Genomic DNA, 72,089 nt, shown 5'->3' on the forward strand with positions numbered 1-72,089 from the left:
AAGCACCACTCGACGCATACTGCAAGCCAAGCGCCACTCCACACACACCACCAGCCAAGCGCCACTCCACACACACCACCAGCCAAGCGCCACTCCGTGCGTAGATAGCCAAGTACCCCTCCACGCACACCGCCAGGCAAACACCACTCAGCACACACCGACAGCCAAGTACCACTCCACACACACCGCCAGCCAAGCACCACTCCGTGCACGGACAGCAAAGTACCACTCCACGCACACCATCCAGCCAAGCGCCACTCCACACACACCGCCAGCCAAGCACCACTCCGTGCACAGACAGCCAAGTACCACTCAACGCACACCACCAGCCAAGCGCCACTCCACACACACCGCCAGCCAAGCACCACTCCACGCACACTGCAAGCCAAGCGCCACTCCACGCACACCGCCAGCCAAGCACCACTCCACGCACACCGCCAGCCAAGCACCACTCCACACACACTGCCAGCCAAGCACCACTCCGTGCATAGATAGCCAAGTACCCCTCCACGCACACCACCAGCCAAACACCACTCAGCGCACACACCGACAGCCAAGTACCACTCCACACACACCGCCAGCCAAGCACCACTCCGTGCACAGACAGCAAAGTACCACTCCAAGCACACCATCCAGCCAAGCGCCACTCCACACACACCGCCAGCCAAGCACCACTCCGTACACAGACAGCCAAGTACCACTCAATGCACACCACCAGCCAAGCGCCACTCCACACACACCGCCAGCCAAGCACCACTCCACGCACACTGCAAGCCAAGCGCCCCTCCACGCACACCGCCAGCCAAGCACCACTCCTTGCACACCGCCAGCCAAGCACCACTCCGTGCACAAACAGCCAAGTACCACTCCACGCACACCATCCAGCCATGGGCCACTCCACACACACTGCCAGCCAAGCACCACTCCGTGCATAGATAGCCAAGTACCCCTCCACGCACACCACCAGCCAAACACCACTCAGCGCACACACCGACAGCCAAGTACCACTCCACACACACCGCCAGCCAAGCACCACTCCGTGCACAGACAGCAAAGTACCACTCCAAGCACACCATCCAGCCAAGCGCCACTCCACACACACCGCCAGCCAAGCACCACTTTGTGCACAGACAGCCAAGTACCACTCAACACACACCACCAGCCAAGCGCCACTCCACACACACCGCCAGCCAAGCACCACTCCACGCACACTGCAAGCCAAGCACCACTCCACGCACACCGCAAGCCAAGCGCCACTCCACACACACCACCAGCCAAGCGCCACTCCACACACACCGCCAGCCAAGCGCCACTCCACACACACCACCAGCCAAGCGCCACTCCACACACACCGCCAGCCAAGCATCACTCAGCGCACACCGACAGCCAAGCGCCACTCACCGCCAGCCAAGCACCGCTCCACGCACACCGCCAGGCACCACTCAGTGCACAGACAGCAAAGTACCACTCCACGCACACCATCCAGCCAAACGCCACTCCACACACACCGCCAGCCAAACACCACTCCACGCACACTGCAAGCCAAGCGCCACTCCACACACACCACCAGCCAAGCGCCACTCCACACACAACACCAGCCAAGCGCCACTCCGTGCGTAGATAGCCAAGTACCCCTCCACGCACACCGCCAGCCAAACACCACTCAGCGCACACCGACAGCCAAGTATCACTCCACACACACCGCCAGCCAAGCACCACTCCGTGCACAGACAGCAAAGTACCACTCCACGCACACCACCAGCCAAGCGCCACTCCACACACACCGCCAGCCAAGCGCCACTCCGTGGGTAGATAGCCAAGTACCCCTCCACGCACACCGCCAGCCAAACACCACTCAGCGCAAACCGACAGCCAAGTACCACTCCACACACACCGCCAGCCAAGCACCACTCCGTGCACAGACAGCAAAGTACCACTCCACGCACACCATCCAGCCAAATGCCACTTCACACACACCGCCAGCCAAGCACCACTCCACGCACACTGCAAGCCAAGCACCACTCCATGCACACTGCAAGCCAAGTGCCACTCCGCGCACACCGCCAGCCAAGCACCACTCCACGCACACCGCCAGCCAAGCACCACTCCGTGCACAGACAGCCAAGTACCACTCCACGCACACCATCCAGCCATGCGCACCTCCACACACACCGCCAGCCAAGCAGCACTCCGTGCACAGACAGCCAAGTACCACTCCACGCACACCATCCAGCCATGCGCCACTCCACACACACTGCCAGCCAAGCACCACTCCGTGCATAGATAGCCAAGTACCCCTCCACGCACACCACCAGCCAAACACCACTCAGCGCACACACCGACAGCCAAGTACCACTCCACACACACCGCCAGCCAAGCACCACTCCGTGCACAGACAGCAAAGTACCACTCCAAGCACACCATCCAGCCAAGCGCCACTCCACACACACCGCCAGCCAAGCACCACTCCGTACACAGACAACCAAGTACCACTCAACGCACACCACCAGCCAAGCGCCACTCCACACACACCGCCAGCCAAGCACCACTCCACGCACACTGCAAGCCAAGCGCCCCTCCACGCACACCGCCAGCCAAGCACCACTCCTTGCACACTGCCAGCCAAGCACCACTCCGTGCACAAACAGCCAAGTACCACTCCACACACACCATCCAGCCATGCGCCACTCCACACACACTGCCAGCCAAGCACCACTCCGTGCATAGATAGCCAAGTACCCCTCCACGCACACCACCAGCCAAACACCACTCAGCGCACACACCGACAGCCAAGTACCACTCCACACACACCGCCAGCCAAGCACCACTCCGTGCACAGACAGCAAAGTACCACTCCAAGCACACCATCCAGCCAAGCGCCACTCCACACACACCGCCAGCCAAGCACCACTTTGTGCACAGACAGCCAAGTACCACTCAACACACACCACCAGCCAAGCGCCACTCAACACACACCGCCAGCCAAGCACCACTCCACGCACACTGCAAGCCAAGCGCCACTCCACGCACACCGCAAGCCAAGCGCCACTCCACACACATCACCAGCCAAGCGCCACTCCACACACACCACCAGCCAAGCGCCACTCCACACACACCACCAGCCAAGCGCCACTCCACACACACCGCCAGCCAAGCGCCACTCCACACACACCGCCAGCCAAGCATCACTCAGCGCACACCGACAGCCAAGCGCCACTCACCGCCAGCCAAGCACCGCTCCACGCACACCGCCAGCCAGGCACCACTCAGTGCACAGACAGCAAAGTACCACTCCACGCACACCATCCAGCCAAGCGCCACTCCACACACACCGCCAGCCAAGCACCACTCCGTGCACAGACAGCCAAGTGCCACTCCACACACACCGCCAGCCAAACACCACTCCACGCACACTGCAAGCCAAGCGCCACTACACACACACCACCAGCCAAGCGCCACTCCACACACACCACCAGCCAAGCGCCACTCCGTGCGTAGATAGCCAAGTACCCCTCCACGCACACCGCCAGCCAAACACCACTCAGCGCACACTGACAGCCAAGTATCACTCCACACACACCGCCAGCCAAGCACCACTCCGTGCACAGACAGCAAAGTACCACTCCACGCACACCACCAGCCAAGCGCCACTCCACACACACCGCCAGCCAAGCGCCACTCCGTGCGTAGATAGACAAGTACCCCTCCACGCACACCGCCAGCCAAACACCACTCAGTGCAAACCGACAGCCAAGTACCACTCCACACACACCGCCAGCCAAGCACCACTCCGTGCACAGACAGCAAAGTACCACTCCACGCACACCATCCAGCCAAACGCCACTCCACACACACCGCCAGCCAAGCACCACTCCACGCACACTGCAAGCCAAGCGCTACTCCATGCACACTGCAAGCCAAGCGCCACTCCGCGCACACCGCCAGCCAAGCACCACTCCACGCACACCGCCAGCCAAGCACCACTCCGTGCACAGACAGCCAAGTACCACTCCACGCACACCATTCAGCCATGCGCACCTCCACACACACCGCCAGCCAAGCAGCACTCCGTGCACAGACAGCCAAGTACCACTCCACGCACACCATCCAGCCAGGCGCCACTCCACACACACCACCAGCCAAACACCACTCCACGCACACTGCAAGCCAAGTGCCACTCCACACACACCGCCAGCCAAGCACTACTTCTTGCCCAAGGGGTCGCTTCCTAAAAACTAAATTTAAATTCCCTGGTGCTAGTGGGTATTTTCTGCCCCCCCCCCCCCCCCGGGGGGGGCAAAAAGGCAAATAAAACTGGCCGATTTGCACCCAGGGTGGACAGAAAAACAAAAAACACAATCATGGCCACCTGGAAGCGACCCTTACCCAAGGGGTCGCTTCCCAAAACAAACACAGTGCCCCAACAAATATCCCTGGTGCTAGTGGGAAATTTCTGCCCCCCCTGGGGACAAAACGGCCGAAAAACAGGCCGATTTGCCCCCAGGGGGGGCAGAAAAACAAAAAGTTAAGTGTGAGGCCACCTGGAAGCAACCCTTGCCCAAGGGGTCGCTTCCTAAAAGCTAAAAACAAAATCCCTGGAGCTAGTGGGCATTTTCTGTCCCCCCTGGGGGCAAAACGGCAAAAAAAACGGGACGATTTGCCCCCAGGGGGGACAGAAAAACGTAAACAAAAAATATGGCCGCCATCTTGGCTCCAAAAAACAACCCTGGTGCTAGTGGGGAATTTCTGCCCCCCCCTGGGGGCAAAACAGCCGAAAAAACGGGCCGATTTGCCCCCAGGGGGGGCAGAAAAACGAAAACATTATCACAGCTCGCCTGGAAGTGACCCTTGCCCAAGGGGTCGCTCCCTATAATCTAAAATTACATCCCTGGTGCTAGTGGGGGCATTTCCGCCGCACAATCGCGACGCTGTGCGCGATCGTGAGGCAGAAATGCCCTGCAAAGAGACATCAGGGGAGAGGAAAAACTCTTTCCTCTCCCCTGATGCCTCTTCGCTGCCCCAAACCCCCGCCAGACACTGCAATCCTACCTTTTCCCCAGACGCGCAGGAAGCAGATGGCTTCCCGAGCGCTGGGAATCCCTGATGATCATCAGGGATTCCCATGGGGGGGGGGCGGGGGCGACAGCGGAAGGTCTTCCGCTGCCGCCCCCAGCAAAACAACGAAGATCAGAGAGGGTGGGGCTGATGACGAGCTGGCCTTGTCATCCGCGCACGGCAGGTAAGCGCCATGACGAGCCCAGCTCGTCATTAACTTCGAAGGGGTTAAACAACAAGGGGTGGTGATGGACAGAGTTTCTGAATTAAGCAGAATACTCTCACCCAGTCAAGAGATCAGGGCTAGATCCAACACCGTTTTTTAGCTCACTGCACCATCCCAGCTCAGAACCTGGCTATATGCAAATTAGTCTGTTCCTGTCCCAGTGCATGATGGGAACAGGGCAAACCAAACTACCAAGCCAATTCTTTCACTGGGAAGGAAACAAGCTTCCGGGGACCGGTTTCTGGCATTACAGCCGTCTTCGGCCCGGCTTGCTTGAATCCTGATGGTGCAATGAGCAAGGGACTCACATCTGAGTATACCCTTCCACGCTTATGGTGGACAAAATAATTAAACAACAAGGGGTGGTGATGGACAGAGTTTCTGAATTAAGCAGAATACTCTCACCCAGTCAAAAGATCAGGGCTAGATCCAACACCGTTTTTTAGCTCACTGCACCATCCCAGCTCAGAACCTGGCTATATGCAAATTAGTCTGTTCCTGTCCCAGTGCATGATGGGAACAGGGCAAACCAAACTACCAAGCCAATTCTTTCACTGGGAAGGAAACAAGCTTCCGGGGACCGGTTTCTGGCATTACAGCCGTCTTCGGCCCGGCTTGCTTGAATCCTGATGGTGCAATGAGCAAGGGACTCACATCTGAGTATACCCTTCCACGCTTATGGTGGACAAAATAATTAAACAACAAGGGGTGGTGATGGACAGAGTTTCTGAATTAAGCAGAATACTCTCACCCAGTCAAGAGATCAGGGCTAGATCCAACACCGATTTTTAGCTCACTGCACCATCCCAGCTCAGAACCTGGCTATATGCAAATTAGTCTGTTCCTGTCCCAGTGCATGATGGGAACAGGGCAAACCAAACTACCAAGCCAATTCTTTCACTGGGAAGGAAACAAGCTTCCGGGGACCGGTTTCTGGCATTACAGCCGTCTTCGGCCCGGCTTGCTTGAATCCTGATGGTGCAATGAGCAAGGGACTCACATCTGAGTATACCCTTCCACGCTTATGGTGGACAAAATAATTAAACAACAAGGGGTGGTGATGGACAGAGTTTCTGAATTAAGCAGAATACTCTCACCCAGTCAAGAGATCAGGGCTAGATCCAACACCGTTTTTTAGCTCACTGCACCATCCCAGCTCAGAACCTGGCTATATGCAAATTAGTCTGTTCCTGTCCCAGTGCATGATGGGAACAGGGCAAACCAAACTACCAAGCCAATTCTTTCACTGGGAAGGAAACAAGCTTCCGGGGACTGGTTTCTGGCATTACGGCCGTCTTCGGCCCGGCTTGCTTGAATCCTGATGGTGCAATGAGCAAGGGACTCACATCTGAGTATACCCTTCCACGCTTATGGTGGACAAAATAATTAAACAACAAGGGGTGGTGATGGACAGAGTTTCTGAATTAAGCAGAATACTCTCACCCAGTCAAGAGATCAGGGCTAGATCCAACACCGTTTTTTAGCTGGATTCAAGCAAGCCGGGCCGAAGACGGCTGAAATGCCAGAAACCGGTCCCCGGTAGCTTGTCTCCTTTCTGGTGAAGAATTGCTTGGTAGTTTAGTCTGCCCTGTTCCCATGATGCACTGGGCCAGGGACAGACTGATTTGCATATAGCCAGGTTCTGAGCTGGGATGGTGCAGTGACATAAATAACGGTGATGGATCAAGCCCTGATCTTTGGACTGGGTAAGAGTGGTCTGCTTAATTCAGACACTCTGTTCATCACCACCCCCTTTTCTGAATCATCTGCATGGTTATAGCATGTAAGGTGAAATTGATTGATCAGTGCCGATAATGACTTCATGTAGATGGTAAAAGCTGATAGAGCCATGAAGGACCCCTGCTTTTGTGGAGTACGGTTTGGACGAGAAAGGTGGGGTATGGAAGACATTAGTTCTGTTGCGAAGGTAGGATGTGACACAGTCTAGAGCATTCTCCTCTATGTCTTTGTATCAGAGTGTCATGGTCAACTGTGTCAAAGGCAACCGAGAGGTCCAAGAGAAGTAGCGCAGCAACGCAGTTGCGGTCAACTGTGTTAATCAGGTCATCCCAGATGGCACATCACATAAAATGTGATGAAGGGGACAGCTAACACAATAATCCATGGGAGTGCTATTACACCATAATCACCATGAAGGGGAAGCAGGTGCTCTACAAAACTTATGGTGTCGGTGAAAAGCAGGCAGTGCAAAATTGTATCATTTTGGACAAATTTAGGCAACCTTTAAGAGGCAAAAATTAAATGACAATGTTTAAAATCAAATATGAATGAACCAAAATTAAAAAAGAAGAAAGTGGAGACAAACCTCAGCTGCAAAGTGAACCCTGACAAGAACATGGAGGTTAGTGGGAGGTCTTGATGAGCAGGTATATTGGAAGTCAGACAATTCGTGAGAAATGTTGAGTGTCTAAAGGAAGCAGCTACCCTGAGTCCTGCTCCGGTAGGAACCCAAAGCTGATAAACCACTATGGACATGTGGAAGATGGTTCCAATATTAGTACTGGGGAATAAAACCTTAATTCTCTACCACTATATTGAGGCTAAAATATCTAGTGCATCCACATATGGACCTCACCACTACCTGTCAAGGTTCGTCTAGGTAAGACCACGTGGAGTTAAGAATAGTAAATATATGCTTACCTTGACGATGCGGTGAAAGGCATTGTAGTGGAAGGATGATTCTGTATATCAATGTTTTAACCGCAATATAGTGGCATACACCTACAACCTTGAATCCACTTACAGTGGATACCCCATTCGTGGTTCCTGGAGACTATGAAATCAAGGAGCGAGCCACCTTCCCTGAGACCACTCTGTGAGGTGGTGAGTTTGTTCTAGCTTATCCCCTACACTGGGGACCTGGTAGATTTGCTGATCTAGAAAAAATATGTGCTGCCACGAAATAAATCAGTGCATTGTTTTCACTGTCATCTGAACACTTTTTAAACTAGGTTAACTGGTTTCCGCTATTAAATGTAGCAGGGAGGATACACTGAGAATCGGTCATGTAAAAGGCTATCTTCAACAGGGGTAAGGAAGTACAGACCAAGAACATCCACGTCGCCAGAGGCGTAGCAAGGGTGCAGTGGGCATGTGTGCAAGATGGCAATGGACGGCTAGTAAAACAGAATATTAAACTGGGCTTGATGGCCCCCAAGGCCGCTGGGCCCCGGTGCCACTGCACCTGCTGCGCCGTTAGTAGTTACGTCCCTGCACATTCCTGCTTCGTGCTGCTCGTTCTTCTTCTGAGTCCACGTTCCACTGCCCCACCTCGGTATTCGGGTCTTTGATTTTGAGGTAATCTCACCCTCGAGCGAGCAATAGTCCTTAGCCGGAGAAATGTTGCTAAATAAAATGCTAAGAAGGTAACTTTGCTTCAGAAAAAAACGTATTCATCTAAGGGGTGACTGTGCGTGATGTTTTGTGTTTTTGTTTTGTGTACTAATCACCCCGATACCTCAAATCCCAGCGCCCCCCCCCCCCCCCTTTGCAGTAAAACGCTGCCTAAGGCCCTGAGGGTAATCATTTACTATCTGTAATAAACCACTCTCTGGGAAATATAGTCATTTGACCTTCAGACCGACTCACCCAGAAGAACAACAAAACGAAAACAGCAAAAAAAAAGCACTGCTCTGTAACGTGAAACAAGCCCAGCAGAGTCGTGCTCAGCCAGACGTCCAGCGTTTCCAAAGTGCAAAAAGAGTTCATTTGACTGCAAGTCCTCCGGCCGGCAACTACTCCTGCTGCTCCAGGTAAACACAGAATTTAACAAATGACGCAAAGCATTTACAGCTACTTTCCTGATATTTTAGTGAAGGCATTTTGTTACACGTGACTTAACCTTTGGACACTGAAATACTTGGCAGGCAGTAGGGAGTGCGGCCTTCCATCAGACGGGGTGAACTGGGGATAGGGAAGTCAGGAGTAAGGCTGGCACATATTTTTTCTTGTGTAAAATCTCTGATTCTCGCGAGAATTTTACTTTTCACGAATATAGGGCACTGGTGTTCATCTCCCTCAACCTCGTAAGTGCCATATCACCGTGCAGGCTCGTGAGATAACCGCTCTAATGTAGTGTTCATTCAGGGGTTTATTTACAAGCTCCTTGCGCGGCCGGTGCCTCACTTTTAATATAGGATAAAAGTGAAAGAGTTTCTAACTTCATCCGGGTGTTTGTGGCGCAGCGCATGCACCACAGAAAAAAATGACATTGTATAGGTGGACACCAATAATCATGGTTTACACAAGACTATGCTACAGAAATAATGCACAGCCCTAGTCAGGAGACAAGCATTCCTAAACAGGCATTCACACAGGGGGAAACTGTCTGAAAATCAGAGTCAAAGTCTCTAACACGGTGTTAGAGGGGCTAGGAAATCAACCACCCGCATAGGCACTCCCAAAATAGCCATGTTGAGGTACAAAAAGGGGAATGAGCAATAAATATACCCTTTCTAGTTTGTTTCCATCCTGATATGTTTGAGGTGCGTTCATAGGCAGAGGTCAAATGCCAGGCTGTCTTCTAATTAATTGCTGCTTATTCTTTTAACATGGAGATTGGTGTTTACTTTTCTTTCTCTAACTGCAAATGTAGAGCATTTTGTAAAGTGAACTATCTGGCAATCTTGCTGGCTAACTGGAACGGGAAAGGAAAGGCTATAGGATATCAGTTTTCTTCTAACACACAGCAACATTTAAATACCTGTAAATGAACTGTACCAATATTTCAAAATATACCACCAGTTAGCAAAGCACAAATGAAGCACACCTTTTTGTAATTCTGAAGCTTCCGAAACTAGGGTCTAAATGGCATCAAATCAAGACAATTTACTAGTGATATGCAAATTATATTTACTGAAACCCGATTTCCCACATTATCTTTTGTGCACTATGTTTTTATAAGAAAAACCGCATGTCTTTGTGAAGTTTGTGGCCATTTCAATAGAAAATGTGCTATTTGTAAGTGACAGTGTGTGTGCTACCACACCATGCTCTAGTAATATATTTATGACAGTGTCCTCAAAAATGGGCCACCACCTACATACCACACTCATACTTTACTGCTGCATGAGTATGGGTCGTTTTTAAATACTTATGATTGGTGTGACAATTGGATTTTTCACAAATCCACCAACTTCAGTGATGTAACATTGTGGCAGCGACCCCACTCTGAAAATTGTTTCAGCGCCACTGACCGCTGATCACTGGCAGTGAGTGTCCATCAGACATCATGCCAGTGACAGTGCCAAATGGGACAGCGGTGTGAGGAAAGTGTCCTCCTGTCAGTCACAGGCAGTGATATTGAGTCAGTAGCGTCAGCCCTCTGTTGGAAGCAGACAGTAGTGACTCTGGAGGAAGGAAGATCCTTCCGGATTAAGATCTTTCACCCACCTCGCCGCCAAGACCTAGAACACCCTGCCCCTCCACCTCTGGCAATCCGGATCATTGACCCAATTCAAGAAGGACCTCAAGGCCTGGCTCTTCAACGGAACCTCCACACTCACACGGATCAGCAGTCCCCCCCCTCACCCGTCCCAGGTCTTGAGACCCTCACAGGTGAGTAGCCGCGCTTTACAAATCCCTGATTGATTGACTGATTGACTATGATAGCAGGCGAGCCCTCTGCTACAAGCAGACAGCAGTGACTCTGGGTCAGCATGTCAGCCCTCTGTCACAAACAGACAGAAGTGACACCAAGACAACTGGTTCATACAAAAACAGTGACCACCACTCACCATAAGTTCAACAACACTTTGGTAGTTGTAATACACTGACTTTGATGAGTTACTCAATTTCTTTTATGGTAGGCTATTTTTACGCTTTCATCCTAGGTTAGCTGCTATATGACTGACAAACAATTTAAAGGCATGATAGATCTTTGAACAATCATATACACATGTGACATGCAATAATCACAAATCATGAATCTTCATGCATTCATTCATAGGAATGCCCTGGGATTGCTCCATCCACAATAAACTAATACAGTTTTTCTTACTGGGGGCAATGTACTTCCTTACCTTAAATCGTGTTCCCTACTAAATTTACAATAGGTTTAAGGCCAATTCAATCTGATCATCCTCCTCATAAGTTGTAAAGTGCCAAAGCGTTGAGACCTCAAATGTTAAGGACAATTAGGGGCTTCCTCAGGGTGAAACACAGTTACCTAGCAGGACACTATAGACAAAAACCTTAACATCCAATTAATATTTTTATCGATTAATATTTCTTTGAGAAAAACTAATATGGTCAAGTAACTGAGCAATCATACTAGTGGCCATCCTATTGTTGTGGAACACTGTGGGGAGAAGGAAAGAATGGTGTCTTGGTATGCAATCGAATTTCAGTATAAATATTTTTTATGTGAGACCCACAGCTGTGCATCACTCGTGTTTTCCCATGGTGGTTTCACCTGAACACTTGTTTTGAAACTGAATCAATTTGACAGTGAAGAAAATAGAATATTATTTGAGCAAACTGGAGGTTGTCTTCTAATAATACAGCTCTGCTAATGTAGAGGGGCTAACATGTGAACCTTCAAAAGACTGGATGACCATGAGCTTCTTCCGCCATCTCCTGTGTTTACATTTTTCATCCCTTCTTTCTTTCTTTCTTTCTTTCTTTCTTTCTTTCTTTCTTTCTTTCTTTCTTTCTTTCTTTCTTTCTTTTTCTTTCTTCCCTCTCTTCTTCCTTCTCTCCCCCTTTTGTGTTTTCCACACTTCCTCTGGGTCGTAGTCTGATAACAAAAAATATGTACATTTCAGCAAAAATTAGTGCTGGTGGGCCCCACCTGCAACCACCGGCTCATACTGAGTACTGGTCAGCCATCCGTCCCGAGCAGACAGCAGTGGCACTGTGACAGTAGAGGTCAGCCCTCTGTCAGAAGGGGCCAGAAGTGACTGTGGGATAGAAGGTCACTTTGTAGCGAGTAAACAGCAGTGACACCGTGACAAGAAGTCACCGTATTCAAAAGGAAAACAGAAGGGACTTTGGGACAGCAGGTTAGACTCTGTCATGAATCGACAGCAGTATCACCGTGAAAGCAGCTCAACCCTTCCTCACAAGCAGCCAGCAATGACTCCAGGAAAGCCCTAGGTCACGAGGAGACAGAAGGAATTCCAAGGCAGTAGGTCAGCACTCTGTCACGAGCAGACAGCTGCCTGTTGCCCCGGGACAGGTCAGCAATCTGTCAGGAGGAGACAGTTCCCTGATATTCAGTGCTTTATTTGGGCTGGTGCTTTCAAGTGCTCAGCACCGGCACTAAGGGCCCGATGTAGGTGGCCTTTACCGGTCGGTAACGGCCGATTTCGGCCGTTACCGACCGGTAAATGGGTCAATGAGATGTAGGGGGACCTTGTTTACCGATTCGGTATATTTACCGAATCGGTAAAGTTACCGAATCTGTAAAATACCGAATCGGTATTCATACCGATTCGGTATTTTACATATGTAGGTGGGACTCTTCTGAGTCCCAGAGGCCTTACAGAATCGGTATTTTACCATGAAATAAAACCTCATGGTAAAATACCGATTCCGGTGTGCATGCACATGTGTGCATGCACACCTATGCCATGTGACAGGCAGACATGCCCTTAGGGCATGTATGCCTGCCACATGGCACCCACCCCTGTATTGGGGGTGCCAGAGGGTGTCAAAGTGACACCCCCTGCACCCTTGATGGATTCGGTATTTACCGATTCGGAAAATACCGAATCGGTAATGCCCATTGATTCCTATGGGCTTCAAAGCCCATAGGAAGCAATGGGCATTACCGATTCGGTAATTACCGAATCGGTAAATACCGATTTTTACCGAATCGGTAATCAAAACATCTGGATTACCTACATTACCCCCCTCCAATTTACCACTTCTTAAATACCGAATCGGTATGATTCGGTATTTAAGAAGTGGTAAAGTGGAGTTTACCTACATCGGGCCCTAAATCATCCACACCTGCACTTTTCATGAGCACCTGTTAAGGACACATTCATTTTTGGTAGCCACGGGGAGATTAAGTGATTTGCCCAGAATCACAGGATGTTGAGCGGAGGCTGAGACTCGAACCTGGTTCCCCAGCTCAGCAGTCGGCAGCTCTGTCCAGTACTCCACATCCTCTCCCCACTTTCATGGTGAGTAGTTGGTTCTGTTTTAGGTGGCGCTAACAGGAGAAATGGGCTGGTTCAAGTTGCCTCTAGAGGAGAGTCCCAGCACTTATTTGTTTAAAAATTAACCACTACTGTTGCCCCGGGACAGTAGCACTCCTACACGAGCAGACAGCAGGGACTCCAAGACAGCGCGGTCATACACAGTGGCACTAGGAGATCAGCTCATGGAGTTAGACCATGGGAGACATGCAGCTCTAACAGCACATAAATACTGTCACAGCTCCATAACACAATTGTTGATTTGGATCCTGGTTGAGATGCCGCGCATTGGGCTGAGGCTGCTGTTGCCACTCAGTATTCATCACTTGAGAGGTACATAAAGGTCACACTTCTCCTCAACTTAGATTGAAAGCTTGTCCTTCACTCACAGAACCTAATGAGGATCGTAATTGAAATATACTGCTTATTGGAAGTACATTTGTACAGAAATTCACTAACAGTAAAGAAAAATTAACAAATGAATGCTTAACTTTGTGTATAGTTTAAATAAATGAACTAAAAATCCCATTATACTTTTTGCCAAGGCATGGTTTCATATGCACAATTTAATTCTTGCACAAGTAAATGAAATTTGGCTCTAGTTGGCCCCTGACTGGCGTATGCCGGCTCTGCCCACTCCGTTTACGCTGACAGAAATCCGTCGATTCTAACCGCCATCTCAATGATCCAGCTTGGGGCAGGGAATATCTTGCAGACAGGATTCTGGGCCTTTTATTACCGGTGCTCCACGGACCTAGCAGCTCGCTTTAGGGGCTCCAGTGGAAGGGATTCCCGGGATCCAACAACCAGAATTCCTTGATCCAGAGATCAACGTGGGAGGGTATCCACTGCATGAGAATGCAGTATACCACAATGTGAATTCCAAGCACCTGAACTCAGTTTTCCAGGCATCCTTGTGGTATTATATTGTGATCCCTTTCCCATGGCCGGCTTTAGGGCAGTACAACCGCGGCCGCACTGGGCGCTGACCTCAGGTGGGGGTGTTGTGTTTAGCAATCACTTACGATTTAAAAATACCTGTGGCAGAGCTCCTTGTACGTCCAGTTTTCAGGCAGCTTTTAAAAATACTAGATAGCTCTTGTGATTAATGTTCCTGCTAGAGAGAGAGAGCAGAGTTTTGTCTAGTGGCAGTTTTGACTCACCATAAAGTAGCACAGAGGGTGAATATGGTGCTGCAAAGAACGCTACCATGTGGATCACAAATCTGTTTTTTAATGTGGATAGCTGAGTGGATTATTGCCTTTGTCACAGAGATTCTTTTGTCACCGCAGTTCATAAGATACAACCCTAATATAGAACAGTGACTGTTAGAAACTGTCATCAAAGAGCTGCATGCAAACTGCATAAAATAGGTTACGTAGTTATGTGTTTTGCCCCAGTCTTTCATTATCTATCCCTAATGTTGCTGAAAAGAGTTTGCTGGGGTAGATATCCATTCTTTTTTTAAAGCCAGCCTTTACCAGTGCTTTAAAACAAATGAAATGTATGTTAGAGAGAGCTTATAGGGAGATGAGGGGTACTTTTGTCCGGTAGTAGTGAGGGAATCTGAGGAGGAGGTCGTTGGGTGCTTCAAAAATGAATTTCGCACCTGGCGCCAACAGCACTAAGGCTGGCCCTACCCGTTCCTATCATTCTAGGCAAGAAATGAGACAAAACGTACGTTTCCCAACACTTTCCTATTATAGCCACTAGGATGCGCTAGCGCCCTTGAGGTAAGGGCTATTGATCCCATATTTATTTTATTATGAGATTGCACATAGCTTGTTCGCCCCAGCGCTACAAATAGAATTGATAATTCCTGTGATTAAATACCATGATCAGACAGAGATTTATCATCCCCTTGTATCCTTTCTGGTTAAAAAAAAACAATGTGGCTACCCACAGGTGTCAATAGAAGAGCTGATGGTAGGAGCTACAACTACCTCTAAAGGAAGCCAATTCCGTGAGGTAACTGTTTACCTTCCCTCAAAAATTATTCCTTGTGACAATATAAAAGCTCACTTGGCTACCAGTTTTGGTTGAATTGGCACAATTCTTTTACATAGAACACAACTGTCAACAGCTACCATGAGTTCTTCTGTGATATCTTGAAATTGATCGTGCAACAGGTAACACTGATATGCTTGAAATTCGAAGAAAGTTGACTCTTATATGTTTCGTGTTTTCTTTCATCTGCACTAACTGTAATGAATAGTGTGTCAGGTTTAGGCATCTTATCTGTTTTGGACATTGCAATGTTCTAATATAGCCTTAAAGCCCACTGCCGAGGACTATTAACAATTGTTAAATGCCCTTAACTCGAGTTGTAGGCTCGAGCAGCAGGCAAGGGCCTATAATGAGGGACAGGTCCATTTTACAACCGGTATAACCTGAGGCAGAAAGACTATAAGGCCAAGAGCTTTCCACCACTAAGGATAGAATGTTCTAAATTAAAAAACAAGAAACATGAAAACTTACTTTGGAGCTCCTGGCTTATCCCTGCCACTTTAGGCCTGGAGCTACTCCATTGTCTTCAATAGAGGTCTCAACATTCCAAAGTTCTAATTTGTAACAAAAGACATGGGCAGTGGGCTGAAGTTTCTCATTAGAGCATGCTAGTGGTTTTGTCGATTTCTAAGACCCCATAGTCTTAGTTCCACTCAATGTCTTTTCACCCGCCCCAACCTTACCCTTTCTGTTTCTTTATTTTACTCTTTCATATTCTTTTTATCACTGCTTTCTCTGTTTGTCACTGATTTTCTATTTTTCTCTTCCTCTCTTTTCTGACTTTCTCTGGATGACATTCCGATGAAGAAAAATAGGTCTCAGTATACATAAAAGAGTGCTGGTGGGCCCTACTGCAAAAATGTTTATGAATGTGGTTCTATAGGAAATGATTCTAGGGAGTTCCCTTGCACTGAAACATCTGTGGAGCTACGGACCTGTAGACAGCTGCTGCACCCAGCACCTGGAGGCTCACATCTTCCAGCAGGGAGCTAAAGCTCCCACGACCCGTCCATGGGCAAATTGTATGCCCCCAACCATTTACCAGCTATTTGAGCACATGGCAAATGGACTGGGATTCGGGCCCATTTCTCTTGGAAGGGGAAAAACATTCAGAATTGGACATTGCATTTTAGAGTCAACATGTTATTCCTCATTCTGTGATATCAACTTGCTATCTACATTGTGTCATGTGAAGACCTCGCCCAGTATCCAAATCTCTCTCTGCTGAGGTAATGGATAACTCAGAATGGAGCCCTTAGAAAGGTGAGGTTGGTACTTCGTGATAATGTAGAGGATGCAAGAAAAAGGCACTGGGAGCATCAAAGGGGTCTAGGAAAGGACACAGGAATCAATGAGGAGAGACTAAATCAGTTAGATTGATGGACACAATTAACACTGAGGGCTCAGCGGAAAAGATCAATGACCACTCAGATGCCACAGTAAGTACTCGGAGGACTAAGGTGAAAGGCAAATTGAGCACTCCCAGAGCTCAGGGTCACCAGATGTACTGCATAAAGTCCAGGCTTGTCCAACGAGTAGGTTTGTGAGCTACTGGTAGCTAGCTCTTGAGCTACCTATGAGCAGATCTTCTGTGTGCAGTTCAGCCTACTCAATTAGCTTTGTTTAGTTGAATATATATATGGGTTCTTGCAAATAATAAAGGAATTGAACATGACGTGTGTGGCGCCTCCAATGCTGAGCATCTTTCAATTGGAACATTTAGCGGCCTGCTCAGGTCGCAGAGACGCCCCGCTGCTGACAGTGCAGCTCCAGCGCTGTTACTCATATTGTGCGACAGGAATGACATGAGAGTTTGTATGACCTAAACACTTTCATGGCACCGACTTCTAAAGATGTTAAGAATGAAGGAAGCAATGAAGTGGCAACCACGAACTTCTGAGACCATAATGCATATCGTCAATACGGCCACTTTGGCAGGATATATTAACCTATCGCAAGTGCGATGTGATTGTTTGCCGCTGCTGCTCCACACAAGACTTACCAGTGATCAAGAGTGAAGGAACGCCCGAAACGCATATGTTGGATTAAGAGGCATATTCATCTTTGAAAGTGAAGTTGTTTGCCATGTGGTCTTTCAAACAATAAAGGAATTGAACATGACGTGTGGCACCTCCAATGCTGAGCATCTTTCAATTGGAAAAAAAATAAAAATATATATATATATATTACCTACTGGCGGTCGCCAGTAGGTATATATAGTTAGGACCTAGTTTCCATAGGAAATCCGCAACATTCTATTGGGAATAACTTTGGCGCCGGTTGATGAATCTATGTGAATTTCTCAAAGAAGATGGCCCATTACGCTCCTCTCCTTCCCTGAAAGTTTTGGGGGGGGGTTCGTCAAGTGGGGGATGAGAAAAAAGGGGTCACAAAATGTGTTTTCCCCATGTTATTTTCCATAGGACGATTAGACACGGCTACAGCCCGAACCGCTGAACGGAATTACACCAAACTTGGCAAAATGGTAGGGACTGGTACGCAGTACACCCTTTTGTTTAAATGGTGTAAATCCCTCCAGTAGTTGTTGAGAAATTTGAATTTGAAAACATTTATATATCTATGGGCGCATACCGTACGCGCACGGGTCCGCGTACGGTACGTGCATGGTACGTGGACCGGGCGCGTACGTACACGTACGTGCGCAGACCTTTGCATGCGCGAGCTGCATGTTGATTGGCTGCCAATGTCTGTCAACACTCCAAAACAGAAATTGTTAGCAGCCATCTTGTGCCTCGGTAGACTGAGGCACAGGAAAGCAGAAAAACAAACGTGTAGAACTCAAAAAGAGTGCAGGGTAGAAGCACCCTAACCCCCTAGGCCTGCTCAGGGGGTCCCATAATTTTTAAAAAATCGTGGGGTGCGCGTACGGTGCGCGTACGGTACACGCACCGTGCGCATACCCTGTGCTTTTTCCCCAAAAAATAAATATTTTTGGGGGGCCTTGGGGGGTCCTTGTAGGACCACCTGAGCAGGCCTAGGGGGTCAGGGTGCTTCTACCCTGCCACCTTTGCGTGTTTTCTACCTTTGTTTCACTGCTTTCTTGTGCCTTGGTTCTACCGAGGCACAAGATGGCTGCCAACACTTCCTGATTTGGAGTGTTGACAGACAGTGGCAGCCAATCAGCATGCCTTCCCGAGAAAGTTGCATGCTAATTGGCTGTCAACACTTCCAACCAGGAAGTGTTGGCATCCATCTTGTGCTAGGTAGACCGAGGCACAAGAAAGGTGAAAAACAACCGTGTAGAAAAAAAAGGTGGGCAGGGTAGAAGCACCCTGACCCCCTAGGCCTGCTCAGGGGGTCCCACAAGGACCCCCAAGGCCAAAAATGTTTTTAAAAATAAACCTGGTATGTTCATTTAAAAATAACCCCCCAGGGGGACCAAATCGCGGGGGCATATTGATAAAGAAGTGTGGGGGGTGCCCAATCCCCCCCACACTGCCCCAGGGCCCGCCGCCCTCTGGGGCAAAGCAAACCGGCCCCCTGGCGCATACTGGAGGCTCCTGGTGGCCCAGTTGCCCCCCAGGGACCCCCAGTATGCAAGGGGAATTAGTTCCCCCTCTGCAAACACGCCCGGGGGCTGCGTTGCAGAGAGGTGTAAAAAAGGGTGTGGCCTCATTACACCTCTCTGCAATGCAGCCCACTGGCTTATACTGGAGGCTCCTGGTGGGCTAGTTGCCCCCCAGGGACCCCCAGTATGCAAGGGGAATTAGTTCCTCCTCTGCAAACACGCCCAGGGGCTGCGTTGCAGAGAGGTGTAAAAAAGGGTGTGGCCTCATTACACCTCTCTGCAATGCAGCCCACCGGCTTATACTGGAGGCTCCTGGTGGGCTTGTTGCCCCCCAGGGACCCCCAGTATGCAAGGGGAATTAGTTCCTCCTCTGCAAACGCGCCAGGGGTTGCGCTGCAGAGTGTTGTCAAAAGGGGGCGTGCCCTCTGAACACCTGCCTGCAAAAATGTAGTAAATCAGTATAAAAAAATAACAATTAATGCATTTAAAAATTGTCATTTAAAAAACCTTCGAAATTAAATGAAAAAACCATAGGTTTCAGGCCTGATATAGTTAGGAATTAGCATTTAAAAAAACATTGAAATTCACTAAAAAAAACTATAGGTTTCAGGCCTTATATAGTTAGGAATTAGCATTAAAAAAACCTTTGAAATTCACTGAAAAAAACCATAGGTTTTAGGCCGTATATAGTCAGGAATTAGCATTTAAAAAACCTTGCAAATTCACTGAAAAAACCATAGGTTTCACGCCCTATATATTTAGGAATTAGCCTTTAAAAAACTTGTAAATTCACTGAAAAAACCATAGGTTTCAGGCCTTATATAGTTAGGAATTAGCATTTAAAAAACCTTTGAAATTCACTGAAAACACCATAGGTTTCAGGCCTTATATAGTTAGGAATTAGCATTTTAAAAACCTTTGAAATTCACTTAAAAAAATATAAGTTTTAGGGGTGTTATAGTTAGCTGGACATTTCACTCATACAAAACCATTGAAATTGCTCCTATATAGTTAGTTGTACTAACTATATTTCGCGCACCCGCAATCCACTGCTGATGATGTCACATATTAGATCATTCATGACATGGTCAGTGACATCACTGATGACATCTCAAATGACATCACTGATGACATCACTGATGACATCATCCACGTGACAATCACATACACCTTTTCATACACTAGTAAAATCTTTCATCACTCTTTGTAAAATACAGAATTTCATATTTGAATCCATTGTCACAGCAATACAAGTATCTAAAAACCCACTCAGTGATTCATAGATGTATACACACATCTAATCACTTACCTGTAGATTCACTCATACATGCTGTCAATGAACAATAGAACACTATCAAAAATACTTATACACCTAAATCAACATTACACACCAACACACATCATATTCACTTATGAAGTCATCCTACTCACCTATGCAAACAATGGATCATACTTACAAACTTACTTAGCTACACACTTATACTAACACCACTTCATCTATTCATTTAGATAGTAAGTCGTACTTAGTGTATTATAAAATCATTATTACAAGTATACAGTTATCCATACAGTCACTCATTGAGTCTTATGTATACTTATTTATATACAACAACTGACACATACACTGTCTTTTATTTTTCTAGTTCGTTGGACATGTACCATTGAGAAATATATTTGCTCATCACCACACCCATAAAGATATTCACTCACCCAAACAACTGTTAGAACATGTAGTTTTAACTTCATATATCTACTGAATCAATTATTCACACATCTTTGGGCAGTCACACACCCCCCCACCGAACCAAACATACATTCACTCTCCCATACAAATACTCAGTTAACTAATTAATGACTAATATAGACTTTCACATAGCTAGTAACCAACTGGAGAACCAGTTTACACAACAACTGACAAAGTGATACAGATATTCACACAGTTTAGTCACTATATGTAACGAGACACTATAAATTGGTCAAGTAAACAGTCAATTACACTGCTACTAAATCCTCCAGCCAAATATGTATTTATATATATCCACTCATTCTTCAATGCAAATTGCTATATATATAATGCATATTTAAATAACGAAGCAAACCATTCACTGGATGATGTCATCAGTGATGTCATCAGTGATGTCATTTGAGATGTCATCAGTGATGTCACTGGCCATGTCATGAATGATCTAATATGTGACATCATCAGCAGTGGATTGCGGGTGCGCGAAATATAGTTAGTACAACTAACTATATAGGAGCAATTTCAATGGAGTGAAATGTCCAGCTAACTATTACACCCCTAAAAATTATAGTTTTTGAAGTGAATTTCAAAGGTTTTTTAAATGCTAATTCCTAACTATGGGGCCGTAGGATTGCAGTGATTCTGCATCCTCCGGCCCGGCGGAAGCCACCGCCGGCCCGGAGGATGCGGAATCACCGCAGCAGTGCCTCCAAAGACCGCCCGCCAGATTAGGATGGCTGGGCGGGTCATCGGCGGACGGGAGAACTGTCCGCCGCTTTTACGCCGCGGTCGCCTTCCGACCGTGGCGGAAAAGCTCTAATATGGTGGCGGTGTCTATCAGACACCGCCAGTCATATTAGGATGGGGCAGGAAACATGCTTTTCCACTGCGGCTTTTACGCCGTGGAAAAGCATGTGGTCTTTTCAGTTTGGGGGCCCGTTGTGAGCCTCCAGGGTGTCAGGGGGTGGGGGGTGCACATGGGGGGTACCTATGGTACCCCCCTGCATTTACATGAACAAAGCGCCAGGCCCCGCGCGGTGCGTGCCGCTTTGTGCATGTAAATGCAATACATGCATTTTTAACCTTGCGGCGGGTGCTGCTTGAAGCAGCACCCGCCGCAAGGTTAAAGATACGGGATGTGACCGCCAGGGTGGCGGTCACATCCTAATTTGCATGGAGGGACCGCCACTGCCCATGCGGACGGTCCCTCTACCTCGGGGGTGGCGGACGGACGCAGGTCCTTCCGCCATCCTAATGACCCCCAATATAAGGCCTGAAACCTATGGTTTTTTCAGTGAATTTCAAAGGTTTTTTAAATGCTAATTCCTAACTATATAAGGCCTGAAACCTATGTTTTTTTTCAGTGAATATATATATATTCCAGCAGATTAGAGGGGTAGCCATGGGGGCCTGTTTTTCTCCCAGTTACGCCTGTCTTCATATGGGGTACTGGGAGAGACAGGTCCTCAGTGGCGAGTACCCTGATATCTGCAGGGATCATATTGTTCGGTGGTACAGATACATCGATGATGTTTGTATGATCTGGAAGGGTACTACTGAACAAGCGACAGAGTTTATCTTGAAGTTAAATGTTAACAACTATAACTTGTCCTTTACATCTGACATCAGCCATACTCATGCCACTTTCTTGGATGTTGCAATTGACATCATTAATGGGGAAATCCAAACATCTTTGTTCAGGAAACCCACGGCAGGCAACACGGTGCTGCACGCCAAGAGCCACCATCCTCCACACCTGATCCGCAGCATTCCCTATGGGGAAATGCTAAGGATCAGGAGGGCTTGCAGCACTGATGATCAAAATCAAATAGCACAGGAAGCCAGCAGGCAGAGATTCTTGGCTCGGGGTTATGACGACAAAGTGGTGTTGGCAGCAATTAGAAAAGCCAATGCCATATCCCGACAAGAAGCCCTAGAACACAGGGGGTCTCGTAATTCCATCATGACCCAAATACAACAGCCTGTGAGACTTATTTGGTCTTTTAGCAACCAGCATGGTGCCTTACGCAAAATCATTAACAAGTATTGGAACTTGGTCAAATGTGATCCAATTATTGGCAATGAATTGCCCGCAAAACCGGCAATCACTTATAGAAAAGCTTTTTCATTGCAGGACGCATTGGTGAAATCCAGCCCTGAACTTGTTATTAGGCAGGACTGGTTAGCTGGTAGCAGGGGCTTCAGGAAGTGCGCCTCATGTAAGGCCTGCATTCAGGGTGTGAACAAGACAGAGTATACCATTCCCTTCTCAGAATCCTCATGTAAGATCAGGAAAAAACTCACTTGTAAAAGTGAATTTTCTGTATATGTTTTGGAATGCCCGTGCGGCCTACGGTACGTGGGCAGTTCCAAATTACAGGTACATAAAAGGGTCTTACAACACCTACGGGCCATAAAGACCAACGACCCAGCTTACCCGGTGGCCAGGCACTTCAGGGAGAAACATAACAGCAATAGTGAGCTCCTGAAGTACTATGTGATAGACTGTATTTTACCTATGAGAAGGGGGGGCAACAGAGAAGCAGCATTGAGAAAATTAGAAACGAGATACATCCTCATGCTGGATAGTAAGTCCCCAAATGGCCTGAATGCTTCAGAGGATTTTTATACCTGTCTATAGATCAATTATCGGTTTCTCCAGTCAGATATGTTCCTTTAGGGTGAGTTGTTAGGCCAGTTTCAAAGGACCTCATATCATGGTTAAATAATGTATTTCCAGCTTGGCCAGGAGGTTATGCTATGACCTAACGCTTGCTCAATTGTCCAAATAATACACCCAGTGTTCCTATCTTTTCCATTAGACAGATCTGATTATAATTAATTTAATATCATGTCAGATTAATATTCAGTTGAAAAGGTCTGTCTTGGGATTTTAATCACCGTTCACTTTGCACTTTACTTTAGATATTTTGGTTACGGTAACCGTTGCAGTGCTTTGTGGGGCATGTTCGCCTATTTATGAGACCAAAGGGAAATGGTTTACAATGTTTCTGGTGTATAAAAACATGTTTCAATATTATGGAATTACGCTATATAACTATATATGCATATTCAACATGAGTGTTCACACACCAAATAGGATTTATCCAAATGCTTAAAAATACAGCACAAATAGAAAACATTTTTTTTTAAATGTGCGTGGTACCATGGGATTATGATTTAATACATTGTGGCTTTTTTCGGTTTGTGATTCTATGGACACATAAACCCCCAAATGGATTTATCCAGTTATTGTTGAAATTCAGGTGTTGTGAATTAATATACACTTGATCATTGGGTCTGAACTGGGATTTATCCCGTTATTGGCGAACTGACCTTATATGTTTACAATGAACTGAATGGTATTTTCTTTATTCCTTTGTCATGTGACACAGAGTATTTCTACCATGTTCATTGCACGATAGCACTTTACTGTATTGTGATTGGTTACCACTGAGCACTTTTGCACTTTATATTCAGCCATACCCTAGGGTAACACCATGTGATCAAGGCCTGTGAGAGGCCGAAACGTTATGCTGCTGTGTTGCTGAAATAAATGATCAACTCACGGAATTACTGGGTCTGCTGTCTTCTTGTGGTAGCACGATGTCAGACTGCTTCAAGTGCTGAATGCCTTGCTGAAAACCCGTGGTGGATATATATATATATATATATATATCCAAACAGGTTCCCGGGCGTCTCGATCTCACACTTCCAGCCGGTTAATATGCAATGCTTCAGAGAAAGATGGGAATACGGACACCAATTGTCGTGGTATTGCAGGTCTTTATTTGTAAAGCCTCGTCAGACGCGTTTTGGATATCAGAGTATCCTTGTTCACTGGCGGAAATGCAGTCCGCTTTCTGTTTTTATACCATTTTACACTTTGCTTTCACCCGTGTCATGTGAAAAATAAACAGAAAAGACAGACTCATGGCATTGTTTCATTTCCCAAACAGTTTTTGCATTTTGAACTAACCCAATGTATTATGACAATACATAAATTAATATCACTGTGCCAATTTGAGACTTATTATTTCTGCATAAATGCGAGTTCATCTAGTATGCCACAGTGAATTAACAGGACAATAAATGAAGAAAAAATGAAAAACATCAAATTATGCTGATCAAATCTCTTCATTAAGTATGGGCCAAAAATTCGTTCCGCTCGCGGAATTTGCGGATTTTCCGCAATTTCGCAATCCGCGAATTTTGCGAAATTGCTGAAAAATCTGCAGATCCGCGAGCACGACAAATTTTTTCCAGGAAGCACTTACAGGGTTACAGCAGGTGCCCAAGTTGAAGCTAATTTCTTTGTAACCATTTACAAAATGGTTACTAAGAAATTAACTTCAACTTGGGCACCTGCTATAACGTGTAAGTGCTTCCTGAGCAGCGCCTGGTTTCCTACTTGCAACTATTCTCTGACCCTGCTCTGACCCTCGAAGCAGGGTCAGAGAATAGTTACAAGTATGGCACGAGGCTCCTGTCACAAAAATTAAACCTCAACAGGAAGCACTTACAGATAAATAAAGCAGGTGCCCGAGTTGAAGCTCAAATTCAGTAACGTTTTAATCAGCCCAAAACATTAGTGAGCACGGTCGAGGCTGGGCAAGTGTGCTTTAACCCCATCCCTGCCGTCGGAAATTAGCTGTAATACTCGAGGGAGGTCATTTCATCCATGAGTTTCTCGAGCGCGATCCCCTTGTAGTTCCTGTGGCCAGGAGGCTGCTCTCTCCTCACCTGCTGCCCTGCTCGCTCTCTGACCCTTTACACAAGAGGCATGTGCACATGCATAGAAGCCCCGCACCACACACTAGCAGTATCAAACGTTTTTCCCGCCCTTTCCCAACTATGATGGACAGCTCACTCAAGGGACCTCGGCGCCTTTTGGCGCGGTGGCAAACTTACAGACGCACATGGTCACTGGGGACAAATCATCTGGCCCTTTACGCAGCTGCAGTGTAGGAAAAGCACTATACATTTACCCAACGAGGTAGCACTTACTGATTAGCCAGTAGAAAGTACTCCTGTTAAGTATGGTGCAAATCGCAAATAAATCTGCGAATTAGCGTATATTTTGGTGATTTCGCGCGAATTCGCGGACCGCAGATCCGCAAAATTCGCCCATACTTAATCTTCATCTAAAATGTCATATAAAAATTGTATATATAACATACTTAAAAAATACCATATTTACAGTCCAAATTTGTCTATACATGTACGTATAAAAAAAAATCGTGACAGATCTTAAAATGATAACTGAATAAATTCATATGATATTAAAAGCCATATCCGGTATTTTCAAGTACTGTACCAGGTTCAAAATGTGCAAAGTTATTCACTGTATGTAAACAATATATCGGTCCGCTAAGTTCCTATGATAAATGACCTTAAAGTGCCTCGGTGTTGTAGTGCAAAGAGATAAATTGTGCAAAAATGTGCTGATGCTGTCATAAAATCAAATCAAGTTATTGTGTCTCTAAAAAATATGTACATTAAAAAGACAATATACATAGAAAAAATCAGTATCAAAGGGAAAGGGGATGTCAATAGCAGCATAAGAGGGAAAGTATATAAAATATATATATGTATATATATATATTAATATTGAGTTGTTTTTTTGTTTTTGATTTTTGTGAGACAACGGTACTGGAACAGGTTAGAAAAAGTTGTGTAAGTCTTCTGTATTGTTTAGCCCTTTTGGATGTTTACTATCCAACTCTAAGATCATTTTGGATTCTAATTATCTCAAGGCTCTTTCTCTATTGCCTCCTTTCGGACATTCTGGGACAGCAGAAATGACAAAATATTGGAGGCATTTGAGATCGTTGCCGTGCACAGCTTTAAAGTGTCTGGCAACTGGTACACTGTGTCGTTATTTAATATGGCTCTCAGGTGTTGTAAAATTCTGGCATGCACCTGTAGTTTTGTACTGCCTACATATCTGAGGCCACAGGTGAATGTCAGAACGTACACAGCGTACTCTATTTTGCATTTGTAGTAACCTTGGATCTTGATTTCATTCGGGCTGAAAGAGGTCAGATATTGGGTGGTGGAAATCCCAAATTTACAAGCCCTACATGTTGAACATTTATGGAAGCCCTGTCTGGGTTGTAGCCATGTGGTCTTTTTTGTAAGGGTTTTCAGGGTTTTTACACATGATTTGTGATCTCATAGAGGTCCCTCTACGAAATGTTATAGTGGGTTTGTCAGGCATGTCAGGGGCTAACACTCCATCCGTAAGGACTATTCGCCAATTTCGATTAATGATGGATCGAATTTGGCATACCTGTCTGTTGAAGGTATGTTAGTCGCCTCTGGGGATTCTGGTGTAGCATTGGTAGGTTTTAATAGAGATTCTCTCGATCTATTGTTAACTTTAGACAGGGCATGGTTCAAGGTTGATGTGCTGTAGACTCTCTGCCTAAATCTTTCAAGTGCTTCTTGTGTGCATATCTTTTGTTGCTCTATGGTGCTGCAGATTCGCTTAATTCTTAATAATTCACCGTAAGGTATGCTCTGCACAAGATGTTTGGGGTGGGCACTCGATGCGTGAAGCGTTGAGTTGCCTACTGTTGCTTTTCCATGGAGGGTGATGTTAATTTTACTTGCCTATATATATATATATATCGAAGTTAAATAGTGCGTATATGAGACAAAAATGTATATATTTTCAGAACTCATAAGCTGATGTTTGGAGAAATATAGGTGAATTTCCAAAATATAATCAAAGTTGATATTTTAGAGGTCAATCATGTGATGCTGGGGAGAAATGTCTAATATTATTACCTTGATGCTAAGGCCACTGCAGCTATGGTTGCTATGTATTACTCATGAAGAGTTATTCCACATTGAGAAGGCCTTTTTTACATTACTGCTGAACTGAGGTGATCACTGTTCGTAATCTTGCATATGGTGGCCACGAACATAATCTTGCTACGATGGTGTAACTAGTACAGTAATGATAATATCAGTAGCTCAGGATGACTTTTATTGAACACGGTTAGCTCTTTTTACAGAAAAGGTTGGAGACTCTCAGTGTAAACAAGAAGTATGGGAAAACCCTTTTATAGTTTTCCATTTAAAGGACCCATTCCAGAACTAGTAATTCCCTTAAAGCAGCCCTCTGAAGAATAACTCTTTTTTTCCACCTTGAATCTTCAGATGATTCTATTAATTAAAATCTAGTCTGACACCCAAACACCTTTTGATTTGCCGTTGAACTAGTTGGGCACATGCTGCTGGGTTCATCCACGTGGCATTGCAGTGTCCCGATATTTTGGAATTCTGGGGAAAGGTTTTCTCAGGGTTGAGTGAAGTTACTGGACATGTCCTGGAACCAAATCCACTGATCGCCCTGCTGGGTAATGATGAGGAGGTAGATGCAAGCTGTAGGAAGCTAGTGGCAATGGGTCTGTTACTCGCCAAGCGTAGAGTGGCTATGCGCCGGGCCATGGGGCCAATCCCACGTATCACTGATTGGAAGGCTGATATGCTTTATTGCAATACTCAGTCAGACACATACAGTGAACTGTTGCCACCACAGTGCAGCCCCAAGCGTTTTTGGGGCACATATCAGCAATACCTGATTGGGAAAGAGACAGGAGAACCGGAAGGTGGGAACAACTGAGAAAGACCAGTTAGGGAAAGTAACTGATACGCGGCACCATCTGCTTTGCATGGTTGCAGTCCTTTACTCAGGACTAATGTTACTGCCCCCTATAATACTGCCTGTCCTTCTAGCATGCTGAATGACTCCAGACCAACACAGTGTTCAATATGCCTAAAATGGATGCCATAATCAATGCACGAACGGAAGATGTTGTAATGTGTCCAGACCATAGTGATGCGGATGTCTCGCCTTGTTTGTTGTTGCACGTTCCTTCATTTCATTTATGTCTGAACATTTATTGTATCATTCCTGAATATGCTCTTTAAAATACAAAAAGCAAAATAAAAAATAAAAAAAAGAACAAATTAGGCACATTAACATTTATTTTAAATAGCAGGCACCCTGGACAGAAGGTTTGTTTCTTATTTTTAGCTATCTCTCCATTCTCTCAATCCACAGTGCAGGAGCCCTTTTCTTCCCTTTCAGCCTAAGAAAAATCTGGGTGGCATTAATGTGAAGGAACTATTACTTTTTATAACAAAAAGTATGGGAACTGTTTTGGTAAGATTAGAAAAAGTGTAGGAATGAGGTTTCACATAGATCCTGCCCACTTGGACCTCTGCTCTTGGTGAGGACACACTGGACAATCAGAGGGCTACAGTGAAGGTCGCAGGGAGCAGTCGGATGGCTCAGGAGAAGGGTGCAGCCAGAATGCAGTGGGCTTAGGAGAGAGGCACAGTGAGTGTTCTAAGGACTCAGGGAAAGTTTGCAGTGAGCTCTCAGAGGGCCCAGGTAAATGGCACACTGAGGGCTGAAGAGAAGTCCACAGTGAGCGCTCCGAGGTCAATAGTGAATGGTCAGTAGGAAGAGGAGAAGGGCATAGTGGACCCTCAGAGCTCAGGTGAAGGCCGCATTGATCGCCTGAGGGCTTCAGGGGAGCAGGGACATCTTAAGGATTTTGGGGGCCCTTTAGGGAACAGCTTTGAATTTATGATCCAGTTTCAGCTCTTCATGCCCTCATTGTCCAGGTCACTGACAGTGCACAGGCACACTCGTCAACATTCTTAACGTGTTTACACTTCATATTCAGTTATAGTAACATGTGTTTTCAATATTGTTACACAGCAGCAGCTCACTAATATTACAGCAAATATTCTCAGTGGCACCCTTCCATTTCATATATGTAAGATCCTATTTTGAACTTAAAACACATTCTCTGCAAAATATCTGTAATAGATTCTCACACATCACCCACCTTAAAAGTAAATTAAAGGAAAATGGTATTTAAAACCATATGTTTAAGAATTATTCAAGGGCATTTTGGCAAGACTCTACAGAACAGAGCTGGCTCTATCGGGGGGGGCTGAAAGGCTGGGGCCATGGACCAGAGCCCACTATACCCATGCCTTAAAACGTCTCTGCAGGGAACGATTCAGTAGACGCTCAAAGGGCTCAGGGGAAGGGCAGCAGGCTGAAGGAGAGGGACCATAGTCCAGTCAGAGGCTGAGGGGCTTTCTCATGAGACAAACACTCTGGAAATGGAAGCAAGTGGTACAGTGGCCTCAGGGTCGCAGGAAGGGATAACTATACTTCAAGACTTCCTGAACTGGTAGAAGAAACTTAACACTGATAAGGTCATCATTAGTGTCCTTTTAGGGAATGGGCGCTGTACACTTCTAGGGGAACAACAGCCCACAGCACCACCAGCTTGTAGAGCCCCTCTGCATAGGAACACCTATAGGCCACAGCATAGGTCTAGCTGGTAAGAGGTTTTATGAGGATCATGTGAATGTGGTGCTCAGATCTCTATGGAGTTCATGATAATTCAGGAGATCTCTCACGAGCCAAGTAACCACGAAAGGCTTGTATTACTTAGGAGGAACCAGCCACTTGAGTCTCACATATGTCTAACTCCTCTTCCAGAGCCACTGCCTTGATGTTTATTTTAACTTCCTTATAGACCAGCCGGTCTCTGCTTTGACCTGAACATATTGTTCCAGTCTGAGCTTTCCATTGCAAGGCATCAGTATAAAGCAGTCCCTATGAGGGGGTCATAGCGAAAATGCAACGACAAAGGGAGGGGATGGGTGAAAACTTTGAAACAGTGTTGTAAGTGGGATTAAAAAAGTGAGGCGATCTAAAACGGGTGTGGCCTAAAAAAACATTCCAGACACCTAAATAGATGTTGTTATGTAAATGAGGACATGACCAAATACTTGTCAATAGAATCCGGTACATGACAAATTCATAAATATAGTCTTAGTAGGCGAAGAGTAACCAATAACAGCAAAAAACAAGATATTTAACAGTAGATACACTAGCGTTGACATGAGCCATAAGCGATAAAGATTTACATTTAAACATATGATACCCCTTGGCTTCTTGGTATCACTATTCTTGTAGAGTCAAGTGTACAAAGGCAATAACTATACTATTCAAGTAAATGAACTAGTACCTGATGGACAGAGCCAATATTTTGTTTCCAGCTCAGAGAGTTCAAAAGTTACTAAAAATGCAATGACACATGATGCTGCCAAGTGAAAAGTCCTTTGCAAACCTGGACTGATCACCTTTCTGCTGCGTATTGCTATATTTGGGTATTAAACTAGTACTGATGAAGTGCAACTAATGCCCAGATAGTGTTAACAAGTTTAACAAGCATTGGCATAGCCAATAGGTCTCGCCTTTTGGGCCTTATAAATGTTTAGCCATGCATCACATTATCCTGGGTACTGTACCCCCAGGGATTAAAGAGCTGTAGCAAAGCTGTACTGGTCACCTGTTTGCTTTTTATTGCTATATTTGGGTATTAAACTGGTGCTAATGAGGTGCAACTAATGTCCATTCAGTGGTATTAAGTTAAAAAAGGATGAAATAATGAATACTATTAAAAGATGTGCCAAATTATGCTGCATAATTTGACTTTTCTTGCCAATTAATTTACTCAATATTGCCACATATTTTGGCCCTCTCCAGCCGCATAATTCCAGTGAACCTGCTCATACACGACTGCAAACCTGCTATTGACAGACCTATGTGTTTTTGCTTGTTGTGGAATTATGTGGCAGGACGTTCAGGGGAAAAGTATCATAGGAATAACAGATGCTGGGAGACATAGATAGTACGAGTGGCTTAACTAAAGAGAGAGAGCATAAAAGGAATTGGGATATAGATCAACCAATCTTGGGGATTTCAGAAATTTAGAGAAAACCTGAAAGCGAGACGGGACAGAAAATAAAGGGGTTACTAGGCATGTGGATATTGTGACATATTGAACATCTGTGAGAGAGAACATAGGTGCGGGGAGATAGGTTATTTTGTGAGTGTTATAGTGAAGAGAAAGCGATAAATGTGAGAGTGCATTTAAGGCCACCATAAACACAAAAGGAAAAGATTTGTAAAATGAGAATGGGAAAGCAGGTCATGGTGAACTTTTAGGTCATGGCATTTGAAATCATTCCGCTGAGCTAATAATAAAATATTTTATTATGTTAAGTTTGTTGTAAGTGTGTTGCTTTAAAAATTACTGAAACATAAAACAAGCTACATAAATTTGGGTAGAGCGTTTGACGGTGCAGTTACACTGTGGTACCCATCACAATCGAAAATCCCTTAGATTTGTGGAAGAGAGAGAGTGCCACTCCCTTACCGAGCGTATAAGCGGATTCGCTTGTAACATAAGTATTATTTTCTATGTGGTGTGATGTTGCAGTGAGAACTTAGTGGGGGTGACAAGTGGTCCCACATACCCTAATAAACTTAGAAATTACCTTTAGGTTGCGGCAAGTTATTCCTGTTATGGCTGCAACTCCACAAATAATTTGAAAGGGAGCACTCCAATAGTGCAAAGTAATTTTACCTACATTAAGAATGTAAATCCGTGATGGTGGAGGAAGCTGGAGAGCATGTCTTGGTGCACTTAGACATGGTTTGGGAAAGTCTGTTGCGGCCTTGGCTGCACGTCCAGAAACAAATCTTAATAGAGTGCATCATTAGTGCAAAGGTATTTTACCTGCAATAGCAATGTTAATTGTAAATGTGTGAGATAGAGTGTGTAATGGTGCACTAACATCCCAAGACAGGCAATACTTTTTCTCCCCGCACACACGTAAAATAAATGAATCTATTATGTTTGGACAACTAGGTTGCTGTCAAATTTACCTATAAATAAAAAACAGTATGGACAGTGAAATGACAGAGCGTGCCATATTGCAATTACACACGGAGATGTATCCTAAACAAAAAGATATTTTATTACAGTTGGCGAAATATAAGAGCATTTATTGTTGCATTAAGCACCAGGCTCTGATCAAAAGTTAGTATAAACACAATAAATAAAATGCCGTAGAGTCAGAAAAGCGGAAGAGCGTTTCACAGTGCCTTTAGACTCCGTTACTGAGGAAAACGTAACGCATAGACCAAATTAAAAAGCAGAACTGATGGGGAAGTTAGATGTAGGTATGTATGGAAGCGCAAGGGTGTGTGAAAACTTTCTGCACAATTAATAGATAAAAATAGGTTCCTGTAAAACTCACTTTAAAGCAAAGCAAAATTCAGTGTAATTAAATATCAATGCTGCATATGGGCAATATCCCAAAGAGAATGTGCTCCATGTGTGATTTATGGATTACATAGCACTGCTCTGCTAAACAGCAGCAAGCTGAATGAGGGGCAGGGAAGAGGTGGGCTGAGATATTTAGAGGAGCTACAAACAGACCTGTTGATGTCGTTGCCAGATTTTCAGCCTGCGTTTTCTCATGTGCATGGAGGCATGCAGGCGCTGGCAAGTACGTCTATCTACATACACTCTTCAGCTTCAGTGGAAAGACAGACAGACACGGTGTGCCCTTACAGAGGCATGGCTTAACAAGCTGCAGACATCCCCAGAGACCACTCCCTGAACACCAGTACCAGGTACGAGCTGGTGGCTAGAAGCATCAGCAGTGACTATTCACCATTGCAACAAGAGACAGCAAGATGAGGGCGGAAGGGGGCATCAAGACAAACCTTTTAAATATTGTTTCATCTTAAAATGTGAAGTGAGGATATTGTTTTGTATTTAAATCTTGTTTCTTTATTCTGCTGTTTGTGATAACAGTTCAGTACCAGTGCTGTTATAAAGGGCAGCGCGCGAACATGTGTAAACAGCTGTTCAAAACAATTAACCAAAGCAGACAGAACAAAGAAGGGTGATGGTGAGACAGGCAGGGGAGCGAGAGTAGAGCAACGTCTACAAGCACGCGCAGCCACGCTAATTGGAAACAGATGGCCACTGCGCCCAGCTGCTCGCTCCCGCAAGGTTTATGCCACAAGCATGTGTGCTTGAAAAGTGCAGACCGATTTCTAAAGGTCATCTCCTAGAGCAGTACTGCGAACTGCGCTAGGCTCGACCTAAAAATGACAAAATAATCAAGTAATACTGTTCCAAAGTGTACCACATTATGCCCATAATTTGCCTTTTCTTGCCACATAATTTACTCAACCCTGCAGCATATTGTGACCCTCTCCAGTCGCATAGTTCCAGTGGTCCTGATTATGGATGCCAAAATTAAATAGCATTACCCACTGTGTTGCTTTAGCCTCATGTCAAAACGTCCATGCAGCTCCATGTGTGACAGAAAGGCAAGTGCAATTTGTATTAATACTAAAATGGAAGACACCCTAGGGACTTTTTTCGATGTCTGTCTTTTTAGGTCTCACGTAGGCAGCGCTTGCACTGTCTCTTTAAGATATGCTGTATTCAGGATACGGGCATAAAGCTCCCCCCACTTTCCACCTATCTTTTTAATGGGCTCCTGTCCCTGTCCTTTGTAAATGATAGCTTTTCATTGGTCAATAGGCTTAGTAGTCCCTCCTAAGTACATGTGCTTTTACTCCCTATGTTCTAATTACAGCCTTAGAGCACTATTTTCTTAAAGGACTTCAGGCAGGACCACACTTGGTCCTAAGCAAGTCTGGCAGTGGTTACTTTACTCCTTAGCACATCTCACATTTATATGAGACCTTCTATAAAGTTAACTTCAATCAGCTCCAGACAGAGTACAACCTAACCCGGAATTAATATAATATTTATTATGTCACATTTCAAAGCTACTAATTGTATATACGGACATATCTATTTGAATGTACTTGTGGTACTATAATGCATGCAATTCATTATGGATAGGGTGGATTTACGGTATCTTCTGCAGGGTGCAGAACAATATGTAGCCAAAAGAGGTCCATTGGGACCTCTTTTGGCCACATATGATACTGCACCCAACAACATTGCTAGGTAAAAAACATTACCATGTATAATGACAAGAACTCCAACTTTGCAGGGTGCAGTACTATATGTGGCCAAAAGAGGTCTGATGCAGCCTCTTTTGGCCACATATGGTACTGCACCCTGCAACAGGGCTAGGTAAAAAACATTGGCATTTATAACGCCAATAACTCCAACTCCCAAAAATGCGAGACCAATTGCATTTCCACTGTAATTGGTCTTGCATTTGTTAAAGTTAGAGCTGTTGGCGTTGAAAATTACAATGTTTTTTACTTTTGACTTTTTATACCATGGGTAATACTGCTATGCACGTATATTAACTCCACTGCAAATAAAAAAAGCAAGTAAAAACATTGTTATTTTCAATGCCAACAGCTCTAACTTTAACAAACGCGAGACCAATTGTATTGCAAATGTATTTTTTTGTTTGCTTTGGCAGAGGACAACGCCGTAGGCCTGCCGACTTAAAGCACTGCCTGAAGGCACATAAAATAAAAGGGTCTAGGGCATAAACTGAGTGATGGCGCTCGGAGGGGATGATAGAGGGGGCATTTCGCCCCAGGCTCTGTGTTTTACAGTGTCCTGAAATGCTTAAGCAAAATGTGTTTATAGATTTTAATAAATTAAGGAAGTATAGCATCACAATTAGTACAGGAGGTACTTAAGTGGATCGACCACTAGACAGCACAAGATGCCACGGTTTCTCTTTCCATGGAGTACATTTTTTATTTTCAAGAAACTGGTGCTCTCTGCACCAATCAACAACAGAAACATCATCCAGGGGCCCCCATTAACTTTTTGCGCCAGCCGTCACAAAGACTTCTGGCAAGCCTGGAGCGAGCAGCAGAATACACCAAAGTAACGTATTATATAGCACGGCAAAGAGCAAGAAATCTGCATTGCGTCCAAACTCTTTTCCACTACCTATTTAATTGCAGTTATAAGTCAGATAGCACTTTTTGCGAGAAATCTGCAAGGCGGTTATAGTGATCGAGCCTACCAAACCATTAATGTTCTTCATGACTTGCCAGAGAGCTGACTGCAGGGGCGGCTCCTCCGCTAAGGCGGAGGAGCATTGTCCCACTGCTCTGCAAGCAGTAATTAAAGGAAAACTAAAAGGATAATAACCAGCGTTATTATCATTTTAGTTTTCTGTTTCCTGGGGTGGAACGGGCTGGACTGCCAGGGAAGGGGCCAGGAGGAGGAGTGGTTGCTCCACTCTAAAGTGTGCATAACTTTTTGGCAGGCCCTCTCGGGCCAACCATAACAGTCATGCGCAATTCGCATGTTCTGCACCCAGGCTGCATTACAGCCTGGTGCAGAACATGCCCGGGCCCCCATTCCCCATCTGAGCGCCTACCCACAGCACTCAGACCAATCACAGCGCTGCTTTGCAGCATTGTGATTGGCTAGGAGAGTCAGGAACCTGGGTGCTTCCTGGTTCCTACTTCCAGCTAGAGGCGGTAACGAGCGGACTGAGAGGATGTAAAGAGCGGACTGTGAGGTGGTGGCTCACCTGGAGGCCAGCCTGAAGGTGTGCTGTTTTAAAAAGATAAAAGTATTATTTTAATTTACACCACACCCACCTTAAGCATGGGCGGAAAATCCGTTTCGCTCGCGGATTTTGCGGATTTTCGGTAAATTCGCAATCCGCGAGATTTGCGAATCTCCCGCAAAATCCGCAAATCCGCGAGCAGCGGATTTTATGGCTTGCTCGCACTGTTCGCGTGAGTTCGCGGCTTTCCAGTACAACTTCGCGCCTCGCGAATAAGCACTAAATTGCAGAAATACGATCTTAGCAAAACTGAAACTACTTACCAGGTTCAAAAGTTCAGGCTCATCATTAGTAGCCATTTCCTGTAGTGCTTCCTGAGGGGCCCCTCCAGAGTTCAGTTGCCAGTTGCAACTATTATGTGACCCTGCTCTGAACCTCAGAATAGTTACACATATGCCACAAAGGTCCTGAATTACAGCTAAGGGAGACAAGCAGGAGCCAGGCTGGAAGTTCAAATCCATTAATCAGTCCCTAATTCATTGTTGTCAGTTGGGGCAGGGCAGGTGTTGTAACTAATTTTGCAACAATGAAAGCACTTAGCAAGTGCAAAAGATCACTAACCAGGAAGCACTATGGAAGCAGGTGCCAGCTAAAAAAATATTCTGTGACACATTAATCAGCCCCAAATTAATTCAGGTCACTTGAGGCAGGGAAGGTGTGCTTTGCTTTGCCACAATAATGTAAAACTGGACAACCAGAGGGTGCTGTGATGAAACAGAGGGTGGCATGGGTGGGCCAGAGGGTGGCATGAGTAGTCAGAGAGTGGCAGTGGTGACAGAGAGTGGCAAACACAAAAAAAAAAAACGCAAATTTGCGAGAATTCGCGGATTGCGAGTTCGCAAATCCGCAAAATTCGCGAACGCGAGATTCGCAAAATTCGCCCATGCTTAACCCACCTCCTCCTCCTTCCCCTGCCCACTACCCTTGGTAATTAGCGCCCGCCACTGGAGCTGACCATACATGGAGCCCAACACATGGAAACGGAAATATATCCATGAATGGCTCAATTTGTAAAAAAAAAACAAGTGCCGGGGATCTTGTTAGGAGGGCACTGCAGCTTGCACCACACATTGCGCCAGTCTGCGCTGCCCATGACAGTATCTAGACAACTACTAACCTTCACACTCCTAAAAGTGTGACAATTTGGCCTATTCCAGGCCCCCAAAGCGATAAGAATGACTTGGGCAGCAGGTGATAGTCATTTTAATGTACACTGAATTAATAATTGACTGTTGTTGTGATCATCTCAGACAGTGCTACCATGTGGCACACTGCCACAAGTGTTGGTGTTGACAATTAAGTGCAGGTGCCGAGCACCAAAAAACACCTGCTCAAGTTAACCACTGGCTTTGTTGGAGGTGTCATCTGCAGGCCAGTGTTTTTATCCTGATTTCTCTGCTGATTCTTGCATCCTAGGCAAGCCGGTCATTTACGCCTGAGAGGAAGAGAGGAGGCTACACTGCCCCACAAGTAACCTTTAATTGAAATGAAAATACCTACAAAATATCAATTTGGTTAGGGTTGCAAACATTTTTATATTACCAAAAGTTTGGAGTGCTTTTTTATTAATCTGTATGCTGTACTTTGAACTTTCCTATGGCTGATTTTCTACCTTTTAGAAAACCGTTTTGCTTTTACTGCCTTTTATTGGTAAATTATGTATATGTCTTACTTGTTTTTAATTTGTGTGCCTTGAAGTTTAGTGTTTTGTTATTATTTAATCTTAGTGTTTTGTTATTATTTAAGCGTAATAAATAATAAACTTACTAACTGGTTAACTCTCATCATTACAGCTATATACAGCCTAGATACCTAGTTATACTAACACTGAAAAGAGCAATGATGGGTACTTGCCATGGGTTCCACCAGGGTTTCTGCGATGTCCCTGATGGGGAGTATTGTCCATCATTATCAGCAAAGTCCGCCAGTGATATTTCCTCCAGTGATTTATGCGCCTGGGTTACATAAGCAAGGGAATGAGCAGTAACCAAGATTAATGACCGGATCCAAGGTCAACAATGCTGCAATCACATGCTTTGGCAAAGCACACATCATTTTGAGAGCACTGGCTGTTCTGCTGTCAACATTCCAGCGACTATTATTCGCTGACCGAGCAGCAGCTTGTGGAGGGGATTTGAGTTGAAAGGGAAAAGAAACAAGTTGTAGTTCTGATTTCCTTATTTAGCAATAATTAAGAATCTTAAACCATGTGATAATCCAGGACTGGAAATCCAGAAGGGGGGCGGGGTTTTTCTAATATACCTCTTTCAAGGGCCATACTCCTTTGCTGATGTACTGCTGTCGTGTTTAACAGTAAAATAACATAACATACATTGTAACATTGTAATTGCATTTGTATATAGATTACTACCTAGACGAGGCGTCAAAGTACTTTTTTGGTGTGTGGCACGCTTCTCCGCTACTTAGTGTGCAAAAAGGATTAGTGGTGAATTAGTATAGTGAAATATGAATAGGGAAGGTGTTGTAATGGGGTTCTTGCATTGTGCTGTGCTTTGCTGTTTCCAGCCCTAGAGTACTATTCCTTCGGAATTACACGGTTGCGTGGTTCCACCAGCAGCAGTTGGTTTGTGGCTGGCGATGGTGGGATCACACTTTGTGCTTCTGTTGTTAAACCTGAGAATAAAGTACTCTCGTCTGTTGCCCGGTGTCACGTGTCATTACTACAGACGGCTTTGCATTTATATCGAGCGTCCTACCCCTGATGAGGTGTTGAAGCGCTTTTCAGCGAGTAGCACACTACTCCGGGACCCAAAAGGGATTAGTGGTGAGTTAGTCTAGGGAAATATGAAATTATTTTGAGCTGTGGACATGTTAGTCTGGTATTTGTATTGAAAAGGATAGTGGAGGGATGGAAGAGGGAAGAGTGTACATTTATATAGCGCTTGCTACCCCTGATGAGGTTTTGAAGTGCTTTTCGGAGAGTAGCACGCTACTCCAGAACCCAAAACGGATCTGGGGTGAATTAGGATAGAGAATTATGAAGTTCATTTGATTTGGGCGGTGGACATATTAGTCTGTTATTTGATTGAAAAAGGATTGTGGAGGGATAGAAGAGGGAAGTGTTTGCATTTTTATAGCACTTGCTACCCCTGATGGGGTGTTGAAGTGCTTTTCAGCAGGTGGCATGCTCCTCCAGAACTCAAACAGGATTAGTGGGGAATTAGAATAGGGGAATATGAAATTAATCTGAGCGGTGGACATGTTAGTATGTTGTTTGCATAGAAAAAGGACAGTGGAGGGATAGAAGAGTGAAGGGTTTGCATTTATATAGCGCTTGCTACACCTAATGAGGTGTTGAAGCGGTTTTGGCAGGCAGCACACTACTCCAGAACCCAAACAGGATTAATAGGGAATTTGTATAGGGGACTATGAAATTAACTTAAACAGGATTAATAGAGAATTTGTATAGGGGAATATGAAATTAACTTGAGCAGTAGACATGTTAGTCTGTTCTTTGGATTGAAAAGGATTAGTGGAGGGACAGAAAAGGGTTGAGAACAATTTTTTATGGTCTTTATTGCAGTGGGGGGGTTTACAGTGAGTAAAGGGGAGTTGGAGGGGAAGTATCAGAGGGATGGGTTTAGCAAGGTTTGTTTAGGAGATTTGAATAGCAAAAGAGGTATGAGGTGATGCAAGGAGGGGCAGAGGAGAGAAGAGTCTGGAAAGGGTTATTTTGTGGATCATAGTATTGGTGTGGCATTGGGATGAGTGAGAGAATGGAGATGAGGATATATTGGGAGATGTATAGGGTGGGAAATATGGTAGTGCATTTGAGAGAGTAGTAGAATGAGGTTTGAGATGAGTCAGAGTGGAGGTAGAGGAGCTAAAGAATATCTATATCTTTAAAACATAATTATTATACATGTTTATGCTAAGCATAACACATATGTAGGTACACATCTATAGTCCAAATACATGCTTATATACAGAGGGATATGCTGTATATGTATGTTTGAATATGAAGGTTAGGTGGGGAAGAGCCAACTCTTGAGTAGTCTTCTGAAGATAGGGTGGTTATCCATGGATCTTATTTTTGGGGGTAAAGAGTTCCATCATTTGGCTACTTGAACAGATAGGGGTGCGCCATCTATGTTTTTTTTTATTCTACAGTGGGATTTTGAGGCGAGGTGCCAATCTAGAGCAGAGGTTCCTTTGTTGAATGTATTGGGTGATTTTATTCTTGATAAGGAGCAGTCCTGTTCTATGTATCGTTTTGTGGGTGATACAAAGCAGCTTGAATGTGGATCTTCTGGCAACTGATAACCAATGTAGGGCTTTCAAGGCGGGGGAGATGTGAGCGTGTGGCTTCATATGTAAGAGTAGTCTGGCAACAGAGTTCTGACTCCATTGTAGTCTTGTCATAGCTATTAAAGGTTATCCGTGGTAGAGGCTATTGGCGTAATCAAGTTTAGACAGAACAAGAGAGATGGTAGCTGGGACCTTGTGTGGAAATTCCAGATGGGGGAAGATGAGTCGCAGAGTTTTTACATTAACAGATTTTGATCTTGCTAGTTTGCCCACCTGGGCATTCATTGAGAGCTTGGAGTCTATGGTAATTCAAAGGCTTCTTACTTCCTTTGATACTTTAGGCAGTGTTCCCAGATCATCAGGCCATGCAGCGAGTGGGTCATAATTTTTCCAATAATCACACATGAGTATTTATGTTTTGGAAGCATTCAATTTGCGATGGCTTCATGCCATCCGTTGATCCATGGCTCTGAGACAACTGAAAATTGGTGAGCTTCCAATGTTTTTGGGAACTTTCCATTTAAGGAGTATTTGTGTGGCATCTGCATAGTTATGGCATGTGAGGAGAAATTGATTGATCAGTGCACTTTCTCCAAGCTGAACCCTACATGATCCGCCCTGTGCCCCAAGTGCCAAGCAAACGAGGCAGACTTTTCACATTTAACATGGCCAGTGTGAAGGTTAGTAGTTGTGTAGGTACTGTCATGGGCAGAGCAGACAGGCGTAATGTGTGGTACAAGCTGCAGTGCCCCCCCAACTTTCCCTAGTGATGGAGATTCACATTTGGGTGAACAAGGCATGGCCAACGAGTGTCGATTACGATCCGTACCCACCGGTGTATAATCAGAACGTGACTTGGAAATGTGGAGAAGGTATGCTGGAAAGCCTACAGATGGCTGAGTGTCCGGGTGAGGGGGCTGAGGCTTCTTCAAAGAAAATGGGCCTTGCTACCCCCACACCTATTTTGAAGGATGACCCTTTGCTGAGCTGACTGAGCTGATGAATAGCCTATGGCTGTGTGTGATGAGTGGGTGGGAATGGTGGTGACGGGGCAGATGGTGGGGGCACTGACTCAGAGTGTGAGTTCAGGGGATGAAAGAGAGCCGGTTTCTTACACACACTCCTAATTGGTATCACGACACAGCTGAAACGATATGCTTTTATTTCGACAGACTGTGATGCTCTAGATTGCTACCCTGGGTTCGTTTATTCACTTGCCCCTGCTCAGATGCACTGTTGCAGCCCCCCCCAGGGAACTGAGGGCCTTTACACCCAGCCATGCCTGTTAGTCTGCCTGCTGCTTGATAATCCTTTTTAGTTCTCCTTTTCTCTCCTATTAGAGGCTATCACCGCCACCTGTCGCTGTCAAGTGTTTTAGTATAGTTTTTGATAGTTATGTTAGCTTCTACTGCACTTAATTTCTCTCTATGAGAGTTGTTCTGTATGTTGCACAAGACAACGTATTCCCAGCGATGACGCTTATGAGCGAAGCACATGGGCAAACATTTAGACAGCTGTAATACCCTGCACTACTTCCGGACTGTAGGCTAATTTGTGGTTCTTTATCCTTCTTCGTTGTTTCACGACCTGATGGGTTGCTGTAGGAAGGTAGGATCTTTCTGCATAGTTACCACCACTTTTTGCCTGGTGCTATGCTGGTTTTTGACTAGTCTGACTGGGATCCTGCTGATCAGGACCACAGCCTATATGCTTTCTCCATAAATTGTTGTGTTCAGTACTTATAGTACTTACAGATTGGATACTGGGGTACCCTTGTCAGTCCCTAGTACCCATGTACGCTGGGCATAGGTGCACCAGAGGTCTCCCATGGGATGAAGCATGCATTATGCCACCCATGAAAGACCATTCAAATTGGAACTACAGGCATTCCATTGCAGCAGGTGTATTTCAGTGCATGCACCACTTACTAAAGATATAGGTTTACTATATCTAAGGGTCACTGCACTTAAAACCTATAAGTCACCCCTCTAGCAGGCCTTTACAATCCTAAAAGCAGGGTGCTTGGTTTTAAGTGAGAGGGTGCCCCTGAATGAGCAGGAAACCTCTGCAGGAGTCCATTCTCCTAGGTTGTCAGTGAAGTAGCTATATACTATATAGAGGGGCATCACATGACCGCACGATGACCATTTAGAAAACGGCTGCAACGAATCCTATCATGTTTGGTATCAAACATGTTGGAATCATACCCCACACTGTAAACATTGTAGAAGGTATATTTCCAAGCACTGGAAGAGCCCTTAGTTAGGTTCGCAGTTTTCCTGGTGACAGCACAAAATGGTTGCTGCCTACCAGAGACACATTTCTGCCCTCCTGCTGTGAGCCAAGCTTGTGCAAGGGAAGGAAGAACAATAGGGATCCTGTCACAGGGAGGTGTGGCCACCTTCCAGATAGGATTTAGTGTATTAGGGCTGGGTGGGTGCACTGGCCAGTGTCTCAAAGTCTGCATAAGGGGCACATTTGGTGTCCCTGTGCATAGTCCAGTTCAAACCAGTCCTGGGCTATGTTTCCAGCAGGCTGCGCGGCTGGGCACCCGCACAACTCTTTCAGCCCGAGCGCGCAGTGTCCTATGTGAAGCGCGCACAAGTTGTCGCGTCGCCGGTAGTGGCAGTTCAGTGTCCTAATAGCAGCCTGTCCACGCATTCAGCAACAAGAAGCTCCTGCACTCGCTGCAATTGTTTTCTTAATGGAGCTCGGCTGGGGGCTGATTGCGGGCCATTGTTGGAAATATTTCTGTTAATTGCAGCGCATGACAGTGTGTATAGGCATTTATATAGCGCACTACTTACCCGGAGGGTCCCAAGGCGCTTCGACCGCTGCGAAACCCTTCCTGGCTTCCCTGAGAGATGGTCCCTTAATGGGTATCTCCAGGGTGAGACCAGGCATCCCCGGCGGTCTGGTGGGGCCGTTAGTGAAGATGAGGCAAGCTAATGCCCAGAGTTGCCGAGTGTGATCGCTGATCAGAGTGGGCACCGAGGCGAGAGAATTATCGAGTCCGCTGACCCTGGTCCAGAAACCTGCCGCGCCGGGAATCGAACCCTGGTCCCGGGCCGTCCTCTGCTCTCGGGTCTGCCGCCTCTAACCAGTGAGCCACACTACTTCACAGTGCTGCGATTAACAGGAATACTTTCACAAAGGCCCAGAAACGGCCCACAGCCGCACTCTATTAAGAAATGAAATGCATCAATTTTACAAACACAGCGTGTGTTTTACACCTCGGGCTTTTGACCTTGATGCATGTCTTATGGAGCGCGGCTGTGGGCTGTTTCTGGACCTTTGTGAAAGTATTCCTATTAATCGCAGCACTGTCATGCGCTGCAATTAACAGAAATATTTTCACAAAGGCCCTTAATGAACCCCCAGCTGAGCTCCATTACCCAAGCAGTACCAGATCCCTGAAGTGTGTCACGCACAACAGAAAAACAGGTAAACTTAATGAGCCCTATACCTTTCACATCAGTTTGGATGGGGGGACTTAAACTGCACTCTAGCAATGTGACCATCCTCTGAGAGGACTTTGCAGTCTTAGGAGCCCAGCGTTGTGCATTTTGCCCAACAGCTCATTGTCAATGCTCCAGGACTTCAGCATATGACGCACAGGGCCGGCCTGGGAACCACAACCGGCCCTGGCAAAGTGCTCGGCCGGCCCCCCCTCCCCACTCGGGGTGTTGGAGGTGTTGCCGAGCTCTTTGCCAGGGCCGGTTTTCTGCCGATTTTGTTACAGGGCCGATTTTGCAGCTATGCTGCAAAAACGGCCCTGTAAAAAAACGGCACCCAGGGGCCCAAAACCGGCCCCACCCGAGCGGCGCACCGGGGGATTGCCCGGTGCCCGCTATGGCCAGTACGGGCCTGATGACGCACCACCTGCAGTCCCTTCTCGGTTGTGGAAGGAGGATTTGTCACTATTCACTATTTTGCACGATCTTCTTTCCTTTGTCACTGTTCCACTTCAAACTATAGGATATTTCAGGCTTGTGCATGTTAATGAGGACATGCCGGCTTCAGTACAAAGGCCACCAGAGATTTGGTTTGTTTCAGGCCACCATCTCCAGATTGCCGTTACCATAACCAGAATGTAAGACTCTCCTGCACACAGGGGCAAAGGGGTCGAAGCTGGCATTGGGTGGAGGGGTGGAAGCTGGCATTGGGACCAGTGGGTGGAAGCTGGCCTTCGATGGAGAGAGGAAAGCTGGCATTCGGACCAGTGGGTGGAAACTGGCCTTCGGCGGAGGGTTGGAAGCTGGCATTCGGTGGAGGAGTGGAAGCTGGCATTCGGACCAGTGGGTGGAAACTGGCCTTCGGTGGAGGGTTGGAAGCTGGCATTGGGTGGAGGAGTGGAAGCTGGCATTCGGACCAGTGGGTGAAAACTGGCCTTCGGTGGAGGGTTGGAAGCTGGCATTGGGTGGAGGAGTGGAAGCTGACATTCGGAACAGTGGGTTGAAACTGCCCTTCGGTGGAGGGTTGGAAGCTGGCATTGGGTGGAGGAGTGGAAGCTGGCATTCGGACCATTGGGTGGAAACTGGCCTTCGGTGGAGGGTTGGAAGTTGGCATTGGGTGGAGGGTGGAAGCTGGCATTCAGACCAGTGGGTGGAAACTGGCCTTTGGTGGAGGGTTGGAAGCTGGCATTGGGTGTAGGGATGGAAGCTGGCATTCGGACCAGTGGGTGGAAACTGGCCTTCGATGGAGAGAGGGAAGCTGGCATTGAACGGAGGTGTAGGAGGCAGGTCTTGACTGGAGAGGTGGGGTCTAGGAATAGGTGGAAGATTGGACAGAGGGAAGACGACTCACAATTAGTGGAAAGGACATTGGGTTTTGTGGGAAGGAGGCTGAGCAAAGGCAGAAGAAGGTGGGTTGGACTTCAACAAAGAAGTAGGGATCTGTGTCTGAGTCGGTAAGCGTAGGTTGGGAGTTGGCACTGTGCAGGTATGTGGGATCAGATGTGGGACATAGATTAATGAAAGATGAGAGTAGGTTGAGGCAGGGAACATGAGGCATGGTGGACTCTGAGCATGTGAGGACAGAGGGAAGCCAGGCATAGGAGGAAGCATGGCCTTGTGAAGGTGATTAGAGCAATGGGTGAGTGCTGGTTGTGTGCAGTGTGGTGGCGGGTGGATATAGGGGAGAGGATGTAGCCTTACGGCTACAGCAGTCGACGTCGAAGCTCGGGAACCGGGTTCGAGTCTCAGCAACGATGCTCAACATCTTGTGATTCTGGGCAAATCACTTAATCTCCCCATGCCTAAGAAAAATGAATGTGTCTTTGTGTAACGAATCTGGTGCTATGTAAAGCACTCTGATACCCGTTCTCTTCGGGTCTAGTTTGCGCTATATAAAACTCTGCAAATAAAAAATAATTAAATAAAATTAACAAAAACACATGCATCAAGTTTAAAAGCACAACGTGTAAAACACATATTGTGCTTTTGAACTTGCTGCATTTCTTTTAGGAAGAAGTATGAATAAATAAATAAATAAGTGGCCCTACATCAGAGAACCTCAAAGCCCACATTTCTTGTAGCTCCTTAAAACCCCAAGATCGAGAGGCATCTGTATTTGGCTCACTCATATCTTTTGGTTATGGGAGGTACAAGTTATGGTTTTAAAATCGTTTACATTAGAAAATTATACGTGAAACAGTTTTGTTCCGGGCTATCAGGAAACATCTTTGATGTACAAAACTGAGAATAACTTGATGTTTTAATCAAAAAATGTTCTTTAGTGTTAGTGTCCCTTGAATTACCACACTGGTGGAATTTTGTGCGTGGAATCACCATGCTGGTAATGGTTTGCATATATGCTCACACAGTTGATGTCTTGCACATGAGGTTTCCCCAGTGCTTTGTTGAGTCTTAGATCATCTTAATGATTTTTTTATACATGAGATCATTACAGTCCAAACATGTTTTTGCAAGTGCCCAGCACTATTGTGATATTTTGTGAAAATGATATGCAGTTATTGCCTGGCGTTATCATAGGTGGCAGTACTCAGTACATGGGCAAATCATAATGTTCATATGTAGTGCTTGAAAGTTTTACAATGGTGATATTTTGCATCTGGGATTATTCCAGTATGCTTTCAACCCAGTTGTGGTGTTTTGTGTCTAGGAATATTGCATTAGGAATGTTGTGTGCAATTGGTAATCCCAGTAGTTACATGTAGTGTATGCGGCTGTTTAATTTTGATGTGTTTGTCGGATCTTCCTGTGGTGGTGGTTTGTACCTGGGATCATTACATTGTTGTTTTGTGCATATGCACGTTGTCATAGTGCTGATATTGTGTCTTGGAACATTACATTGAAGATATGTTTGCCGTTGATTTTTTGTGCCCGTGATCGCCACAAAAGTGGTACATTATGCCTGATGTACCCACCTCTGTGATGCATGCCTGCTAGCTCTACATAGTTAAGGTAAATATTTTGAGCATTGCCACAACAGTTCCCAGATCTTAAACTAAAGAATAAGCCTACCCCAGAGCTGAACCAAATTCGAACCTTACCTCTACCATTCACTTAAACCAAACACTGCCCCTTAACTAAGCACACATAGCAATATTCCTTACGCTAACGTTCAGTTTGGTACTTAATACTTTTAGTGGTGAAACATTCTCAGAAATGGTAATCTCAGTTCGGGTACAATCATCTATATAATTAATGGTACATCAATGTAATGGATTCTGAGAAGTCAACCGTATCATTTAAAATGGCAGTCAAAGTGCTACTAATGAAAAAGTTCTTGCTCTAAGGCTCATGTACTTTAATAGCCTACCACAGTGGTTCCAAAACTTTTTTGAACCGTGGCCCCCTTGACATATTGGCCATTGGCCGCGGCTCCCTATTAATTTACTTTTTTGTCAGGTGGGAGGGTTGTATGCCCAGCCTCGGGGGGTACTTCAATTTTTCTCACTGAAAATAATTGGGATGAAGCCAATGAAGGTTTTATACTCATAGATGTAGATAAAGGGATTGCAGGATGTTATATATTTTGAAGATTTATGATGACTAAAGGATGTTTAAGGTAACTAAGAAGAGCACAGGAGTAATACAAACCTTGCCCCTTGAAGTAAAAATTGGGATGGGCTGCAAGAGTCTTTCGTGCACAGGTGTTTGCAAAGGTGGGCAAGTTATACTCACTGCTGCTCTCCTATCGCTGCTCTAATTCTGAGACGCTAATCCTTGGGGCACCCACTCCTATCCCCTCATCTTCCCTGATTCCTGCTACTGATGCCTCCTTGAATTGCTAGGTTGAAAATTACTAAAAACACTCACAGCCCTTTTGAAAAGAGGCCCAAAGAAGCCCAAGCCCGACAATATCAAAAATCCTTAGCACAGGTAGTATGCACTGGCAATGTACAGACACATTTCAGAAATAACTTCTGTACACTGCGTGACCTATGAGCATGAATGTGTTCTGCTAGAATACAGAAACGTACACAAGCTGTCTGTACACAGACGTTTAGGGCACAAGGTTATGGTGTGCACAACACATGTATTCACGTTACGGGGCTATGCAAAGAGATTACTGCGTGCACGTATTTTGTGCACTTTATGCATGTGGGAGAGCATAGTCACAGGATGACCAAATAATAGCAACCATAGTCTAAAATGATAAAAATATTTTTGCCTAAAAAAATCATCACTCTTCCCCATATAAAGTCTACCTAGGGTCGGTGACAAAAATATACACATTCCCACCCCCTTCTCCTGGCAACTTGTATTGACGTCTGGCAACTGTTGGATGATGGTAGAGATTGCAGGCCTGTTCTATGCTCAAGGTACAAGACATACACATGTTCCATACAAGAAAAGCAGTGAATATTAACAATCAGGGCAATTGGAAAACATCGTACATGTGTATATAACATAAATGTATAGAGTAGAGAACACGATGATGCACAAAATGCCGGTCACACAGAATGAGCAATGATATTTTATAAAAACGGAAATGGCCACAAAGCCATGTGTTTTGCAGGTCACATCTCAAGCATACACTCGCACTGAAACATGTACCATGCACACGTTCAGCACATAAATTATGCAATATTTTGTGACAGACTTAGCCCCACGCATTAACTGTGTGCATGTAGCATTCAAATTCTGGAATACTCCGTGAACATGAGGCCGTACGCATGGACATTCATAAGCGGATGTCCGGTGTGCAACGAATGCTGCATGTGCACTCACCATGTACGCTCGGAGCACTGTTTTCCAACCAAGTGGCCCAGTTGTTATGTCCACGAGTCTGCCCTTCGCCCTCCGGGACAGTCACAGCACAGACAGTGCAGGAGTACCCCGCGCCCTCCTCCTCCTGAACCCGTCCCATCCCCCAGTAAAAGCGCATCCTCGTGGTCGGCCTCTAGCCACGGGAGCAGTATAAAGGAGCGCTGCCGCTGTCAATCAGCCCAACGGATGAAATGATTTGCAGATTGAAGGTATGAATGCAGGCACCGACTACTAACACAAGCTTGCACTTCTAACAAACGAGAGACCGCACAGTTGTAGAGTGAGTGGATGCATGGTTAGGCAATCCCTTAAACTAGACTGGATGACCAGGCAACCCGCCCCAGTCTACAAAACTCAAGCCACAATCTTTGCGGCGCCCCTGCCTAGTTTTTACGGCACACAGATTGGGAACTGCTGGCCTACCACATTAGCCTTAATTTGCTGTACCATGTAAAGTATTGGACTTCTATGATCATTTATATTTTGTGCGCTGCTTGGTCCCTATGGTGGCTTCTTGCCTCATTTTGGGATCCGCCACATCCTGTTTCGCTCTTAATTTTGTTGTTGGTTTGCCATTTCTTCCTTCCTTACCACTTGTAAAGTGCTCTGACACCCTCTAGGGTCATGTTAGTGCTATATAGAACTTTATAAATAAAATAAATGCCCCATCTATACCAAAGTAGGTGAATTGAGGATGTCAAAAATTATCAATGGAGAGGCGCTCGCCAAGACCAAGACCACTGTCACGCAGCTCCAAGACCATTGCCATGTAGCACTAGAATAGCTGAAATAGCAGCCACAGGTGAAACAGCTTGAAAGCACATGGGTTTCAGTGTCTGACCCAGGTGAGGTGACATGTTATCTGATATAATGATGTTATAATGATGCTTGTATAAATATATGAAACTGATGTAGCTGGACCACCAAGCAAAGTTCATTTTGTGCTCAATCATAAAGCACATTTATGTAAAAGAAAAATTCTTTAATGTAAAGAGTTTAACCTGAATTCTTTTTTATAAAACAACTTTTTTTAATCTGGTTTTTTTCTAAGCTTTTCCCGGCCAACTTTTCAATTGGCTCCTGTTAACTGTCATTTCGAAATTGTTGCTTTTCATTCGTGAATAGGCTTAGTAGTACCTCCTTGGTACCGCCTTGTCTGCATTTGTACGACTGGACGTTTTACTTGTGTTGTTACATGGTCTGCTTTATCTAGTGGGTGAGCACTGTTTTCTTTAATGATCTTCCCTATTCCACCAACGATGTTGCAACACGCCTCCACCTTTTATATCATGTCATTTACTCATGTACTTTTTCATTTCCAGTGCAGTCCGTTTTAACTATGGCAGCTGCGCTTATTTATTTAATTTACAGCGCTGTCCACTTTTACTTTAGCAGCTGTCCTTCTTTATTTATTTAATTTACAACGCAGGCCGCTTTGACTTTAGCGGCTGCACTTATTTATTTATTTAATTCACAGCACATCCACTTTCACTTCAGCGGGCGCGCTACAAAAGCTTTCTTTCTTTCTTTTAACACACTTTATGTAAAAATGCCCCATAGGCATTTACACTTCAATGTTCTTTCTTTAGACGCTGCACCCACACACGCGGACTGGTTCCTGGTGCATGTAGCCTTGGCTGCAGAGCACAAAGACTTTACGGTGCTGCACACAGAGGAAAAAAATTAGAGGGAACATTGGTCCTGGGAGCCATTGGCTCCTGCTCTGGCGCAAAACTGGACACAGGACATGGGAGTAACCTCCCCCCTGGGAGGGTCCCCTGAATCGTCCCAACCCTGTCCTTAGGGTACTTAAGGGCTTACCTGGGTGTAGGTCCCTAGATTCATCGTTGGATGATATTCAGAACTGAAACCACTGTACTTCAACCATCTGGGCCCTCTGGACTTCGCTGGACTTCATTGGGCCTACATCGTCTGTGCCTGTGCATCATGCAAGAACTTTCAAAGACCTTTGAAGCATCAAGGAGAACCGAAGTACTCCATTTGGAGTGAAGGAGACACTCCCATATATTCATAGGCACCTAAAAACTGCTGATCGGTCTGCTGATTCCAAGCTCCTGTGGACTCCAAAGGGTTTAAAAACACAGGTGGTAGTTATCTACGTCTCCCGAGGCACGAGCTGCCCTCTCACCAATTCTGAGTTCAGAATCCCTCATGGGGGCTGCATTAACTGAACCCCTGTGCACTGCATACTTTTGCAAGTGCATATGCTTGGTGAGGACTCTGAGACAAGTGCATTGGGCTCCAAGTAGCTCCAACCTCCGGCAACTTCTTCCACCAAGATCTTCAGCCACACCGCCTCGTGGGCAACGTGGCCTACTCCTTTTGGTGAGCTGCTTAAGGTCCTCTCGCGATCCCTGTGCCTCCGGCCAGTGGATCCAATTGAGGGCCATCTTTGTTTTCCTTGGGCCCCCCTGAGTGCTCAGGCCTGTCCTGACTCCCCTGTTTCTGGTGAGTCTCCTGTACCTTGCTGGTCTCAAACATGCACCTTCGTACTTTCCTGTGTGGGTTGCATTTGCCAAGGATTGTTGGTGCTCCAGCTGGACACCGACCCCTCAGCACTCGACATCCTTTGTGGGACAGCTCATATCCGGGTCCTGGTTGTCCTTAGCATCGCCTGGTCCTCGCAGCAGCAGAGTCAAGGTCACTGTCATCCTTCCTGAAGCACCCAACACCGGAGGGCATTCGTCTTCCCACTTCACACCTATACAGCAGGCTTCCCTGGGATAGGTAACTTGGGTACCCCAGTATCCATGGGTGGGTTGGCTCTCCAACCTTCTGTCTTCCACTGGGTTTCTTCAGGGTCCACTGGGAAGGGTCCCTAATCTTTAAAAATCCAACAGCGACTTTCACATAGATTTGTACGGAGCATGCAGCCGTGTTCACATACTGCACACGCTCTCTGTGGGGTCCCTATCTACTTACTTTGGGTGGTTCTGTGGGTCCCCAGCAATTCTACATCCTCTCAACATTGTCCTAACTCGAGTCGTGGTTCTTATACCACTTTCTTAGTATATGGTTTGGTCCCCCCCCGGCCCACTGTGTATTAGAGCTATTTACTGTGATTTCTTTGCTAAAGTATTTTGTGTGTTGTCTCTATCTCCATGTAGGAGATACTTTAGCGCACTAGATAGTGTTATATAATATATACATATTTTTATAAATACTTTGTGTGTTTTTTTATGTAATCTATATTATAATATTACATTCTGGTAAAACAGGCTGCTTTACACTCCTTCAAGAATAAGCCTGAAGGCTGTTCTCCACAGCTGCCACTTGGATAGCTTTCTATGGTTGTATGAGACCTCTTAAATCAACAGAAGGGTTGTCTGGACTTGTGCAAGGTCCCAACTTACATTAGTGGACATCATTTACCAGGCCAGCTTCTCACAGTCGCTATGTCATATGATATCTGTGCAGTATTGAATAAAAACATGTTTTAAAAAAAAAAGAAAAATTACTGAGTTTACCGTTACGCCAGACCCCCTCCTGGCACTAGTGGGATATGTGGCAGAGGTGCCAAAGGGTATACGCAGATTTGCTGCTATGGCTTTATTGCTGGCTAAGAGGGAGATAGTATTTTACAGGGATGGTACAGTTCGACCTTCTGATTCTGCCTGGTAGATCAGTATGATTTACTTTGACCCGACCAGTGAACTATATATACTATGTTACAACCTCCTAATGCCAGACCAAAAGACATTTGGCAACCACTACAGGAGTACCTGCTAAAGCTGGACACTGAGGGGCAGACATAGATTGCCAATCTTTGTGGGCTGCACTTCCTACCTCTAAAGGATATCATAATCTATATTTGTTGTGGCCCTTTATTCTGCTGTAATATGTGCTTGCTAAGACCCCATTTGTGTGGTCTCTACACACTCTTTTTGGTCTTTTCTCACATACTGGCCAATTGCTGTTTTTTTTTTAAGATTACACTGTGCTTATGCTTTTGGACAACTATGTTTTACATGTCAATTGGCAGATCACCGTAATAGACAAAGATTTTAGTGTTGGATATCACCCTAAGAAACCCAGGAGGTAGCAGATTTTTACGATGCTAAACCTTTTTTACCCCTCAAAAAAGGAGTTTTATATTGTTTTGCAAACAGTTATTTTCTGTATAGTTGCAAATTTATGATGGGAGGCCAGATAGCAGTTTTGTAGAAAAACGTATTGTCAATATAGTAGGCATGAGCTGGTTATAGTGGCAAGCCGATAAATACGCATATTGGCCTCATGTGTTCCTTAGGGAAAGGTATTTTAGATGTCATGAGTCTCTATTGTGAAAGGGTATGACAAAAGCAATATGGCTGGTATATCTATATTGAGTGATACATATATAGAGAATTGATTTTTAAGGGCGTGTTGTTATTACGCTGTGTTAAAGGCTACATAAAAGGCGTTTATTATTTGAAGTTTTTTCACAAAATACCATTTTAGGCAAAGGTTTTGGTGATGGTTAACTCTTCTGACAAACACAGGAGACAGAAGATTTTTACTGTGATAATCCTTGTTAAGTCTTTGTAAATGGGGTTGTAGAGTGGGTTTTCAAATGTAATTGTGTACATATGTGCAATTGTATGACTCTATGACTAATTGCTGATGTGTGGTGTCAAATAATTTTCTCAAATGAACCGATGATGCCTATAGCCTTTTTGTTTGTTCATTTGAAAACGTTATTTCAGCACCATATATCCAATGTATTTAGGATGAAAAGTAGGCCTTTGTTATTTCTTGCAAACAGCATATGTCAAAGCCAGTAGGCCTCTAAGGGTGGATTGTTATTTTTGTCAATTCATGAGCTTCATTGACATTTGACATGTTGCTTATGGAGCAACTAACCTATAGCATTAAAAAGATTTTTGAAGTGCATGCGCCCACCATTCCAACCCTGACAGTGGTGCTGCACCTGTTTTAAGTGTTGAGGCCACCTGTAAATGGCAGGACACCAACACAACACTGTTTTTAGAAAGCACAATAGTAAGAGCGCCTTGAAAAAAGGGACTGATTAGTGAGACACAAAGGCATACAAATATCCCTTCATAGTGGCCATGACCTGCCGGGGTCAGTGAAAACACAAACCGCATAATTTAGAAGGGAGAAGAACGAAGGGCACTCAATCTCTCACACTAACCACACAAGAGACTGTTTCCAGCAGCCCACATAGATTAACTTTGTAGCATGTTTTTCGGCTTCCAAGAGGACATCTACTACTTGTGGTGGTAAACAGGGCTCCAGTTGGCATAGCTCAATTTCCATATAAAGGCATCAGAAGACTTGGGTGGAGAACTCAACCATCCTGATGTGAAGGGGGGATCCACTCTCTGGGGATAAGAGAAGGGAGCTGAACGCCGAGCTCCAAACGATCGGCATCTCCTCACCCAATCTGGGGCGAGCAAGCTTGATCCTCTTGCACCTTCTGAGGAACCATCTAAAAAGTGGGATTGGCTGCAATGTGTAAAGCAGACCTCTTGACCAGTTGAGCCTAAAGGAATTCTTTAGGGAACCATCAAGGTTTAAGTGCGTGGAACAAGCTGAGAACACCTTTTTTTGGGGGGCTGTGGTAAAGAGATCCAAGCAAAGACTTCTAAATCTGGAGGACATAGTCTGCCACTTTGTTGTAAAGATGCTACTCATCATCCTCCAGTGAGAGGAGATTTAGGCCATCCACCATCAAAGTGACAGTACCCATTAGGCGGGCAGCTACTGAGAAAAGACCCCGCTGTGGTACCCATCTGCACAGCTGTAAGACTTCCAAACAGTGTTCAAGGCCCCACAGCACCCTCCCAATTGATAAAATGAATGCTGGGGGTGGTGTTTGACAGTGATAACTAAAAAAGAAAAGAGAGAAACGACTTCAAAGAAAGAAAAACTTTAGACAACTACAGCACATTCAAGTTTTTATTAAGGCCTGAGACAGCCAAAAAATGTCATGCCTTCATGAATGAGTGTCACAGCTCAACGATAAGCTGTCTGCGATGACAGTGGCCCACAATTATGGAAGGCTGAAGGGACAACCAACTACGATGTTGGAGGTGACCAAGGTGGGTGAAAAATGCACACCTGTGTAGAGAGGCTCCTAGGATGCTGAAGCAAGTGAAGTCACAAGCACCACTGAAGGCTGTCACATGCCTGGGTATGGGGTACCCAACAGAAAGCACAGCAGGCACAGGACTTGCAGAACCAGGATGGGAGTCAGATTGGGAAACATCAGAATCAAACCTTGAATATCCACAAAGCTCTAAGGAGGAAGACAATGAGGAAAGGCCTTCATGTAGGTCATGTCCAAAAACACTTCTATGAAGGTTAGCTTCAGGTAACATGGTGGACGGCTTTGTGTTTATGTAAAAGCCCAAGTTACGTAGAAAGACCATGGTGCACTGGAGAGGGTTCTTTGCTAGCACAGGTAGCCCAGCATTCGCCAGTCAGTCTTCGAAGTATCTAAATACATAGACTACTGACTATCTAAGTGAGGCTGCGGGCCTCCTTGTAACAGCACAGCATAAAATCCTGCACCACAGGCCTGCTGAGCTACATGCAACACTTGGGGCACGAATGAGATGGAGAGAACAGGACGCCAAGACAACCGCCGTGCATCCCCTCCTCAGCTGCAAGGACCCCGCCTTTGTCCTACCAGACTTCCATATCTGTGTCCGTCGTGGGGACAGTGCATGCCCCAAACTGAAGCTCAGTGCAAGATATCTGAGGACACCAGGACCACCACAGTACGCTGCCCACACACACACACACACCATGTTGGATTGTAAAGTCCACACTGATGCTGAATAACTGAGATTCACTGTTAGCCAACTCTGTTATATCTATGAATATCAATAATAAAAATACTGCTCATCATAACTTTTGTGGTGTAAATATTGTTTACAAAAATATTGCTCCATTGGGAGTAGATTATCACTTATCAACTTCAATAGGGTGACATTTTTAAAAGCGACATTTAGGACACAATAGTTTTGTCAAGTTTCAAATGTGCAAATAACAGCTGCAAGGAAAGGGCAGGAGCTGGCCCTTAAACCTTATGCTCACTCGGTTATTTATCAATCCCTCTTGGTTTGCCCCAGTTACGCTTAATCTTGACATAACAATCAGACTGGTGACAAATTAACTTCTTGGTTCTTTTCTTCTGAAGCTTCAGTTTGACAAGAGGGCTTAGGGCAGCCATGATTGCGGCTCAAAAATGTCCACCTCCTCCTCTCAGAGAGGCCAAAGGAAGTCAAATATTTGTCAAACTGCATTTAGGCCACAATATTCTGTTGCCATACTTCCAAATCAATGATTTTCATTTAATCAACTCCAGACAGCTGGAGCACTGAGTGGATCTGGCATGAGTCAAACCTTGTGACTTTGATGCCAAAGTTAGATTGCTATAGTGGATGTGTCGGTCCAGTTAGTATCCAAACGTTACTACAGACATATTGGAACCACTACGTTCACCTAAAGTGTCCTGCAGCACTCCTTGTGCTGGAGTACAAGCTTAATTTACAACCTTTAATGCACCTTAATTCAGACACACAATGTGCCATACTTTGGAATATTGTGACACATTTTAGCAATTCCAGTTTACCCTTGTAAAACATTTTTTTGTTACTACAATGCTATCTAGGTTGATCCTCGGATGGCCCTAGAGGAAACCTGCCTAGCTTCTCGCTGTCCATACTGTCTTTCCAGTGGGCCTTAAGCAGCTGCCGCCAATTGCTGGCAGGTACCGGGGCCACTTAACCTACTCTGAGCTTGGCACCACCGATTGATCATTTGTTCTTTCTGAAAGAATATTTTGATGATTAGGAGGCAAGCTGGATTAGCATCCTCTTCATGGGTCCTGAGGAAGGCATTTTATTTATTTATTTATTTGTATTTATTTAATGCAATTTTCTTTAGCCCGAACATTACACAAAAGTGTCAGAGCGCTTTACAAAAGAACCATTTGCAATACATAAGGATTTAGGATTACATGAGTTACATATAAGATGCAAACAGAAAAAAATTCAAATGTACAAGTTGTAAAGTCACACAAGGAAGAGATACAAACAGAAAAAATTGCAAATGTTCAAGAAGTCACTCAAGGAAGAGATACAAATGGATAAACTCTAAGAATCACATAGGAATGGCAGTGAGTACAAAGGTCTACTACATATACTAGTGGTTAGAGTTATCTCTTTATACATATATATATATATACAAATAGTAGATTTTCTCAGGATTACATTTTGCCAGCGATTAGGCTTGGACAAGTATATATCACATATTTACAGAGTGAACGGAGAAATAAAAAATTAAATCAAAAGGGGTAGAGAGTGGTAGGTGGGGGAGAAGAGTCGGAGGCTGAGATTGGTGGGAGGAGAGAGGGGGACCTAAGAGGGAGAAAGAGATAAGGCAGTCCAGCAAAAGAGAAATGTCTGAAGGTCGGCAGGATGGAATCCAATGGAGCAAAGTAAAGGACAAGAATCAACGAAATGGCGGAACCGGGTGGTGGGCATCGATGGAAACCATCTCAAAATGTCATGATGCTCCCAGGTTAAGACCCAGAAAACCAGGAGAGCAGAGTTTCATTAAGAGGGGTCGGAGGGGGGCGCAGTCACAGCACCAAGGGAGGGCAGTAGAAAGTCTGCTGTTTGCGTGCACAGGCAAAGCACCACAAGGGCATCAGGCTGACGACCAGCACATCAAGTCTATCTTCAGATAAGACCTATGAGCACGTTGTGACCTTCAGAACCAATTCGCAGCATCAATTTAGAGGAACGTCCTGAGACCATCAGGGAGCTCTGCTGGACATCATCTTTAATTGGAGAATAGACTGTACTGTTAGACCTGACACCCTTGGAGTGGTTTTCCCGTATCTTTTTGCCTCTGCTACCTGTATTTTTGATGCTGTGCTGGATTTCGTTTTTGCTGGTTTAGATGCTTTGGACACTCTGCCACTGCTGATCAGTGCCAGAGTGTAAGTGATCCCTATGGAAATTATCATATTGATTGGATGTATCTGATTGGCATATTTGTATCACCACAAAGTCCCTAGTAAAGTGCACTGGATGTGCCAGGGCTGGTGATGACAGATGCTACTAGTGGGCCTGCTTTATAAAACAACAACGGTCCTATGCATAAGAAATATGTGAGGCAATGAATATAGACAAAATCAATTCTATATTTGGAGCGACATGTCCAGCCGGACAGAGGTCTTCAATTTTTTACTCAATTGAAAGTTTATATACACAAAGGATACCTTCAACAAATCACCAGTGTGGGGCACAAGCCTCTACCCAGACACAATCAGATCAGTACAGAAGGTTAACAGGAGACAAGACAGGGCTTTTAAGGCAAAAGCAGCGATTGCTGTAAAAATTCTAATGTACAGAAGTATCAGACAAGCACCATTACATATACATAACATATAAATCAAGTTTTTGTATAAGGTGCACAACAGGTCGACGGCGTTTCGGTCCCACTACTTAGTCATGGGGACCATCACCAGGACATTTATTAAATGCCTTAAGGTTGTAAGCCTCTAATGCCTAAGGAAGGGAGGAAGAGAGAAGGCATATATACATTAAGTTGTGGACATATACATAGCAATGTTTATATTGGTGTAATAGGTGGCTAAGTGACTGGTGATTTTAACTAAGGTTAAGAGACGCACAACGGGGTGTAAGTGGCGTGTTGGCCGTGTATCTCAGAACCCAGATATAAAGTGGTGATATCCTGGCGATATCCTGTAGGAGTAGAATTTGCTACTCAGTTCTACGTCGGTACAGCGAGGATTGGATAAGGTGTGTTGGCCGTGTGTCTGAAAAAGCCAGAGTCAGAGTTACAGGTGAATACCTATAGGAGTGAAGGTTACTACTCAGTTCTATGTCGGTACAGGGAAGAGTGACAAGGCATGGGCAATAGCCACCTGTGTATAGGTTCGTTTGGTGTTTGAAGAAACGTATTTAATGTGAGTTATGCCGGCGAAGTTGTGGGCGGCGCACTAAAAACGGGGAACGGAGTGAGAAAATATAGACATGCTGTGATTTACAAACGATCATCGGTGAATTAAAAATTGAAGCATCTGTCGAGTCACGGCGCAGTGAGGGACTGGGAGAAGCATCGGAAGGCTTACAGAGGGGGAGTTGCCCCGGTATGCTCGTGCTGCCGAGCGTTGATGGGAGAATGCCTAGTTAAGGCGGCGCTGCCCTGCGGGTGAAGGAGGGATGGAAACAACGTTAAAATCTGTTAAAAAATGGCCAGAGCAGAGATTTGGGTTGGGCGGGCACGTGAGGGCTCTTACCAGAATCTGGAGCATTTCAATCTAGCCGCGTTACAATAGTTTCAATGCGCCGTACCAGGAATCTGCCTGCAAGGAAAGGCGGGCGATTAGGGCGATAAGGAAAGCAAGGAATTAGTGTCCAAGAGGATTGGAAGGTGCCAGCGCTGCGTGACTTACCGTGTCAGTCGGCTGTTAGGTCTGCATCCTAGCTTCTTCGTGGAGAATGCCGGAAGAGTAATATAACAGGGCAGGGGGTTCCTGATTGGGTCCCGGTCCCGGGAGGGGGGGCATGGAAATGGAGAAGGGGCTCAATGCGTGGCGGCCATCTTGGAGTGGTCGGGCCACAGGGGGAATTGCTTGATTGGGATGAGGAGAAGTGCATTTGTGCAAGTGGAAAGTGCACGGTGACAGTGAAGAATTATAAAATAACATTGAATTAAGAACGAACAACGTAGTAGGATAGGGACACCGAAATTTAGCACGAAAGAGAAAACAATTCGCAAAAGAACAATATATACATCTGAGAAGCCCAAAGCAGGGGGTAGAAGTTAAGCAACCATAATGTTCAGTGAGTCAAAGATGGTTAAATCAGGGCAGTCCAATCTTCATGAAGGTTGAGTCCAGAGTTTAGACTGTCCGTTTTTAATATCCATATAAGCTCTACCTTGATGAGCATTCATGTCAGGTCACCACCTCTTGGTGGTATGATCACTTGACTAATTACAGTCCAACGTATTTCATTTTCAGTATGTCCTTTGTTGGAAAAATGTTCGACCAAGGGAGCATTGGGTGTGCCACAACGAATCCGGCTCCGATGTTGGGTCATTCGTAGTTTGATTTTCTGCTTGGTCTGGCCCACGTAGATTAAATCACAAGGACAAAAGATTGCATGAATAACGTTACAACTATTGCAGTTAGTGAAAGTCGAACACAAACTCCTTACAATCAATGGAGAAGTCACATACTATACATGATCCACACTTAGAATGGCCTCGCAGGGGTGATAACAACCGATGATCATTAAGTGTGGTGTTAACTGTGGCCGCGGACGGGAGGGCTGCCCTGACCAACTGGTCCTTGAGGTTTTTGCTTTTTTTGAAAGCAAATAGAGGGGATTCCCACTCCAGCTGTCCAGAGTTTAATATGTGCCAGTTCTTTTTTATACTTTTTTTACCATGATTGGAAATGGTCGAGAAAGTAGTTACACAAACCATTTTGTCAGTTGTTTGCTTAGGTTTAGGCTCCAGTAGAGTCTCACAAGGGCAGTACCATGCCCTTTTCATTGCGTTTTTAACCAGAGGACGTGGGTAGCCTCTAGTTCTTAATTTGGCTGAGAGGATGTTGGCCTCAACAAAATAGTCTTCTTTTTGGAAGCAGCTTCTTCTAAGTCTTAGAAATTGGGAGTTTGGTAAGCTGTCTCTCAGGGCCCTGGGATGACAACTCCCATAACTCAGTAGGGAATTTCTTTCGGTGAGTTTGCGGAACAAGGAGGTGTAGAGCAACCCATCCTTATGTTGGATAGTTAGGTCAAGAAATGGGATGTGAGTTTTGCTATGGGTCAGGGTGAATGTAAGACCGTTACAGTTGTTATTCAGCCAGTGTAGGAGGCCCAGAAAGGCATCAGGTGAGCCACCCCAAATGAGGAAAATGTCGTCAATATAACGTTTCCATGTGAGCAACCCCAGGTGGAACGGGTTACTGTCTGAGAGAATGGTACTGCATTCCAACCAATCCATGTATAGAATTGATAGAGTTGGTGCGAAAATCACACCCATGGAAGTGCCACGGACCTGTTGGTAATACTGGGTGTCAAACATAAAGAAGTTCTGGGTGAGGCAGATCTCAAGGAGTTGTACTATAAATAAGGTGTGTACTGTGTGAGGGCGTGATCTTTTATTCAGTATGGTTTCCAAAACTAGAAGCGATTCTCTCTGGGGTATATTTGTATAGAGAGACTCTACGTCCAGGGTACATAAAGTCTCATTTTCAGGATTGAAGGGGTGGTTCTCAATCAGATTGATCATATGCATGCTGTCTCGGATAAAGCACTTAGTTTCAGGCACAAAATCTTTTAGGAAAAAATTGACATAGTGGCCTAAAGGTTCTAGGACAGACCCGCACCCAGACACGATGGGTCTACCTGGGGGATTGTCCAGTCTTTTATGAATCTTGGGGAGGGTATAAATGACCGGAGTTCTTGGATTGGTGATGTTCAGAAAATTAAATTTGTGTTTACTCAGGTAGCCACTTTCGAGGGCATCCGTAGTGAGTTGTTTAATTAATGTTTGTAAGCCTTTGATAGGATTGCAGGGAAGTCTGCAATAATGGTCGGTATTTGAGACTTGGCGTAGCAGCTCATTTTTGTAGCTTTCAATATTTTGTAACACTATTCCACTCCCCTTATCAGCTGGTTTAATTATCAAGTTGTTATTGTTTCTTAAGGAGGAGATGGCAGATTTTTCTTCCAGGGAGATGTTATAAGGTATAAACAGGTGTGATTTTGCCAAGTCTGAGGTCTCTTTAAGGATGACCTTTTCAAAAGTGACGATCTCTTTGGGGATCATGTTAGAAGTTGGCGAAAAGGTGGATGGGGGTCTGAAAGGTGTAACTGCTGTTTTAGGCTCCGAGGGGTTAAGTTAAAAAAAATGCCCGGAGTCTGATTTTGCGGAAAAAAAACATCAGTTCAGACTGGAGATCAAGGAAGTTGGGATAGGTGGTTGGGACAAACGACAAGCCTTTACTCAGGATAGAGATTTCTTGACTGGACAGGATGTGATTGGATATATTAAACACGGGGATGGTCTCTGTGTTGACACTTTCAGCTACCATTGGTAAAACTTGTGTCAGGTTTGCCTCTCTCCTGGAGGGTTGTGCCATCTCGGTTGCTGTTTCACTCGTCCTCTCTTGGGAGGTTCGGAGTTGCCTCTGGCTAAAAAATGATTACTCTGGTTCCGTGTGGGGCCACTTGGTCCTTCACCGGGGTCTGAACTGTCAGATGATTCAGCCGAGGAATTGGTGAATCCCACCACAGTGTTTCTTTTATTAAAACGGCCCCAAGGTCTCGGGGTCTGTTGATGGGGATTGAAGTTACAATTGGTATAGAAATCTTTGTGAAGATATGGGTAGGTACTTTCAAAAGTGAAAGATTTGATGTCTTTCTTTACTTTGTTTGTCTTTTTGTTTTGTTCGATACAGTGGAATTATAGTGGGCCTGCAGCACTGCTTGTGCCACCCACAAGCCCTAAAATGGTGTCTCAGGCCTGCCACCGCAGTGCCTGTGTGCAGTCAGTGAACTGCCATGTCCTCCTGGCCAGTGTCCCTACTGGCTGGGCCTAACTCTTCCCTTTATGTACACATTGGTCACCCCTATGGAAGGCTCAAGGTACCCCCTGGGCAGGGTGCAGTGTATAGGAAAGATAGAGCATGTACTACTGCAGGTAACATGCTCTGGTAGTGAACAGCAGCCATTTTGTGTGCTCACTGCTGCAAGGTTATCTTGCTCCATAGACTAACATGGGGAGGCTGGACCCAATGGATACCAGCCTGTCTTCCCACAGGAACAAGATGGGACATACGCGATTGATATCCCTGAACTCAGAATTTAATAACACATCTTTTAGGAAAGGTTGTTTTTAAATTCTGTGTTTGAGAACAGTACTTTTAGAAAGTGGCTGTTCTCTTGTCTAATCTTTCTGTGTGCCTGGGCCTGGTTGTGGATTGACTGTCTGGTTTGAGAGTGACAGGGGCTGGGGAGTCCCCAGGAGGTTGTCTGAGTCAGCCCGTGGTTGAATGACTGCATCTGCAACTAGAGTGGTGGGAGGAGATTGCACCTGGGAGTGAATAGGGCTGTGCCTGCCTGCCACAATGCTGGCTCCACCTCCTGCTGGGCGGCTGTCACCTCTGCCCCTCACACTGAAAGGAAGGAAGAAGCCAGGAAGCCCAAGTGCTCCAGCAACACCCAGAACTGGTTTAGACCGGGTTCAGGGCCCACTTGCACAAAGACTTCAAAGACTTTTAGGGGTATAAGAGAAGGACCCCTGACAATAGATTTTCAGATTCTACAATCAAGAGGAACCTCTGCCAGAAGAAGGACCGCTGAAGGAACTAAAGGAAGACTGCTTCGCTGTGTGCTCTAAGGGCTGACCTGTTCTGCTGTTCAACTGAAGGAGAGAAGAAGAAGGGCTTTGCTGTGTGCTGTGCCCCTACCTGCTTGAACTACCAAGACTTTGCTGTGTGCTGTGTCTCTGCAAGAATCTCCAAGGGCCTGAGAAGAGCTGGCCTCCTGTCCTGGAACCCAGGGTTAAAAGGTTCCCTAGAAACTGAACTAAGCTGCAAAGATCGTGCTGTTTTGGCCTGGTGCGTGATTCATTGTCAACTGCTGATCGTGGGCAGAGATCGGTGTGCTCATCAGCACATATTCTGCGAGGGTCGGAGGTCCGTGGTGCCTCCCTTTGTGAGCTCTGCCCCAACAAGATCTTGTGGCCGTGAGGGCAGTCTAGTTGTGACCTGCGCCCTCAAAAATCACTGTGCCGCTGAATTTGCCGCTGTCCGGGGCCTGAAATAGCCCGGCGATCTCGACATCCCTTGCCGGGGCCGCGGAGACGGAGATCGAAGCCGCTGCGCTCCCATTGGCTAAGGGAAACGAGCCCCCTCACTAATGCCGCGCAGGGATTGGTCCCAGCGCCGCCGCATCATCACCGAGCTGCGCAGCCATTGGTTTGAGGCTAGCGCGTCACTAGGGGCTCGTCCCGGTAGCCGCACTGCCATTGGCTGACTCCCGGGTGTCTGCAGAGGCTCGCCGTGAGGGCCGCGACCGGATTGGCCCGCGTCATCTGAGCATCCCTGGAAGCCACCGAGAGCCGTGACGAGAGAAGAACCTTCGGGGGAGCTGCGCCCGAGTCATCTCCGTGACCCGTCCTCGCCGAGGAAGCATTGAGTGTGTTCAGCGCCCCCGGCCTGCCGTCCCAGAAGAGAAGTGCCGCACTAGCTCCCCGCCGCTCATTGGATTGTCGAGAGCGGGCGGGAGAGCTGACGGGACCAGCCGGGGCTGTTCCTGAGGCTCCTCCCACGCTGAGGCTTCAGTAGGGAGCACAACGGTGAGGAGAACGTGATAAAATACCACTAGAGTTAGCAAAGAGCTGACTTTGGCCCTACAGCCCTGCTGTGTTACTCCTGTGATAGTTTTGGAGACTTGAGACTGTTTCTAAGTAAAGAACTTCCTAGCAAACTAAGTGCAACCATTAAGATTAAGTGCAACCATTAAGATTAAGTGCAATCATTCTGTAAGTGACCGTTTTTCCTGCTAAACTAGATAAAGATATATTACTTTTGATAAACTTACCTGTGTGGTCTCAGTTTGTGGTGTGTTTTAGAATTACTGTGTGTGTTAAGTGCAAATATTGTACACATTGCCTTGGGGATAAGCATGTCTGCTCGTGCCAAGCTACCTAGGGGGTGAGCAGGGGTTATCTACAGTGTGTGTCCCTTTACCCTGACTAGAAGCAAGGGTCCCTATTTGGAGAAAGGTACTTACCTCTGCCAACTAGAGACCCCCAGATCTAACATGTACCTTTCTATTTATAGGTCAATTTGGGCTGATTTCAGGTCATTTTGATTGCCTGTAACGGAGGTAGGCTTTTTACCCGTTCCATGCGTCGGACTTGGCGTGTGTGGAGGACGGCCGGGGGCAGTCCGATCCCCGCCCACTGATTAATTCGCCCACACCGTGGCGGAATTAGCGCCGCGGTCAACAGGTTTAAAGTTGATTTTAATGTTTACGTTCAAAAAGATTTTCTCCTTATTTTATACATTTAAATATGTTTGATCATTCAAAATCTGGGGCCTGATGTACGACCAATCCTTTTTGCGACTTACAAAATGGAATGTACAACAGTGTCTCAGACACTGTTTGCGATTCCTAATGGGGTCGCTAGAGACCTACCTCATTAATATTATTGAGGTAGGTCGCAATTTGCGATCCCTTAGGAATCTCACATATCACAGGGATGGTGGCCTGCCGGGGACAGCAGACTGACTACCATGTCTGTGTTTGCTTTTTTAAATAAAGCATTTTTTTTCAAATGCAGACCGTTTTCCATAAATAATAAAAGGCAGTAGTCCGTGGGTTGACTGCCTGCTCTTAAAAGATATTTCTGCATACATTCACAAAGGGCAAGGGGTCCCCGGGCACCCCTTCCCATTTGTGATGGCATTACCACCTACTAGAAGTAAGTAGTAACTGCGATTGTGTTGCAACCGCATTTGCAGTCACAAAATAATTGTACATACCAGTTTGGCTCGCTATTAGGAAGGGATGCCCTCGGCATGCCCCTGCCTAATAGCGACTCGCAACCCTATTTTGTGAATTGGCAATTGGTTACCAACTTGCAAAATAGGGTTTGTACATACCACAACCCTTTTTAGCTGTCACAATCCCGTTTGCGACCACTAAGAATGGTGGTACATTTGGCCCCTAGTTTAGTTTCTTTTCACAAGGGTGCAGGTTGGAATATTTTATTTTTAAATCTGGTCCACAGAAGCTGTATGGGAGCGGTGTTTTACCAGTCAGATTCAAGTCCTTTAAATAGAAAATGTTCTTTATTTGTAGCACCAGAAGGTGATTAATTTACATAGGCCATACCAAACTTTTGGTTTTCCTTATTAGGACCAACAGAGTGTTTTCCCTGGGGGACATTGTTTTGCTGTTTTTACATGTGGAAAAGTATAACGTTATAGAGTAAGACTGTTTTCCAAGCAAACCACACTCATGAATAGCCTCACCCAGGATGCTAGCAGTAAGTAGAACGCCACACCGCTCTGACCAAGTACCTAAGTGATGACAAACAGCACCCACAAGGGTTGAATGACACAATATTGAGGTTAATAATGTTGAACTGACCTATATTAACCACCCCTATTTGGTCAAGATAAGTATACACTGGGAAGAATAGATTTACAATTCTTAATGCTACAAATATACCCCTCGACAATATAGTATTAGTTTATATTTCATTTCATTTCAAATAGCTTTATTCGACAACATGTACATTAAAAGTATCAAATAGCATCTGTGCAATAAAATAGAATCTGTACAATAAAAAGAAAATGAAAATCATGTAATACAGAAGGTTGTTTAAAAATCTCATGAGATAAAATTAATATCAGCATATTTGGTTAAAACATTAAGTAAGTATTATACAAGAGATTTCATTCTAGGACACTATGTACATGTAGGGGAAAAATCAGTTATAGTGAGCAGTGTATAACAATGCTTAAGGTGCTAGTGCTATCAATATCATGGTTAATATTTTGAGAGTTAAATGGCAGACCAGTAAAGTATGTGGTTTAAACACATATGATAAGTCGTAAGTGTCTACATTAAGGTCACACCTTGTAAGGCTTTGATTCTGATTAGCCAGACTCGGCTAAAAACGTGGCCACTCCGCATGAAAATAAGACACTGGGATCAGATTTTAGAATGCGTAGAGCAGAACGGAAGTCTAATATTGTGAAGTTAATATAAATGCTGGTTGATATTAATGCTTTGATATTGCGACCCCTCCCTCCCTAAAGTTGCTTAACCACTGGAAAATCCAACATGCATGCCAGGTTTCTGCTGTGGTTGGTTGCCGCTGCCTGATCTTGTGTTGATAAACAACTCATTTGTGTGAGATACAGTTTCTTCCTGCTGGTCTGATTTGACCATACACTCGCACAAGCACGCACATACACACATAGACACACACACCCTTTGTATTATCCACTGCTGCAGGCAATATGCCTTGCTTCGTTCAACTTCTATAGCTGTTATGGGGTAACTGCTGAGTATCTACCTAGCTTGAAAGCAACAGAGCGCTGGCAGATGACATCACTGACCGGTAGGACCTACCAACAAGGTCAGGGAGCGTGTCGTGTGAGCTTGTATGTATAAGTTAGTTCTGAAGAATATTTGAATATTTAAAGGATTCTTGACATTGTATAAGATGGAAAATGTTAACATCAACACAACTGCAAATTATTGTGGGCAAATCGAAGTCTTAACAGCATTTTGAAACTTCAGTAGGTCCCGTACAGATCTAATTGTCACAGTAGCTAAATTTATAGGACCTGTCAAAGAAAAGGATCCTAAATTTGTGGCCCACCTTTGACCCAAGTGCTAGAACACCAGGAGAGAAAGTTGTTGGATAGTAACAAAGGTCGTATCCGTGAAACATTTGTTGCAAAATGACAGCCAATCCAATCGCCTGATGTTTGCTGAGACGTAAATAGACAAAGCCAGTCACATGGACAGAACTGGTTCCTTAATACCTTTGAGGGGAGGGAATGTGGAATAATGACTGGAGCTGCACTTGGCAACTGCAACCAGTTACAAATCCCTGTCTTGACTTAATAACGTCTGATTCTGGGTAAATTACCTAACCTCCCTGTACCTTCTAAAAGTGGAACATCTAGTTCTGCTGTAAAAAAAAAAAAAAAGTTGAACGTTTAGTTCCTCTGTTAAGAATTGTAACACTTGGGCAAGGTTCATGCTATAAAAAAACTGTTTTAAAAATTCAGATGGCCACTAAAATTACTTGAAAGACTCGTTAAAATAACTGCAGTCGAGACGGGATGGGATCAGGTGACATCTGACCACGCTCAGTTGGTGCGGACTGCGGGCAGAAAAAGACAATGCAGCATTCGTTATTGGACTCTCAAAAGCACGTTTGGCCTTCAGAATAGTAGGAAAGCGGAATATAAATACCAGTGCATAACAAACTGATGAAATCAGCAGGGAGTTACAGCTTGATCTTACAATACAGTGTCCAGGAGATGTTTGCAGACTGGTTAACCTATTCTCACCTATCATAAAGCTAATCTTAAAAGCTATCTACTTTCAGTCAGTGTTTGTGGTAATATCAAGGGAAACCGGCCCATCAGACCATAAAACAAACCCATAAACAGTAAAAAACAAAAAACACACATACACACTGACCTATCGGTAGAGGCCCTCTGACACTGCCGAACTGCCCTTAGGCTAAGGCCAGTCCGACCCTGTCTATTTTTCTGGAAAGTCTTGCCCGGCGAACTTGCCGTGACCTGTCTGAAAAAAAAAGCGCATCAGGGTAACGTTTTGAACAGCAAACATTCGAGAGTGTTTGCTTTTCCAGGAAGCATTCTTGTCTGCCAGTTAACAGCAGGTAGCGTTCAAAAAAAGGCACAGGACAGGCGTGGCCCAATGTACTCCAGGCAGCTGGCGGCTTAAAAATGTGACCGACACGGCCTGAAGAATATGTGTCGCCCCATCACCATTCCGAGACAGGTATTCAGCTTGGGAGGGAGATGAAATACTGAAGACTTTTACTTGTTGCATACGGCCACAACACAGGTATTTCCAGTCAGATACGGCGGGCATTGGCGCCAGGGCTGCATCTCGGCCTACGTCAACAGGAAAAGATGAACACAGTTTCCAATTTTCGTTATTCGGTGCTTTAGTCGAATTGGTTCGAGAGAAGCAAACCAAGACTACAACTCCCAGAATGCCTTATGTTGTACTGTTACATAGTGCCCTGAATAGATGGACCTAGGCTGCAACAATGTATTTTGCTGCAGCCGGGAAACACATGCCCATGGGCCATATTGTCTTCCCACACTGACCTTATATTGGCCGGTGCCCTGCACATCCTCATATGCCACCTCAGAAAGCCATAAGGGCATACGGGGCAGCTTTCCCCATGTCATGAGGGTGATTTTTACCTTTATGGCCAAATGTATTAAGAGTGGTTGGCCTATTATAGGTAGCTGTGTACAAATAAAAGCAAGTTTCATTGTGAGTGAACCTGTTAGCTACATCACATAGGAGTTCTTCTGCAACCAAATACCTACATGTGTGCCTTACTTCGGGTAATCCTCTTTACATGTAGTCCCCTCTCTATCTCGTTACGTCGATTATGTAATGATGCATTTGGTCTTAGCAAAGTCTTATTTCTTCTCTTCTTCGATCCAAGTCCAACCTTTATGGCCCTGGCTCTGCCCTCTCTTTGCTACTCATACCCAGAGTTCTTCTTGTAACACCCCAAATCAGTGTGTGCCTCAATGGCTGCTCATGGGAGAGAGATATGTATGGAATGGTGTTGTGAGGATTAACTCACTCATTTTGCTTCACTGCTCACTCCTCCTTACATTCCTTACCAATTCATGAGGGAAGACAGTCAAAGCATGTGGCAACCGAAAAACCAATAACAATACCAGACTAGGGCCTCTACACTCTCCAACTATGGGGTCACAAAAGACTGTAGTGCTTGCAGCGGCCCCAAGGTTGGAAACAACTTTGCCACATCTGTGTGGAAGGGGGCCAGTAAGTCCTGAGAGCGCAACAGATCAGCTGGTTAGATAGATACCAAACATGTCGTATCAGAGCAGGGTTTGCCATTCATCCAGGTATGGGCAGATTATTCTGCCTCCTCTATCCAACAAACCCACCAAGGGGGCCAACACCTTGGGGAACTCCATGGCTGGCATCATCAAATGCAACGTTAACACGGTGCCATGAAAGTGTCATCAGCACACTGTGACTCATAGACACTTCCGGTGATTCCTTCAAAGGGGTATATGGTGGTACTTATCCTGGAGATCCAGCGACACCAAGAGGTCCTGAGGCTGTACCATTGTGATCACATGATGAAGGGTTTCCATCTTGAACACCAGATTTGGAATCCATTCAAGTTCTTCACAAAGAGCATCGCCCTCCTGTTGCTTTTTCTGCCTCAAGGGTTATAGAATAGAAATGGGAGTACTACACTACTGGCAGGGGAAGAATCCAAATCTTCACCAAGTCCAGAATCTCTTCCTTCAGGATTTTATGCCTGACCATATTTATGGGCCTAGGAGTCGACACCAAAGCAGATCTCATACGTGAAAAACTGAACTTGATACAATAGTCACTGATAAAAATCAATAACACCCAGTGTAATGACCATTGCCATATAGTCCTAGGCAGGTGATGGTCATCCCACAACCTCGCCTTCACCCTGACAGTAGCAGCCCCTGGTGGGGGGATATTTTCAAGACTGCTGCTGCAGCCGCGGCCTGTGGAGGGAGTTACGGTGGGGCAGGGAGACGGGGCGGGGGAGGAGCAGGGTGGGGGGGGGGTGCTAAAACCCGGAATATGGATAATTGGAGGTAAGTAAACAATTTAATAAATAACATGAATTTCGTAGCGTGCCCTGCATCGCAAATTGAGATGCAGTGTGCGCTACGAAATTCGTTTTATTAATTAAATTGTTTACTTACCTCCATTTATCCATATTCAGGTTTTTAGCACCCCCACCCTGCCCCTCCCCCGCCCGCCTCTCTGCCCCACCGGAACTCCCTCTACAGGCCCTGACTGTGCTGCTGTTTCTTAGTAGCAGCCCTGGCAAGTTTCCCCGGTTCATGTGTGATGAGGTTCTTCAGTTCATTTATTTTCTTTCAGTTCTGGGACTTGTAGTCTTGTCGGTGCCATTATAAAATCAAGAGTACAAGTCACAGAATTAAAAAAACCTGGACAGGAGCAGTGCAGAGACTTCATGTATGGACATGGAAAACTTGGCAGCTATGTAGTAGATGGAACCAAGATTTGGCTGCTTTTCAGCACAGAGCTTCTAAAACTGTCTGGAAAACTTGTAAAAAGAACCACTAGTTCAATGGCCAGAATGACCAGGCCTGGATTAGGAAACCTGCACCGTACTTCTCTAAATGATGAATAGCCTCATTTACCTTTAACAAAATCAATAAATGAAATATTTGAATACACTGACAACGGAGACTTGAGATGGTTACAAGCAAGGCCAGTTAATGAAGAACTCACATGTTTACTGAGCCGTGTGTGAGTAGCTAATGCATGCCAGGTTTTTCTTTGTTCTTTGCATTCTGGCACTTGTAGTCCTGGAATTATAATGGACTAACGCAGAACTACAGGTACAAGAATGCACCAAAAATTGCCTAGAAGAATTATTAAGGTTTATGGCAGGCATAACTACTTCAACCAGCTTTTTGTCAACAACTGTCTGCACAACAGGATTCGCTATCCCAGACTTAATATTTTGAAATCAAAATGATATCTTCTAGAATGCAGCATTCTGTTAGTTTAAATGCTAAACCTGGATGAGGGTATTTAATATAGGTGAGGAAAAGTGTCCTTCTTGTCGGCATTTATTTTGTGTAAGGACTCCTTTATTTTTGCATCGCCATTTTGTGTCAAACACCTCTGCACGACCCTCCTGGTCGTTTCTGCTGATGTCTGATGAAATTCTAACTGTCACAACCACCCTGCCCTTCCTGCTCGTTGTGGTTGATCCAATTTTGAAAAAGGGAACAAAGAATTTGCCTCACCACCCTCGAACTGAACTCCTACACACATCCATCCTGTTTTGCAAGATTTGGTCACGCCACCGTCCCAGAACTTGTTTCTTTCACATATCCTGTTGTTCAAGATCTGTCTGTTCCCTCACGTACATATCCTGTTTTGGAAGACCTGTTCCTAATCTTTTGTACCATCTGTTGCAGCCCCCGTCCTGCCTGAACAAAGAATGGTGTAACTGCATTTTGACTCCGGGGCACCAGGCCCCCACCCAAACTGGTTTCTTAAGGTGGGAAATGTGTATATAAGGCCTGTAAGCTGCAGAGTGAAGCAGCAGCCTCCTCTGTCTTGTCTCCGACCAGCTTGGGACTCTGTTCCATAGCCCGGGCTATTCGAATAAAACTTGGTTCCTCCTGCAGAAGAAGGCTCCTGTGTCTCCTTTTTTTATATAAGGAGGGTATGGAAGACTTGGGCGGTTCCCCCGCCGCCGAGACCCAGTAAGTGGGTATAAACGGTTCTTCAAAGGGTAGGCATGCAAATCCGAGCACTCAAAAAATACAAAATCAGTCTCAAAATCAGTGGCAATAGATATACAGTCCACTTTAATCCAAATCCTCTGTTGGAGCCCACGAGGTGTAATCCAAAATCTTCACACAGGGATAGTAGAAATTCTCCCGGCCAGCCTACATTCCAAACAGAAATCGGTAATACAGCTAGGCACTCACTTTTAATTTATAAATTGTTTGCTCACATTGATACAAAAATGTTATTATTTGTATATTTGATGTGTTCATCTAGTTATTTATTCATATCTTCCATGCAAC

The sequence above is a fragment of the Lissotriton vulgaris genome, chromosome 7 (genome assembly GCF_964263255.1).
Source record: "Lissotriton vulgaris chromosome 7, aLisVul1.2, whole genome shotgun sequence".
In the NCBI taxonomy this organism is placed as follows: Eukaryota; Metazoa; Chordata; class Amphibia; order Caudata; family Salamandridae; genus Lissotriton; species Lissotriton vulgaris.